Source organism: Chionomys nivalis, chromosome 8 (genome assembly GCF_950005125.1).
Source record: "Chionomys nivalis chromosome 8, mChiNiv1.1, whole genome shotgun sequence".
Classification (NCBI taxonomy): Eukaryota; Metazoa; Chordata; class Mammalia; order Rodentia; family Cricetidae; genus Chionomys; species Chionomys nivalis.
Window position 1 is genome coordinate 20507286 of NC_080093.1, and position 53815 is coordinate 20561100.

Sequence of the window (53815 nt, forward strand, 5' to 3'; positions counted from 1 at the left end):
GTTATATAGCATGATAAAGAAACAGAAAAAATACAGGTGTCTGTACATATTTTTATAAAATACAGCATAAATACCCATGTCAACTATAATCCTCTTTTCTATAGCTGGTCATGTGGTCTCAGCTTGTATCTATAACTACCTTCCTTTACTAACAATTTTTGTTTTGCTTCAAACTTATCAAGTACCTTAGCTGGCTTTGGCACTTTTCCTGGAGAAGAGGCCCTTTCCCTCATTCTTGACTAGTAAGTGCACTTTATCATCCTGCCAAGTTTAGGCTGTTGTAACTTCCCATTGACTATAATCACAGGACTTGTTAACACCAGGAGATGCCCTATCTGATTTTCTTCACTCCAGATATAATGTTTTTTATCTTCATGGTAGAGAAGCAGCCAAATTTCCCCCATTGTAATCTATCTCAACCATCCTTCCTAACACTGTTATTTATTTATAAGCCTATTGATTTAAGGGCACCCAATGTGAGCAGGGGGCAGGTCTGAACTTTGTGTTCAATGACATGCTGAGGTTTCTGGAAAGAGTGTTCATACAACTCAAGTAAACTTCCTGGCCAACACAGCTTAATGTTAAGAGGAAAAAAAGCAAAAGTTTTTCTAGTGGATCACTAGGGGTGATAGTATATGCAACTATTTCCTTATTCAGACCTTGTTACAGGAACCCATGGATCTTGGAAATGGGAGAAACTGTACCAAATATTAAATGATAATTCAAAGTATATACTGTCTTCAGGAGAACCCTATCCAAGCCTTTCAGGCACCTCACACATAATTGGGATTGTAACTGTATTCTAAAGGCCATTCTAACTCTTTATCAGGCCAGATGCTTCAGGATGGTGAAGAACATGGTAGGAAAGTGGATGCTATGATACTGGGATCATAATCACATGTCTGTCACATTTCTGTAGCTGTTAATTGAGTTCCTTGGTAAGAAGCACTACTGCATTGAAGAACATGAAACTGGAAAGTCATTCTTTAAGTCTACAGTTCAGTACCAAGGCTGACCTGGCTACAACTGCTGCTAAGTGTCAGATCTGGCAGCATCAGAGACTAACACTGAATCCCAGATATGGTACCATTCTCTGGAGTGAACAGTCAGCAACCTAGAGGCCAGTTAACTATATTGAACAATTTCCTCTATGGAAAGGACAATGTTTTGTCCTCAGTGGAGAAGATACTTATTCTGGTTATGGGTTGGCCTTTCCTGCACATAATACTTCTACCAAAATCACCATTCCTGGACTTACAAAATATATTATCCACTGAGATGGTATTATTTTACACAGCATTACTTCTGACCACAGAACTCACTTCAGGATGAGAGAAGTGTAACAGTTGGCCCATGATCATCAAATCCACTGGTATAGCCATTTCCCCCAACTTCAAGGAGCAGCTTTCCTGATCTAAAGATGTATTTGTATTGTTTTTCTGTCAAATGGATCTACTGAGCATTTTAAGTGTCATAACCCTGATAATCAGATTGTGGCCTGGTGGTAATTCTCATACCTCTGAAACTACCTATGGTGTGGCTGTCAAATGTAGGTTTTATCTCAGGCTCTAGCAATCTATGTACCAGTAAAGACTCAAGAGTCAGATGTCAGAGGAGTAAAATCTACCTAGATCAGAGAAGCTGATAAGCAACTAACTGACCTTCCTTGTTGACCAGATACTAAACAAGAGTAACATCTCTCCAATATCCCAAATGAAAAAGAAGGTGAATCTCTAATTTCCTTTCATTCCTTTCTATTAATCTCATTATTCTTATTTCTGTCTCCTTTGTCCTTTTTGTGGTTACTTCTTGTCATCTAGTCACTTGTTCCACCCCCTGATTCAAGGTTAATTTTATTAAGACAAATTTAGAGTTTCACAGTGTGGCCAAATATTCTACAACATTTTCCCATTTTTGTCTAAATAAAAAGCAAAGTTTTTAACTCTAACACAGCAAATGTACATACAGTAAGAATTATCAGGTAAGACTTTCATTCACTAGGACTCTAGTACTTTAGTATTTGGTAAATTAGAGAAAGTATTCTATTATCTATTTTATGTTGTTGAGTCCAAAGTTTTACACCTAAACCACTTTCAATCATAACTTTTATTATTATCCTAAAATTATCCTTTTATACTAAAATAGTTTCTTAGATAAACAACTTAAGCTTTTAATTTTCTCACCTTTATAACCCTTATATCTCTTTTGTAAGCTTTTCTTCTGAATTTGGTAACAAAGAAAATGGTACAAATATTTAGTTTTAAACACCCATGAGAAACACAAGCCTAAGAAGGATGAAATGTTACCTGAAAAGAATTTCATTTTGAGATTATTGTGTACTTATGTCATTTTCTACTTACCTTTTCTTATCCAAAAGCTTCAAATTTTTATTTACTTTTTGTATTGTTATCTTACCTATCTATGGCCTCTTTTTAAATGGTAATTATATATATGATATATATAATTTTGGTTTAAATTCATAAACACACATATATGTATTTATGTACATATATGTATAATCATTTGCACACATACACACTGCAAAAAGTATGGCAGGTATTAAAGTGTGTCTTACTGTCTCAATATCTAGATTAAAGACATGCAACTTTGGTGTAGGAGGTCCTTCTGTTTATGTGCTGCTTTCATTAGTTGAATAAAGAAGCTGCCTTGGCCTTTTGATAGGGCAAAACTTAGGTATGCATGGAGAAGACAAAATTGAATGCTGGGAATAAGGGCAGACAGAGAGAAACCATGGATCTCCTGCCTGAGATGGATGCTGGTTAAATCTTGCCAGTAAGTCACAGTCATGTGGTGATACATATTAATGGAGATGGGTTAAACTAATATGTAAGAGTTAGCCAATAAGAAGTTAGAGCTAGCTGGGCGGTGGTGGCGCACGCCTTTAATCCCAGCACTCGGGAGGCAGAGACAGGTGGATCTCTGTGAATTCGAGGCCAGCCTTGTCTACAAGAGCTAGTTCCAGGACAGGAACCAAAAGCTATGGAGAAACCCTGTCTCAAAAAATCCAAAAAAAAAAAAAAAAAAAAAAAAAAGAAGTTAGAGCTAATGGGCCAGGCAGTGTTTAAATGAATACAGTTTCTGTGTGATTATTTCAGGTGTAAGCTGTGTGATTATTTTGGATGTAAGATAGCTGGGCAGCTGTAACAAAAAGAGCCTGCTCTCCTCCCTGCAACACAGCTTACTGACTCAAGATAAAGAATATAAGAATATCCTTCTGTTTTAAATTAGGAAAAATAAATCTCTCACTTTCATGCCCTTTATTTTTGAATATAATTTAATTCTGGATGTAGTCAAGTTGACAACTAAAAATAACATCGTATCTGCTTTCTTTTCACAATATATTATAAATGTTATACATATACCATATCTATATTTGCATGTTTTAGGTTACACATTTGAGTGGGACAACATAATACTTGCCTTTTCAAGTTTTGAGAACTTCATTTTGTATGATGATCTTTAGTTCCATGTACTGTTCACAACTTACATGAGTCCATTCTTCATTATGGGTACATATAAAATCCCATTGGAACATAGTGATACTTTCCAAATTTGTGTCTTTTTCTTCATTAATGATTGTGACATCCATATTTGTATATAATATGTATTTTTAAAGATATAAAAACCACATAATAACCCTGTAAAATTTTATTTATTTATTTATTTATTTATTTATTTATTTATTTATTTATTTATTTGATTTTTCGAGACAGGTTTTCTCCGTAGCTTTTGGTTCCTGTCCTGGAACTAGCTCTTGTAGACCAGGCTGGCCCCGAACTCACAGAGATCCGCCTGCCTCTGCCTCCCGAGTGCTGGGATTAAAGGCGTGCGCCACCACCGCTCGGCTTAAAATGTTATTTTTATGTATGTTTTTGGGACTAAATATTTGGTATTTGCTACATTAATATGTGAACCTTTCCCTGGATAAGAAATAGTCATTTCTCACACCCTCAACATTCTTTTTAAATTTTAATTAATTAATTTAAATAACTGTCCTTTCTCATTTAACTATCAATCCTAGTTCCTACTCCCTACCCTTCTCCAGCCCCCTCCACCTTTCTCCTACCCCACTCCCTATCCATTCCTCAGAGAGGGTAAGGGTTCCCGTGGGAAGCCAACAAAGTCTAGCACATTGCTTTGGGGCCAGACCAAGTTCCTCCCCATTGTATCTAGACTTAGTAAGATATCCCTCCAAAAAGAGTGCGTACCAAAAAGCCAATACAAGCAGTAGGGATAAATCCTGGTCTCACTGCCAATGGCCCTACAGTCTGCCCCAGCCATACAACTGCCAACCGCATTCAAAGGATCTTGTTCGGCATTTTGCTGGTGCCCTTGGTGTCAGGCCAGAGTCGGGGATCTGCTATTAACTCAGGTAAATTATTTCATTGGATAGCCCCATCATGGTCTTGATGTCTTTGTTCATAAAATTGCTGCTCCTTCTCTTCAACTTATCTTTGGGAGCTCTGCCCAGTGTTATGCTATGATCCGCATCTGCTTCCATTGAAGATTTTATGTTGACATTAAAGATAGTCTTCAATCTGACTACAGGGCAAGGCTAGCTCAGGCACCCTCTCCACAATTACTTAGGGTCTTAGCTGGGGTCATCCTCTTGGATTCCTGGGAATTTTTCTGGTGTCAGGATTCTTGATAGCCCCATAATGGCTCCCTCAATCAATAAGCCTCTTTCTTTGTTCTCCCTCTCCATTGTTTCCCCATCTCGACCCTCCTGTACCCTCAAATTCTCCTCCCTTCTTTCTCTCCTCCTCCTTCCCTTCTGCCCTCCCCTTTCCCCGCCCCACCCAATGCTCCCAATTTTTCTCAGGAGATCTTGTCTATTTTCCCTTCCCAGAGAGATCTATGTATGTTTCTCTTAGGGTTCTCCCTGATACCTAGCTTCTTTGGTGTGCTGAACTATAGGCTCATCATCTGTTGCTTTACATCTAATATCCACTTATGAGTGAGTACATATCATGTTCATCTTTTTGGGTCTGGGTTACCTCACTGAGGATAATTTTCTCTAGTTCCATCCATTTTCTTGTAAATTTCAAGATGTCATTGGTTTTTACCACTGAGTAGTACTCCATTGTGTAAATGTACCACATTTTTTTTATCCATTCTTTGATTGAGGGGCATCTAGGTTATTTTCAGGTTCTGCATATAACCAGCTTACATTGATGGTTTTCCTGGCACCTTTATGTAGGTCTGTATTTGGAGATAGATAATTTTAATTTGCCTTTATCATAGCATGTCTTACTTTCTCCATATATTGTGATTGATAATTTTTCTGAGTATTGTAGTCATGTGTGGCATTTTAGGACTCTGAGTGTCTGTAACATATCATGCTAGACCTGTTCTGCTTTTAGAGACTCCATTTGAGAATCCATCGTCATTCTACTAGTTCTGCCTTTATATGGTTTTTGTGCCTTTTCTATTCCATATTCTAATATTCTTTCTTGGTTCTATAGTTTTGAGACTTATTACTGTTTTATTATTATTATGTGGTGAAGGGACTTTTTTTCTGGTAGAATCTATTTGTTGTTCTATATGATTTTGTACCTTTGTAAACATCTCTTTCTTTGGGTTAGGAAAATGTTCTTATATAATTTTTTGGAAATATTTTCTGGGCTTTTGAGGTAAGTTTCTTCTCCTTCTATATTTATTATTCTTAGGTTTGGTGTTTTTCACAGTAACTATATTTCCCTAGATCATTTGTTTTAGGATGGTTTTAGATACAAAGTTTTCTTTGACCAATATTTTCATATCCTCTAATGTATCTTCAATGCCTGAGAATCTCTTTCCATTCTCTTGTATTCTGTTAGCAAAGATTACCTCTGTAGTTCCTGTTCAGCCTCTAATTTTTCTTTTTCAGAATTTCCTCCGTTTTATTTTCTTTATTGATTCTATTTTCATTTTCAGGTCTTGAACTGTTTTATTTATTTACTTCCTCTGTTTGTTTATGCTTTCTTTCTTTTTGTTAAAGGATTTATTATTCTTTTCCTCCAGTTATTTATTTGTGTTTTTCTGGATTTATTCATTCCTCACCATGTTTGTTTTCCTGGATTTCTTTAAGGGACTTATTAATTTCTTACTTTAAATAACTAATATTATCCTGAGGTTGTTTTATGGTCTTTTTCTTGTGCTACAGTTATGTTGAAATATTCAGGACCTGCTGCGGTTCTGTAGCTGGGTTCTAGAACAGTCACCTTGTTCTGTCTGATATTGTGTTCTTATGTTGGCAACTAACATCTGCGTTTGGGGTGTTTACAGGTTTAGGTACTAGTTTCTGGAGTTGTCTTTTTGGGTAGGTGTTTAAATGCTTGATTAATATTTCCTCTCAGGAGTTTCAGAGAGTTTGTTGGCTGTATATAGTTGATATTGTTGTTTGCTCAGCTGGAACATTCACAGGAAACTTTGGTTAGCAAAGGTGCCTGTTTGTCTTGGTGTTGTAATTCTGTCCTGATCAGCTGGAGTGTTCCCAATGAATGTCTACTGGTGTTGGAGGCTGGGATGATGGGATGAACTTAGTGAAAAAAGGTTGAGGAAGAAAATCTTTATGATTCACTGTGGGTGGTATTATGGAGGAAAGGGAAACATCAGGAATTTTCTTGCTACACAGCTGGGTCTGAGACTTAGAGGTTTGATCTCAGGAGCAGAGGAAATGATGTAAGTCTCCTTTCAGTCTACTTGTTGTCCTGTGGGGTGAGGCTCTTGGAATATCAGGGACTACCTGGTGGGGCTGGGGGCTGGGGTAAAACAAGGACAGCGAAGGAGATTAGAGTGGGAAAACTGGGAAGATGCACAGGAAGTGGAAGTGGGGGAGGATACAGGGCCAGGGAAGGCTGCAACAGGTGCTCTGCTACAGAGCTGATGAGAATAAGACTAGCAAGACCGGCTCTCAGGAGCAGAGGGAAAGGGTGGATCCACCTTCAGCCTGCTTGTTGCCCTGTGGGGAGAGGCTCTTGGGCTAACAGGGGTTACTTGATGGGGTTAGGTCTAGGGAGAAGCAAAAAGTAGAGTGAAGGAGATTAGAAGTGGAACCACCTGGGGTTGATGGAGGAGTTACTTTCATTTAATAAAGAAACTGCCTTGGCCCATTTATAGGCCAGCCCTTAGGTGGGTGGAGTAAACAGAACAGAATGCTGGGAGAAAGAAGCCGAGTGAGTGAGTCGCCATGATTCTCCCACTCCAGACAGACGCAGGTTAAGATCTTTCCTGGTAAGCCAGCTCGTGGTACTACACAGAATATTAGAAATGGGTTAGATCAATATGTAAGAGCTAGCCAATAAGAGACTGGAACTAATGGGCCAGGCAGTGATTAAAAGAATACAGTTTCTGTGTAATTATTTCGGGGCATAAGCTAAGCCATGTGGGCGGCCGGGTGCCTGGGGACGCAGCCCCGCCGCTCCATATTACAACATGGGGTGAATGCGTAGGCAATGGTAGTTGGAAGGAAGGTACAGGGTCAGAGATGGCTGCAATAGAGGTTCTGCTACAGAAGTGAGGCTGAGTCTGTGGGGTTGGATCTAGGGGAACAGTGTTATTTTTTAAAAGTATAATCACATCATTTGCCCCTTCCCTTTACTCCCTCCTGAGCTTCACATATACCCCTCCCACTCCTTTTCGAAATTCATAGCATATTTCAAAATGAATTTTCCTTATATACATATTGCTAATGAAACAAGAACCACACACATAACAGAACCAGATAATTCTCCCTCTCCCATCTCCTTCAATAGCTGTTATCACCAGAGTCCAATGTGAAGTGTCATTAGTAAAGACCAGTATGACACATTCCCACTGCATCTCTGTCACATATTTTACCTATGGGTACACTCTACCCCCTTATGTATCTTCTGCTATCAGAGCCTCCTCTCTATTTTCACGCCTTCTCAGAGGTAGCATTTTGCATTTACCCCCTCCCAAATAAATATCTTCCATGAGGTCTGTGGTGTGGTGTGATTTTATGTTATTCCTTTGTCTTCCAATCGCCAGGGTACCCTTTCTTACATAAATTTATATTGGTGCAGGAATGTGGATTGCCTCTCTTGAGGTCTGTGTTCCCCTCTGGGATCTGAGCCACACTAGACCCCATCCATATGCCCCACCCAAAATGGATTCCCTTCTGACTCTGATTGCTCAACCCTCCATCAAACACTGGCAATTGGTAAATTGCCCTTCTGGCCAGTGTAAGCACTTCCCTGAGTTTGAACAAGTGATCTTTGCACTTTCAGCTCCCCTCTGGTACTCTTGAAGGCAGAGGTACCCTGGGCCATCGTGATTAAGGCTACTACTTGACCCTTTTTACCTACCCAACTTCGGACTCTTCCCCTCTAGTGAGGCTTCAACTTTTAGCTCAGCTTTTGCCTGTTGAGTTCACTTGTAAGCCCAGGTACCAGGTACCTAGTCTCCTCTGTCTCTTAGAACTGACCCTCACTGTGTGTGATGATGCCCCACTGAGCACTTTGTCTTCCTTCTTTGCTGAGTTCTGAGGACGCCCTCCACTTCAGGACTATAATCTTCTTTTCTTTTTTACTCAGAAGAAAGATATCATCCATACCTTTTGGATCCCCCTTGGGATGCCTCTTAGAATCCTTCAGGCCTAATCACCTGACCTAAACACTCCAAAAATTATTTGGTTCTGCAATCAAATCTGGAATCAAGAGCCCTTAGATAATCAATTGAAATACAGGACCGCAAATGCCAATGTTCCGGATGTTTACAAATACTCCAAGTGATGAGAGGCCAGGGGATTAAAAGAGGTTTCCTATTCCCCTTTTCTTTCTTTTTGTGCATAAAGCCCTATATGTTTTTCTCTGCTGCATCCCATCCATACGTTGTGTAAATGTTCTGTCTTTAATATACTATAAAAACATCTTTAAGATACTTTGCTGCTAAAAGGCAATCAGAACAAATAAATGAGGTCATTTTCCCAAGTGTTGTTTATGATTCAAGGTCAGAGCTTGAAACAACTTTAATTTTTCATACACTTCCTACCACTCAGGTCCAGGTCAGTAGTTATTATTGCTAAGTCTTAAATATTAATGTCATTTTCTGTCTGGGAACCCCAACCTTTTGAGCTACGTACATAGCTAAGCCTTAGTTACTCACTGGCGGGTCAATGTAACCACTCTAGCCAAAGAGAAACTATATGGATTATCAGATGTTATGAGACTGGGTCAGGCCCTGGAATTGTAACTCATAATTGTGCAGAGTTTGGTTGTGAGAGAGCAGGAGTGGTAGTGGTGACAGAAGGTGGATCTGGGGATAGAGAAGTGTAAGAGACGAAGGAGGGTAAGACTGAGAGAAGTATAATAGTGAATGAGGGAGAGTGAGTGAGTAAAGAGCATGAATATAATGTAGAAGAAGCATAATGTGTGAGTGATTGTATGGGAGAGAGCTGTGTGCATGAGCTGCTGCTACATGGAGGAGCTATGTCTAGAAACTGCACAAAATGATGCATGATGAGAGGGTTATGTAAATGAGAGGGATAGCTGTGACTGTGTGGAGATTTGTAACTGTTTGGAGGCAAGGAAGATGAAGCTGTATAGAAAAGAGATGCAGAGGATAACTGTACATAAAAGAAAGATGTGTAGTCATGTGAAAAAAGTTCTAGCTGAATATAGAAATATGTAGCTGAGCAGGAGAGAGATATATGTGTATAAATACAGATTGTCAAGAAAAGAAATTACTTAAGTTGAAGTAAAAGAGAAGGTAACCATCAGGAAAGTGGGTGCTTGTTCCTTTTTCTTAGGCTACCAGTAGAATGCGTGCATGCTTTCTTACTTTCCTCTCAGATATAAAAGTCTAGGCCTTGTTGTTTTTGTGTATTTTCTTGCATACCTTGGGATAACTAGGGGCTGCTAGTTATACTATGCAAGTCAGTCATACTTAGGTCCTGTATGGTAAGAATGTTGTTGACTGAGCCAAATCCAGTTTTACCTCTTTCCATTCTATAGGTTTCTTGTTTTATGGAAAAGCAGGATCTTAGTAGACCCTTTTCATCGCAATTCTTATAAAATTGAAGGAAAGTCTGTTTGGATCAGAAATACTAACTGAATAGGTTCTTATGAATGACATGCAGAAGAAACATATAAGATTTTGAATTATTATATTATAGGATTTTATCCATTTTATGTGGAAGCCATAGTAGCTACAAGTTTAGAACATGTGAGTATAAGGGATAGCAAGAGTGTTACAGAGAGTATGAAATGGCAATTATCTTTTGCACTGACTTCGGAAACTGCAAAATGGGACTGCATGTCCCTGGGCAATGAGAGAGCTGAGGCTGTGAGAATGGGGAAGCAGCACACAATGTGCCTGCTGGGAATGTTTAAATGTAAGTTGGGAGCGACTTCAAAAAAACAAAACAAAACAAAACAAAACAAAACAAAAAAACACAGCAGGAACCGGGCATCTGATCTTCTTTAGACAGGAATGAAGCAGAGTTGGAGTGAAACTATTGGCAACTAATGTAGTATTGATGCCCTTTGGGTGAACCAGAGTTTTGAGTTTGAAGTTCTGTAAAATGGTGGTCAGGAATAGAAACAGCTCAATGTGGGCCAGGCCCTCTCCTGCACACACCCATTTTCCTGTGGGGCTAAAAGTGTGAAAGAAGGTAACTTTGCCTTATATGTAAGTGAGATACACTGTGTTTTTAACTGGCATAAGAGAATAAGTTATGTGTTGAGTTACTGGATGTGTGGTTAGTTGTATGGGCAGGCTAGAGTCAACGGCTTAAGCAAATAGACAAAATGTTGGGTGTCAGGAACTGTGCAACCCTGTCTGGTATCAGCATATGAATGCACATCCAATGGGTCTCTTGCCAGGCAAAGCCAGTGGGAGACTGTCACTTGACAAGAAACAGTGGACCTCGATACAGAGCAGAACACTGCTGTAATCTCATGGTTTGTAAGGCCCTTTTCTCTTTCATTATGTTGTTGATTCTTTTGGTGGATTTTCATTTTACTTTGTTAGTCATACATTCAACAGCTGTAATTTTCCCCTGGAAACTTCTTTCTTTCTAAAATGTTTTCCACTAACATTCATCGGGGGCCTAATGCTTGTCAAATTTCTTATCTGAAATTATTAACTGCCACTCCTAATCCTGGGAACTTTTCTGATTCAGTAGAGGTAGTTAAAGTTAATGGGACTTGCTTTCATAACTGTTCTCTGAGAAAGGCAGATAGCACCACCCTGTGGGGAAAAGTGTTCATAGACCAGCAGTGGCAGGAAATAATGGATACATGTGAGGGAACGATATCTGGAACATTAACCATGCCTCACAGTCCTGGGAAGGAGATTAAGATGATCAATACACAGAATATGGAAAAGGTCTCAGAGATAAACATAGTGCCAACTGTCGATAGTAAGATTCCTGGTGTGGGAAGTCCTTCTCTCTGTGAAAACATGCAGTGGTCTCCCTTTCCTCTCTTATAAATCTGCAATGGATCACAAAGATCTATAGCTTTCCTTGAGTCAGTTCATCTCATTATCCCAGCCTCCAACACCAGGAGGCATTGAGTAGGAACACACCTGCTTCTGAGCAAGCCAGGGAAACAGTAAGCTAACTGAAGACCTTCACTATTCTTTCCTCCCCTCAAAATAATATCCCTCCAGTCATATCCCTTTCTTTGCAATAGAACATCAGTTAAGCCTACCTTTCCCTCCTGACCACAACTTCTTTGGATCACACAGACAATCCAGTCCTAATCTTTTTCCTTTCATTTGTTATTTTATCCCAGATACCAATTCTAGTATGGTCTCCCTCATAAGCATCAAGCAAGAATTACAGTTATAATATTTATATCTACTTCATCGTTTATCATGACTAAGGAAAAGTATAACTATCTATTCTTTAACTCCATCAAAGTCTCCAGGATATAATATTACCTATGTAAACAAGAAGTGCATTGTAAACAACTTCCAAAACTCTAGAATTGACAGAGACATCTCACTGCCTGGACAGTCACCTAAAGTTCTTCTATATTATAAGAGCATTCATTTTCAGCCTACAGGCCCATAATATCTGGCAGGCTTTCCCATGAAGTAGGAAATTGAAAGACAATTTCACCTATAATTGCAGTTTGTCAGTCATTTTCTTCTATGTCCTGCAGAATGTGTGGCAGACTCTTTAATGAAACAGGAAGTCCAAAAAAACCATCACATATTTAGGCAAATTCAGCAGTCATTTTTCTGTGGGTCTTGCATGTCCAGTTCATACAGCATAACTTCAGTCAGTCCAGGCAAAAGCAGTTTCTTGCCCAGATGGCTAACAAACTCTGGATGAAGCCTTTTTGATGCCCAGCTTCCTCTTGAAGTGGCTTGGTGTGGCCAGAAGCAGATGTGCCTCACTGTCATGAAAACTTCTAAGTTTTTAAACATTTTAAATGCCATATTCTGTAGTCTTTGAAAGATTTGAGGAATGCCTATCCATCTGAAATATATCTCTGTAAATCTATAAAATCTAACTGTCATGACTACAAGTTTGACTATTATAGATGATTATCTATTAACCTATATTTCTTAATTGTACATTACACTTTTAAAAGAGTTGCACAAACACAGTACATTAATCAAAAAATTGATCTAAAATTTGTTTCAATAAACCAAAATCTATACCAATACAAAGTATCTATTTCTATAGCGTGTCTCCCTTTAAATGTAAACAAACATTTATAAACATTATTTGGGAATATTGTCATAGTTCTCTCCCAACTGTTTCCTGGTTTTGGTTGGGTGAAGTATTTTTAGGGGTGTTCATGGTGACCTTTCTGGGGATTATGGTGCATCAATCCACATTAGTTTGGAAGGATTCCACAGGTTTATATCTTCTGTGGAAACAAAAGAAACCCAAATTTTGAAGTCAATAAACCTTTAAAACATGTATGTTGGTTTGACTTACCGGCCCATAAAATAAAATGTCTCTCTGTACTTAGCTTCTTCATAGTCAAAAAAATTAAAACACAATAATATACATAATCCAGACTCTCTGTGTTTTCCATCTAAATTTCGCTTAGTTTCCCTTATCTCTTTATCTATGGCTGTCTGTACTCTGTCTTTTTAATGACTTTGTTTCATTTTTTAAATGACTTACTTCTTTTTCAGCTCTCTATACTCTTTTTCTTCTCTCTCTCAATCCTATGTATATATTTTAAACATACTGTTTCTCATTCAGAGGTCTTTTATGTCTTAGTCTTTTCTATTGTGTATAAATAGAAAAGACTGTCCAGAAGCGCTTTTTAAAATGCTAAGCATCTTGGTCTCATCAGCCCTGGGTGCTGTCTCACCTCTCTCAGGTTTAAAATATGGTGGAGATAGTTCACCACAGGCTCTAGGACCTCTGAGTGGGAGCCGTCCTCACCACTTCAACGCTGGGTAGCACCGTGCAGCATATAAACACTTTTTATCTGAGTAAAAGCTAAATCTGCCATGCAGCAAACTGTGTGGTCTGGAAATATCTCTGTGTACGGCAACAGGAATCCGCCAAGCTCTCCTGCTTATTGTGCATGCCCACTAGACACAATCTGCTGCCTGCTCAGGCTGGGAGGGCTTAGCCATGGACATAGTCTCAGTTACTTTTCTCGTAACCCCTAGTAGGCACACAAGCATTCAGGCCACAAACTCCATTCAAATGCTAGTCCTCCTGAGAGAGTCAGAGCTGTTTGTGCTGATGTTTTGAAACCACACGTGTTTTGTTGTTGTTGTTTTTGTTTGTTTGTTTTGGTTGATACAAAATGGATACAAAAAGAGGACCCATTTTTCTTTTGCATCCAAGAAATATTCCTCAACATCAGGGGCATTTGCAGACATATCTTCAAGGTACAGGCTTAGAAAAGGTATTCCAAACCAATGGACCTAATAAGAAATCTCTTGTTACCAGTGTAAGCTGTAACTAATTAGACCTCATACCTAACTTATTTAAAAGAGATAGGTAAGGACAGGAGATGCTCATCTGCAGTAAACTTTCTTTTAGACTACCTACTAGTTCCCAAATCATGAAACTGAGACTTCTTATAAGTTATGAATACTCAACATTATTTTTGCTCTCATTTTATTCTGTTTCTCTTCATCCATGTTTTGTCTTGGGGCTTTATACTTCTCTCTCTCTCTCTCTCTCTCTCTCTCTCTCTCTCTCTCTCTCTCTCTCTCTCTTTGGTTTATATTTAGAACATGGCCTACTGTGCCCATGCATTGAAAGCTACTTCTCACTTTCTCTTCTATCAGGTTTAGTGTAGTCAGATTTATATTGAGGTCTTTAATTTATTTGGGCTTGAGTTTTGTACATGGGGATAGATTTGGACATATTTTTATTCGTCTATAGGTTGACATCCAGTTATGAAAGCATCATTTATTGAAAATGCTTTCTTTTTTTTCATTGTATAATTTTAGCTTCTTTGGCAAAAATCATGTGTTCATAGGTGTGTGGATTAATATCTGTGTCTTCAATTTGGTTCCATTGGTTGACCTCTCTGTTGTTAGGACAATACCAAGCTATTTTCCACTACTGTAGCTCTGTAATTGAGCTTGATGTCAGGAATGGTGATGCCTCCAGAAGTTCCTTTATTGTATAGGATTGTTTTGGCTATCCTGGGATTTTTGTTTTTCATTATGAAGTTGAGTATTGTTCTTTCAAGGTCTGTAAAGAATTGTTGTGGGATTTTGATGGGGTATTGAATTGAATGTAGAGATAGCTTTTGGTATGATTGCCTTTCTTATTATGTTGATCTTACCTATTCAAGAACAAACAGAATCTTTCCATTTTTGATATCTTCTTCAATTTCTTTTTCTAAAGACTTAAAGTTTTTGTGAAATAGGTCTTTAACTTTTTTGGTTTTTGTTGCCTCACAATATTTTATGTTATTTGTGGCTATTATGAAAAGTGATGTTTCATTGATTTCCCTGTCAGCCCCTTGATCATTTGTATATAGGATGGCTACCGATTTTTTTTGAGTTGCTCTTGTATCCTGCCACATTACTGAATGTATTTATCAGTTGTAGGAATTTCCTGGTAGAGTTTTTGAGCTCTCTCTCTCTCTCTCTCTCACACACACACACACACACATACTCTTATATCATCTGCAAATAATGAAGGTATGACTTCTTCCTTTCCAATTCAAAGCCCCTTGGTCTCCTTTTGTTGTCTTATTGCTATAGCCAGAGCTGGGAAGAACTATGTTGAGTAGATATGGAGAGAATTAACAAATTAACTGACCTTTAGCTTCCAGCCTCATTCCCTTCCTTTTGGTCTCCCTCTTAAAGAGGCTGTTTCTGTCTCTCCCCACTTCTCCTCTTCCTCCTTCTCTCCCTCTCTGTCTTCTCTCTGCTCTTTTCCCTTCTCCCCTTCCCTTCCATAACCCACTTAATAAATATCCAACCTCACTCTGCATGGTGTGCAGCTATCTCCTTCTTTGTTCTTCTTCTCTGCCCCTCCTCCAAATCACACATCTCATTTCCTCATGTTCCAAGCTTCCATTCCTCCTTGAGTTTATCCAGAAAAGCTCATCTACTTCTTCTTCCTAAGACAGCCATGTGTCTCTTTTTGGGTCCTCCTTGTTACCTAGATTCTCCAGGACTATGGATTGTATCTGATATCCACTTATGAGAACAATGCAGATAAAGTGGGCTGATCCAGCTTTCACTGTGTTGTCATTCTTCCAAGGGTAATGAGGACAAACCACAAGGCATGCTCCAGCTCTATACATCCAAGAGAGCATGCACAACCTTTCTCCCGCATTTTATCCCATCACATCTGCATAGAAAACCATGCCCATGGCAAATCATCCCAAAAGACATTGGCCAAACAGATCAAGCTCCATTACATTTCTCCTTTTTTTCCTAATTAAGAGGGTTCTAATTCAACATAAATTATATGCAGTAAGAATTATAAAGTATTATCCAGATGAAAGAACAAAAATGAGCAAAAGTGAAACTACAATGAACAAGAAAAATATCAAGCAAGAAACACATTCTAAATATTCACACCATAGGTAATACTCCAAGAGCTGTCCTATTCTGAGGAGTCCAAGTTTTGTACCTAATATGCCCTTAGCTAAGGTACAAGAGAATTGTAACTATAACTATCTAATCTTTAACCCCATCAAAGCCCTGAGAAGGAAAATAATATTACCTGAATAGGCAGGAGGTCCAATAAAGTGACTTCCAAAAAAAAAAAGTAAGAAATAACAGAAAGTGCAGGCTGCATGGACAGACAACAAATGTTTCTCTGTAACATTGGGGCATATAACTTAGGCTATAGGCCTAGAATATTATCATTATTTTATTCAGCATCACCAGTGTGCTGTGCAAGTGCTTCCATTTAAAATACAAGGAAATTCCCAGCTAAAGAGCTCTCTCACACCATCGTCTTCAATAATTTCTTTTGCATATGTGTGTTCTGGGGAAGAGTATAGGCCTATGTGTGTACATGATAACAGACTGCTTCTACAATAGTGAGTATTTGCCTATTTGTGTGTTGTGTGTGTAAGTGTGTGCACCTGCATGATCACGTGAAGGTCTGAGTTCAGTCTTTGGTGTTGTTACAGGGTATCCCAGTGAGACTCAAGGCTTGGCAATTATACTGGATGAGTTGGTTCAATCCAGGGATGATTTAGACGCAGTCTCCTACTGTGGTATAAATAGTAATCACCACCAGGTCTGACCTTTAGGTTTTGTTTTGAATATAAACCTCTGTACTTGAGCCTTGTATGACAAGAACATTGCTGTCTGAGCCATCTCAACAGTATTCCTACTTTACATTATGAAAATTTCTTGTTATACAGTCCACCAGGATGTTGGGGAACTCCTTCTTCTTTCATCTCTTATGAAAACTGATGGAAAGTTTGTTGAAATCAGAAATAAAAATTTAATATGTTATTGTCAAGGGCATACAGGAGCCAGAAACATGATTGTGAATTATTATATAGTTGGACACTATTCATTTTATGTGGGAGCCATGTTAACTACAGGTTTAGCTACATGTGAGTACAAGGGACAGTAACAGTGCTACAGAGAATACGAAATGGCAAATATCTTTGACGATGACTTCAGAGACTATAAAATGGAGACCAGATGATGTCCGTGGGAAATTAGAGAACAGAAGCTGTGAGAATGTGGAAGGATGCTGTATGCCTTCTGGGAAAGTGTTAAATACAAGCTTTGAAGGTGCTTTCAGAGAACACAGCAGGAACCAGGCATCTGATCTTCATTAGACAGGAATGAAGCAGAGCTTGAAAGGGGGAGGTAATACGGAAAATCCATTGTACACTGGGGCATCATTGATTTCATTTGGGGGAACCAGAGATTTCAGCTTGAAGTTCTGTAAAATGGTGGTCAGGAACAGAAACAGCTCCATGCGGGCCAGACCTTCTCCTAAACACACTCGTTTTCCTGTGGGGGGAAAAAAGTCAAAACTGGTAACTATGCCTTGTATGTGAATGAGTGTGGGATGCAGTATGTTTGTAACTAGTATAAGAGGCTAATGTAGGTGCTGAGTTATTAGAGGGGTGGTAAGTTGTATGGGTGGGTTAGAGGACAATAATAGCTTAAGCAAATAAATAAAGATAGCATGTCAGGAGCTGTGTATTTCAGTCTCAGATCAGCATATATAAGCAAGTCCTATGGGTCTCTGCAAAGGAAGTCCGGTGGAGATGGTATGTCACTTGTCAGGAAACAGTGGATCTGGGCACATAGAAGAATAGTGACATATTTGCTAGGCTTGTGTGCACTTTTCTCTTTCATTATATTGGTGAATCTTTGGGTGATTTTTAGTTTCACTTTGGCAGTCACACATGTATAATTTTCTCTAGAAACTCCATTCTTTCTCAAATGCTTTCCCCTAAGATTCATCAGGGTGTTAATAGTTCTCAGTTTTCTTATTTGGAAATATTAACTGCAATGCCTTATTCTGGAAACTTTCCTGACTCAGTAGAGGCGGTAAAAATTAACTAGATATGCTTTTTAAATTATTTTCAGGGAAAGGTAGATGGTAATGCACTGTGAAAAAAGGAACTCAGAACGGTAATTACATAAATAATGGGTTCATGTGAGGAAACAACACCTGGAACGTTAACTAATACCTCACGTTTCCGGGAAGAGGGTTGAGGTTATCAATACACAAAAAAGGGAATTACACAGTAACAACTGTTGAGAATAAGCTCCCTAGATACCAAGCATTAATGGTAGGATATGGTATACTACAAGAGGACAAAATCTAATGCAAAGTCTGGGATGGATAAATCAATTTTTACCACATACAGGAGCAATTACTTGGTGGAAGAAGAAGGGTACCGTGGAATGGGAGAAGAGTGTGTTGACAAAGTTTGTCTTTTATAGAGAGAATGAGAGGTATAGCACCGTCTTGAAGGTCAGGAAAATATATAAAAGTATTTCCTATAGACACAAAAGAATTGCTCAGGTTCAAATATTGTTGTCCTTAGAGCAATGTACCCATGTCTATAACCATTAACTCTTAAACTGCAAGTAGCTGCCAGCTTACATATGTGCTGCAAGAACAGTATGTGCTTGGCTAGATAGTTAGTTAAACTTGCAAAAATGTCAGACTTTATGCATAGACTGAGGTTGTATAAGGGATGAAAAAATGTGTTTGTGTAGTAGATAAGGGACTAAAAGTGGTTTTTATGATGACTATGATGTATTTCTTAGAAGTCAATAATAGAAACCAATAATAAAACTATTCATAGAATCCTGGTAGAACAAGCTCTGATAATGTATAAATAAAGATGGCTCATGTTATTTGGTGATAATTGTGTATAATCATTATCTAGTCATTAAGTGGCTCTGAACTTGAGACAGGATGCTGGCACTGGAGTACATGTTTTTCCCAAATAACATACGATCTTAATAAATATATTATTGAAGACAGGTTATCCAGAAAGACAAACAAACCAGAGGAATGCATGAGTGATGTAGGTGGGTCTTCTGTCTATGTGTTAATTTCATTGGTTAATAAAGAAAACTGCTTGGCCTGATAGGTCAGAATATAGGTAGGTGGGGAAGACAGAACAGAATGCTTGGAGGAAGAAGGCAGTGAGGTAGATGCCATGCTTCTCCTACCCAAGAAAGACAGTGGTTAGAATCTTCCCGGTAAGCCACCACTTTGTGGTGGTACACAGATTATTAGAAATAGGTTAATCAAGATATGAGAATTAGCCAGTAAGAGGCTAGAGTTAATGGGCCAGGCAGTGTTTAAATGAATACAGTTTGTGTGTTGTTATTTCAGGTGTAAAGCTAGTCGTGTGGGAGTTGGGCAGGACGAAAAGCAGGCCTGCTCGCCTTCTCACTACACATGAGCTATATAGTTATGTAGCAAAATAAATCAAATTAGCGTAGCAGATATTTTCTGATCATTTCACATAATCATTGATGATCTACCTTATTCTGAGCAGTTTATGAACCTTTCTCTAAAACTGAATACATACATGGACTCAAAGCATTTCTCAACAGATGCAAGAAAGTTAAAAGAAGACCTCCCAAACTATCTGATTGCCATGAACTATAGATAAATACCACTACCTAAAGAAACTATTGAAAGTTTAAAAACTTATGGAAACTAAGCAAATCACTAATGAATGTAAAATGGGTCAAAAGAGAAATAAAATGCTTTTAAAGTTGAATAAAAGTGAACACTGAAAACTAAGACCCACAATGAAGTCCCTCCTAAGAGGTTAAATCATAGACCTAATTGTCCAACAAAACAAAACAAGGGAGAAAAAGAAAGGTTGGGAAAGAGAAAGAGATACAGAGAGTACACACATTAACTAAATGGCACACCTGAAAGCTCTAGAAGAAAATGAAAAAAAAATAATATCCAGGAGGTAAAGATGGAAAGAATAATCAAACTAAAGGCTGAAATGAGTAAATAGAAACAAAACAACAAGACAATACAAAGAATCAGTGAAAGTTAGAGTTGACTCGTTAGGAAAAACAATACAGTTTATAAACCTTTGACAAATATACTAAAAGATGAAGGAAAACAATTTAATTTACTAAAAGTAGATTTGAAAATGGCATAAGAAAAAACACTAAGGAAAGTCAGATGTCAATAAGGGCACAGTTCAAAAATATGTATCCAACTAAATTGGAAAACCTAAAAGACAGATATAAATTTTTGATATATACAACTTACAACAATTAAATCTGGTTTACGATAAGAAATTTAAATAAACTTATAACTCATAGTGGAAAAGAAATAGTAATTAAAAGTTGTCAGCCAAAACAAGCCCAGGGTCAGATAGACTCGGTGAAGAAATTTATCAGTTTCAAAGAATAGTAAATAAAATTGACTCCAAACTATTTTGCAAATAGAAACAAAAGGATCATTGCCTAATAATATTTATGAAGTCATGATTACCCTGATATGGAAACCATATGAAGACCTAACTGAAAAAGGGAGTTACAGCCAGGTAGGGGTGGTGAGGGCTTTTTCTCAGCACTCAGTAGGCAGAGGTAACAGTATTTTTATACATTCAAGCCCAGCCTTGTTTACAGAGCAAGTTCCAGGACAACCAGTGCCATTATACAGAGAAACCTTGTCTCAAAAACAAATGAAACAAAACAAGGAGGAGGAAGGGTGACAGAAAGAAAGTATTATAGAATTATTTATCAATTTGCCTCATGACCATGCATGTAAAAATTCTCAATAAAATACTGGCACATCAAATGCAAGAACACCTAAAAAATTATGTACAGTGTTAAAATAGGCTTGTTTCAGAGATGAAAGAATGATTCAACATACATATATAAGTAATTTGATCCACCATATAAACAAACTAAAACATAACACAACGATCTTTTCATTAGTGAAGGCTTTTTTCCAAACAGAATATTCCTTCCTGTGAAATGTCCTGAACGAGATTAGGGATATTAGGAACTGAAGTGAACATAATAAAGGTGACTTAGAGTTAGTTCATAGACAAAGTCAGCCTAAACAGAAAATCTTAATGCATTTCTACTAAAATCAAGAACAAGAGAGGAATGTCCATTTTCTCCATATCTTTTAAATATAATATTTGAAGTATTAGTTAAAGTTATAAGACAACGGAAAGAAAACAATGGAATGCAAATAGGAAAGAAAGAATTAAAAATAGTCCTTACATGTAGATGATATGATTATATCTATAAAACCCTAAAATATACACCAGGACCATCAACAGCTGAAAGGCTCTTTCAGCAAAGTGGCAGGATAAAAAATTAACACAGAAAAATCAGCTTGTTTTCGATGTACAACTGAGAATTGTACTTAGAGAGAAATTAATGAAAAAATGCTTTTCGCAATATTCTAAAACCATGAGAACAAGAACAACAAACATAAAAAACCCCAAACTAACCAAACCAAAAACATACAAGCGAGCAAACAAATAAACAATTTTAGGATATTTCTAACAAAATAAGTGAAAGATTTGTAAGCTAAAAACTTCAAGACATTGAAGAAATAGACGAAGATTTCAGAAGATGGAATGTTCTCATTTGCTTAAGGGTCAGCATGATAAATATAGTAAAATCGAACACCATATCAAAACAATCTATAGATTCAATGCCATCCTCATAAAAATCCCAACACAATTGTTTATGAAAATTGAGAGGAGAATTTTCAGCTTTACATAGAATCACAAAAGAGCCAGGATAACTAAAAGTATACTGAATGATAAAAGAATGGTTACAGGAATCACTATCTCTAATTAAAAAGTTATACAATAGAGCTATATCAATAAAAATTAGCATGATATCTGCACAAAAAGAAAGAGGTTGAAGCAATCATGTTATGAGTTTGTTGTCAAAATCACTTGATCCATGAAGGATCATCCATGTCAAGCTCCATATCAGAACATGCTCTGTAGATGTGAAGATGCGATATTTGTGACCAGCACCCTGCTTGGTGGAGTAGCAGGGACCCCAAAGATTCCAATAGAGTCTCCTGCCACAACTACAGGATTCCATGACATCATGGTGACCTGGAATTTCTTACACCTAGACCTAGGAAACATCACATACACACACACACACACACACACACACACACACACACACACACACACACACACTATTCACTATTTTCTTTTAAACAATTAAACATGTTTGAATGTGTGGGTGAATGAATATGTCAAAGTTACTTGTTTAGGAAGTTCAGAGGATGGATCCTGGTCTCCTGGAGCTGGGAACACAGGTGGTTCTGAGCTTCCCAGGATTAGTGCTTAGCATATGAGTCAGGATTATGGCAAAGGAAGCAAGTTCTTTTAATTGCTGATTCATTTACCCAGCCCTTTATCACCTTTGCAAAAATGGCTAACATTACCCAAAATTCCAGCCAGGACTGGGAATATGCTCAAAGTCTCCACTCTAATGAAGAGATACAGGCAGCTAGAGGCTACTCAAGGGTAGATCCAGTTTTCAATCATCAATTTGGCCACCTGTAGGTTATTCATGCTTCAGAGCATGTCACTAAACTTAAGCACACCAGCAGGACATAGTGCACTTGGAGCTTTAAGAACGTGTTGCATAGCTGGGGAAGACTGAGGGGGTCACTGGCAGTGGCACTAAGATTTATCCCTACTGCATGTACTGGCTTTTTGGTATCCTATTCTCTTTGGATGTATACATTGCTCAGGCTAAATATAGTAAGGAGGGCCTTGGACCTTCCACAAGGCAATGTGCCATGCCCTTTCTGAAGATTGGTTGGGGGTGAGGTGATAGGGTTTGTGGGGGGAATGGGAGGAGGGGAGAGAATGGGTACTTGGATTGGTATTTTTTTTAGTTTTTAATTTTTTTAAAATCCAATGAATTAAAAAAGAATATGAAAAGGGGTGGAAAAAGAAAGACGAATGGAAGTAATGTATAAAAAAGAACGTATATGAAGTTGTAATAAGAGAGAATAGTGCAGTGCAAGAATTAAAGGCATTTGATGATTGGTTGAAATATAGGTGTGTCATTGTATGCATATTTAAACTCAAACAATAAGAGTGAGATTGTAAAATGATATTAATTTTTGGTTTTGTCTTTCATTTATGTCCTTTGTGTCAGATAGAGTCGTAAATTACAATGTTGATTCATATTTGTGTTTTATATTTGAAGTATTAGAGAGTAAACTTTTTCATATTTCTCCTTAGCAACTGTCTTGGTCAGGAATGGGTGATTCTCTCAACCCCAAGTCCAAGCACATCAACCTCTTTTTCATCTGCTTCCCTGAGTGGGCTTCATCCCATCGGAGCTTTTCTATATTTTTTTAATGTGTTTCTACATAGCTGAGCCTGGAGAAGTGTGAGACAACAAAAAAAGTAAAATTATGGCAGTCTTTATTTAATGGTGATTGTTCAAAGGCTAGGTTACATTTATTCTCTATGATGATGTCTTTTGTATCCATCAGATGTTCATATAAAGGAAGACTACAAATTGTATAACTACTAGCATTCTTTACTTTATTGAAGTGTGTGAGTAAGTGTAACCTCCAAATTTGATTCCAGCAGGGAAGAGGTGTCAAGGACAATGCATAGGTACTAATCACGCACAAAATACAATTCTATGATTCCCTTAGGTGTCACTGTAAAATTGCCCACAGTTCCTCTTGTCACCAAAGTCATGAAAATGAGGTTATATTACCTGCTGAGAAAGGCATAAAGTAGTCACTTTTCTTAAAGTTTCCTTTTGCATCCAGAAAATGACCAGGATCAAACATCTCTGGATTGGGGAATTCGTTGCTGTCATACAACACTGATGATAGTGATGTTAATATGGTCGTTCCCTGCAAACAACTCACACAAAGCCACCAAGTTACAAAGATATCATGGCTTCATAAAGTAGGTACAAAGAAGACCAGGGATATTTCAACAGACAGAACATGCAGGGAACAGGGAGGAGTCTCAGACCAGTCATGGGGATGTGGCTAATGTGCCTCTTCTGAATTTGAAGTCAGCACTTAGGTTTTGGTACTAATCCTTTGAGTCTGTTCCCATTCCCAGCACAATTGGACATGGGTGTTTCAAAACCTGCTGCTCTAGTTTATCAGTTGCTTTATATAAGTCACAAGGGTCATGATATCATGTGGAGAGCTGTACTCTATGTAAATAGTATAGGACCTCATTCATGATGGAACACAAAGTCTAAACACACAAACATCAATTGGTTTCTCTGATGGACAGAATTCAGATATAGATGCATTCCTACAGGTCAACGATGGAAGGGTCTCTTCTCACATGTACTGCCTATGTATATAAACACACATACACAAGCAGGAGAGATGCTGATTTCCGAGGGACCAGAACTGATGAAACATGAGAGGAAGCAATGTAATTCTTTTTTATTTATTCTTCTTTCATATTTTATATCCTCATCTCCTTCCAATCCCCCAGTCCCACAATCAACCCTCTCTTTCAGACCCCCTGCCACTCTGTTTCCCTTCAGAAAAGGCAGACGTCACAGAGACGTCAACTAAACAAGGAATAGCAAGGTGTAATACAGCTATGCAAAAATATTCATATCGAGGCAGGAATTAAAACATAATAGCAGGAAAAAGGTACCAAGAACAAGAAAAAGTGCCAAAGATACCTGCACCATCAGTGTTTGGAGTTTCACTAGAAACCCAAGATAAATAACCAAAGCTACTTCCAGAAAACATAGTGCATGCAGATCCATACAGGCTCCATGATGCTGCTTCGGTCTCTGTGAGCACCTGTAGCCCTCCTGAGCTAATTCTGTGGGCTGTGTTCTCCTGGCATCCTTGACTCCTCAGACTCCTACCATCCTTCCTCCTCTTCCACAAGAATTCCAAAACTCTGCCTAAGGTTTCACTGTCAGTCTGCATCTGTTCACATCAACTGCCAGGGGAAGTCTCTCTGATGATAACTGATCTATATAGCTGATTATCTTTAAAGAGTATCTATTAATTTTTATTTTTGTTTTTTGCCAGTTCTTTTTCATTCTACCCCAGGTCTCTGGGTCATTTAATTGTTTCCTGTGCACCCATCCAGGCACCATTTGACTTGGGTCTCCTCTCCTGGCATGGGCCTCAATTAGACAAGTCATTGGTTGGCCACTCTCACAAGTTCAGAGTTATCACTACCCCATAACATCTAGTAGGTAGGACAAATTGTTGGTTAAAGGTTTTGTGGCTGAGTTTGTATTCCAGTCCCTCACTGGAAGCTTTGCCTGCTAACAGAAGATGGATGGTTTAGGCTCCTTAGCCCCTGTTAATAAAAGTCCTAAGAACACACTTATAGATTCCAGGGATTTTCCCCTGAACTAGGTTTCCAACACGATTTACAAATGCCACCAAATTTTAACCATCTTGCCCCATGAACTCTTCTTCCATCACCCCACACACATTATCCCTCCTTTTCCCATTCCCATTGGCCTTCAGAACCCACCAAATCTATTCTACTATTCTTCCCAGGTTGATCCATGTATTGCCCCTTGAGCCCTCCTTGTTATTTTGCCTCTCTGGGTCTGTGGATTAACAGTTATCCATTAATTAATAGCTGCTATCAATTTATAATTGAGCAAATACCATGTTTGTCTTCTCTGAGCCTGGGTTACCTTACTTGGGATGATTTTTTTAGTTGCATCCTTTTGTTTGCAAATTTTATAATATAATATTTATAGCAACTGATAATACTCTACTAGGTAAACAGACCACACTTTTTGTATGGATTCTTAAATTAGGGGCAACTTACATTTTTTACTGTTAATGGATCTTATAAACAAAACTTCTATGAACATAGTTGTGCAAGTGTAGTTTCGGTAGGATCGATCATCTTTGAATATTTGACTATCAGTGGAAATTTTGGTTCTTGAGGTAGACTGATTAACAATATTCACAGAAGCATGCATATTAATTTCTGTAGTGTATTTAAAAGTTTGTGCCCCCACTATCAATTTAGAAGCTTCACTAATGCTCCACATTCTTGCATGAGCTGTCTCTTGTGCTGTTGATCTGACATTCTAACAGGTATAAGATGTAATCTCAAAATTATTTTTGTTTACATGTCCCTGATAGCCAGGGATCTTGAAAATTTAAGGTTTGCTCTGTTACTTGTGATTCCTATACTGAGAATATTATGTTTACTCGTGTGTCCTATATTTTAGTGGACTGTTTTATTTATTCTTTATAGCTTTTTGAATTCTTTATATATCTTTGATTTTGGCTATCTGTTAGATGTGGAATAGGTGAAAATCTTTTTCCATTCTGTAACCTTCTGTTTTCTCCTATTGAGGGTGTCCTTTGTCTTAGAGAAGTTTTTCAGTTTCATGAGGTCCCATTTATTAATCGTTAATCTTAGTGCCTGAGCTATCAGTATCCTGTTTAGAAAATTGTCTCTTGTGCCAGTATGTTCAAGGCTAATACGTATTTCCTTTGTATCAGGTTTAGTGTGTCTGGTTTTATCTTGAATTCTTTACCACCACTTGTTTTGGTAATAAATCATTGCTGTTCCACTTTTTAGTCTATTTACTATTTAGTTATATAGAGAGTCATAAATTGAGTGTTGTTATATTATGCTAGACCTCAGTACTAAAAACCACAATTCATATCTCAGGAATATCCTTTTGCCACAACTTAATTAGACAAAAATACTTCCTTAATTATCCAAAGACATTGATTTGACTGTTGGATATTGCAGTTACATTGATCAGAAATGAAATGTGTGTTCCCTTAGATCAGTCGTACCTATTCACTCACTCAACTTTATTACATATTTATGTCAATTTCATCTGTGCTCTAAATGAATCATGAATTGAAAGCATAATTTACATTTTGAGTTTCCCTACTCCCTTCTAGTCTCTAATTGCTCACACATTCTAAGTGTACTGATAAAAATTTAAAAACATTCTATTTCAGTGAGGTTAGAAATTGAAACCCAGTTTTATTTCATGCTATCTAAAATTCATCAATGACTTCAATAATAACATAAGCAATAGTGAAGAAAAAAGGATTAAAAATAAAAGTATACATAAAATATTATGTGGAAAAATTAAGTATAATTTACATTCTACATACATTTTCAGATAAAGCATTTGTTCAACTAGGAAAATATATGAGTTTTGTAAAGAAAGATCATTATGAGGATTAAATCAATTTTTACAACCTTATCTAAAAATACAATATCAAGAATATTCATTATTCATTGGAACTCAAAGAAAATATTTCCAAACTCACCAGTGAAAACAAATCATTATAGAGAAAAAACAAAGCACAGGTAAAAGTATAATATATTTTTTCTACTGCTTTGAATAATGCAGGATACAACCTCCTTCAACATTTTCATTAATTTTTTCTTCATGAGAAAAACCACAAAATGTTCTTGGGTGAATTTGAAAGAAAATTGAAAAATACATGTGGAAATGTAAAACCCCAATCTTCATCCAAGCAAATGTGAAAGGCAGAGCAAATGTGGACTTATCACTCCTGTGTCCCTGCCTGCTGGAGGACTGCCTTCCTGATTATGAAGCAGCATAAGGAACCCAAAAAGCAGTGTGACTCAGACACCGGAACCACACTGTGACCTGGGAGCATCACTAGCACAGAAGAAGAGTAGAGAAGAAACAAGTTTACCTTGGGGATGAGGAAGTTCCTGAATTTAACATCGCAGGTCACTTCATGGGGTAGGTTGTTGGGGGCGATATCAATGAATCTCTGAATCTCATGAATCACGGCATCTGTGTAGGGCATTTGCTTCCTGTCCTGCAAGCAGGGACTGCGTTGTCTGCCAACCACACGCTCAATCTCTTCCTGGACTTTAGCTGGTTAGGATCAATGACAAATGTTGAAATAGGAGAAAAGTAGCAGGGTATGTGTGTGTCTTCATACAGTTTTACCCCAGTTATCTCATTAATCATCAGTGGGCAGGTTCAACACCAAACACTACTAAGAAATACATTTGTATTTTAACAACAACTGTTTTTTTATATACTCAAGTATAAATAATATTGAATTATTGGTATGGAAAAAGAAAACCTCAATTAAGCCCACATCCTATTTATAAATGCATATCAATTAATAATGAACACAAACATATCACATAATGTCAGCGCACATGTACACATGCATCCTTTCACTTCTCGATAGTAGATCTTAGATTGTCACACTCAGTAATATGGACACTCATTGTGGAAAGAATTGCAGATACATTAATAACATTCCTTATAACAAATATTAGAGTTAGGTTTTATTTTTGATACATATTTTTATTAACGCATGTCTTTTCATTTTAGTTTGCACTTTTCCTTTTTGTCAGTTACAATTACTTAAAGGCGTGTACCAACCCCACCAGACAGGAAAACATATGTTATGAATGAAAGAAAATATTGTTCAGCAGAACTTTTATGGACTCTGGTAAAACTTCCAAATACTGATTTGAAATAACAATTTCAACATCATTGAAAATATACTTCTAATTGTCCAAATAGCCTTGATTTTTTTCAAAGATTGTAAAATTTCACAGGAAAAAGCATAAAATACTAGGATTACTTATTAACTTTGGTGAGGTGAGTTCTATTTTCTTTACCACATAACTAAATTTATCAGAATGAAGAAAGTAACTATAAGAATTCATCTTTTCTAGAAGCCTAACTTTGGGGAAGAAGTCAATATTCAGCCACAGCTCCATATATGCTTTAGGAGCCTGGAACAGACTGCCTGCCAGGAAGCACAAACAAAGGACAATTTTTGATGGACATTTCTTCAGCTGTGGTTCTTTCATTTTTCTCAGTTATGCTCCCTTTTGCAGCCAGTGGAACTGCAAGTTAAACACTGAGATTTTTGAATAACACCACACATGATGCTGGCAGCATCTTGCCAGCATCTTCCCAGAATGATATGATTTGCCACATGCATTCTCACCTGTGACATGTGGGTGCTTCAGCAGGAGCAGGAGAGCAAATCTCATTGTTGTTCTTAAAGTTTCTGTTCCACCATGAATCATATTACTCAATGTGGCTGTCAGGTTTTCATGTGTATATATCGATTGCTGATTGTGATTTTCCTAAGGGTGATTTGATACCATTATCTAACAAATTCTCTCTTGCCATATCTAAGCAACAATTGAATATACAGTATTGTACAATTCTAAATTGCTGATAGCACAGAATCTAGAAGGTACAGCAGTGACTGAAACTAAATGGCATTTCGGAGACTGTGGTATAGATATCTAAACTTCATTATTCATACATATATTTCCTGTTTGTTAAAATTGCACTTCTAAGATTATATTCCTATGTGTGTGTGTTTGTGTCATGTATGTACAATGTTGACCTGTAAGACTGTAGAAAATATGAAGAGAAGCTGATTTTGTTTGTTGTCTCTTTTCTCAAATTAAACACATGTGTTTGAAGAATTTATGTTTCATTTTATATGGACATAAGAAGACTCATTTATAAAAGGGAAGCCTATATATTAAACATGGTAAGTACATTGACAAGTTGGCTCTAATCCTTCATGTCTATTGTATGACAATAACATAAGGGTTACAAGTCTCTTCATACCTGAGTTCAGAAGGCATTTTATTTAAGGCCTTCATAACTAGTTTTTCCCTTAAATAAGGAAGCACAATTTGAATTAGAATAAATAGGAGAATTGGGGACATAATGCTACCTTTTCAAAGCTCTATCAAGAACTTCCTTTTCAAATATTCTCAAAGATTTTTATGGACTAAGTATAGCTGTACACTCATTACTGAGTTCAAAGTGTTTAAAATAGATGAAGCACAGCTAGCAAGATTAGGTTCCCAGTCAAGATGATCTATCTCCATTCCATTAAGGAGATCTATCTCCATTCCATCAAATAGCAATATGATCTATGAATTAAAAAGGGTAAAAGATATATGTCCAATGGAATAAATCAAAAGGTTGAATAATGCATTTGACTAAGCTGTAAAGATGCTGTGCTACAGGATTGTCAACAATGTTACATCTTGAAATGTTGAGGCAATTTCAGAAATAAATCATCATTATTTTATAATTATCAAACTGATAACATTTTCATGATTACTAGATGGTTTCCAGTGTATTAATATTGTATAGCTAACATTATTAAAATAATTTACCTTCCCTTTATTGCAACTGCCAAAGGAGCTCATCTATTTCCCTTCATAATAGAGCTTCATGTGATTTTCTAATCATAAATTGACATTGCTTATGCCCAAATTAGTTTTAATTAACTCTAGAGGATTATACTTAAAAACTAACAATTATATTTATATATGCTTAAATGCATTTGGAGATATACAGTGGTGCAATTTTGGTTCATACTTGTTAGTTACACACTTATTGAGTATAAAGGTTGCTCAACAAAGGGAACACATGCATGCTAGTGGAACCCTAGCTTCCTACTCTAGTGAGGAAATAGTTCTAAGAGAACAGCACCCTAAGTGCATTTTGACAAGCCATTTCCTAACTGTGTTAAAAATATTTATCCTAATACCCACATAGTAGTGATGTGGGAGATCCTTCTGTATATGTGTTGGTTTTATTGGGTAATGAATAAAGCTACTTTGGCCCATGGCCACACACAGAAACACATGAGAGAGAGAGAGAGAGAGAGAGAGAGAGAGAGAGAGAGAGAGAGAGAGCGCACAGAGTCAGGGAGACACCTTGTAGCTGCAGAAGGAGAGGATGCCACAAACTTCCTGGCAGGTTACAGCCTCATGATGATACACAGATTAATACAAATGGGTTAATTTAAGATGTAAAAGTTAGCTAATAAAAATCTTGAGGTAGCCAGGCAGTGGTGGCACATGCCTTTAATCTCAGCACTCAGAAATCAGAGGCAGGCATATCTCTGTGTGCTTGAGGCCAGCTCGGTCTACAAGAGTGAGTTCCAGGACATGCTCTAAAACTACAGAGAAACCTTGTCTCAAAAAGAAAAAAAAAAAAAAAGAAAAAAAAAACCAGAAAAAAGAATCCTGAGTTAATGGGACAACTGTGATGTAATTACTGTAATTAATATTGTTACAGTGTGGTTATTAGGGTGTACGCAGCCAGAAAACAATTATACAGTCCCTGTTTACAAAATGGCACCCACTCTCTGGGGCATGGATCCATATAAGTCCTAAAAAACTTAAAGAAAAATAGGGCTTCTAGACAAAATGGGAGCCAAGCACAGTTTCTGGGTAGTCAATTTTTTTCAGATTTTTTTCTGCTTGCTGGTGGTGAGCAGAGTCACAACTAGGCTCTTGCAATAGAAGGCTTCCTGACAAATATTAGCAGCAAAAACTGCAGGGTTCTTTTAAGAGCCAACATCCTTGTTCATACTGGAAGCACAAGTAGCTCTGTTTTTGATGGAAGGTCTTGTTATGGAGCATTTAAATGGGGTTTGTAAGCAGAGTGCTTCAAATTGCTTAATGGCAACATAGACCCACTGTTTCCCTAGAGCTGGGGTGGTAAGCATGGCTGGCAGAGCCTGTGAACATGATTCCACCATGTTGGACTTGGCAGAGCAAACAGGCAGGACTATGAAATTGGTCCTAGCCATGCCTACTTAACATTAAAAAAAGTGCTTCTGCTCAGAAAATGATTACAGATACACACTAAAGATAGATACAGACAGAAATAAAACTCTGAATGGCTCATAGTGTATTTTAAAAATGTACATAGGTTTAGAAGGAAAAAAATGTAGAGAATTATAAAAGAAATAGTTTAAAAAAACAAAGTCTATAAAGAGACAATAAAAGTAATATAAAAGAGTATAGACAGTTGTAGATTAAAGAAGTAAAGAAAAATAAAATAATCCAAATAACGATGGAATATACACAGACAATCTAGATAATATATATTATTGTGTTTTCCTTGGAATTTTTGATTGAAGAGAAACATTTGATTCTGGGGGCTTCTAAAATAAACCAGCATAAAGTATCTTGAATTGAAAATTTGGGTCTAAGATTACGTTGCTTTGGAAAGAGGTTCTGCTTTTGTTTCCACACAATATGAGAACCTGTGAATTCCTTTCAGGCTAATGGGTTTTGATGGAACAAATTCCCTGAAAGGTCTCTGTGAACCCTAAAAATACATTTCCCAATGAATAGTAGGAAGAAGTTTGGAGAAAACTAGGCCCAAATTTCCCAAATGATTGTTTATAAATGTTTGTTTTCATTTAAAGGGAAATATAATATAAAGACGAACACTTTGCTTTTGTATGGATCTTGGTCTATTGATACAAATTTAAGGTTGATTTTGTTACACTTTGTACATGTATTTCTGCTTTTGTTTTAGATAATGTATTTGTGCAGCTAATTTAAAAATATATTGTATAGTTAAGAAATACCAGTTAATAGATTGTCACCTACAATAATCAAATTTCAGTCTTATTAGTTAGTTTTCTAGATATATAGAAATATATTTCGTTTAGATAGACAATCTTCAACACTTCAAAGACCTATAGAATATAGAATTTAAAATGTTTGCAGAGCTTAAACTTTTCTTGATAATGATATGTGTCTGTTTGTGGCAGCAACAATCTACTTAAAGAGGTTGATGGTCCTTGAAGAAACTTGCTATGGCATTTGCCCTTCAGTGTGACAAGGCTAGCACTTTGGCTAAGAAATTGCTCTTGCCTGAACTTCGTGATGGTAACTATATGATCTGTACATGCAGGACCCAGAGAAAAAGGATTGCTGATCTTGCTAAAAGAAGATGAGACAGTACTTCAGTGTTCCTGCTTCACCAAAGAAAATGCCAGACATTTTGATGGACACAAAAGAAAGTGACTGGTGATGTATCAATATAGACTAAATAGTTTTTCAAATTTTCTGCTTCATGGAAGAGTCTGTGGGATACTATTGATCTATAAGCTGATGGTGGATTCCTCAACATTACAGAAGAACTCTGGGTGATTGTCCAGGCAGCAAGATGTCTCTGTCATTTCTAGAAGTTTGGAAGTTACTTACAATGCACTTTCTGCTTACTTAGGTAAAATTATACTTTTCTGGGGTCTTTGAAAATTTGAAGACAGATAGTTACAGTTATGGTTTTCCTAAGTTATAATAAAGGATAAATTAGCTATAAAACTTTTTAGACTCACAAAGATAGGTTAGATAATAGAGTATTTTTGTTAATTTGCCAAATGTAAATGGACTAAATATTGTAACTATAATTCTTGATTGATAAATGTTTTGTACATTTTATTTTTACTATGTTAAAATTAAAACTTTCCTTGTTAGTTAGACAGAAAATGGGAGATGATGTGGGGTGTCCTCCTGTATATGTGTTTCTTTTATTGGTTAATGAGTAAAGCTGCTTTGGCTTGTAGCCTGGCAGAATATAATCAGGCTGGAAAAGAAATAGAGAGAGAATAGTCAGAACAAGGGAGACATCATGTAGTTGCTGAAGGAGAAGGATACCAGAAACGTAGCACTAGGCAACAGCCTTGTGGTAATATACAGATTAATAGAAATAGGTTAATTTAAGACATAAAACTTAGTTAATAAATATCTGGAGCTAATAGGCCAAATTGTTTTCTAATTAATATAGTTTCTGTGTGATCTTTTGTATCTGGAAAGCTAGAAAACAAATGAACAGTCTCTATTTACACAGTAGTATAGGATTCACATCTCACAAGTGATGTATTTTTTTACAGAAGAAGACGAAGAAATTATCACCTATTAGCTTGTGGAGAACAACTGTCTATGGGATGTTCAGCCCCAGTCATAACATTCATGATACACCCATTACACTCGAGGCTCAGGGTATATCTTAGAATATGAGGGAGAATGATAGCAATAATCAGATGGTAAGGAACTTTTCTGCAAGATGGCTTTTCTTGATATGACAGAGAAGCTACACTCATGAAATCTCTAAAATAGGCCTATTGAATATAATTGAAATAGTTATAACATCAAGTGAATTATGATGTTGCTGAGAAGAGTTACTTGGGACAACAAGCACAGATGATGAGTTGCAATTAAAAACTGTGGAGAAAGAGAGATGCAGTCTCTCTCAAATTTGAGCACCAGAAAAGGTTATCCAATGTTAAGTGGTCAGTCCTAAAATATACAGATTGTCAATACTGAATGTTCTCACATTGTTGAATTTATGTACTTATCCTTATGCACTTACACATGTAGCAATAATCATTAAAGAACATTGAACCATGAATATCAAGGGAAGCTTGGTGCATGGTAGGTGTTGGTAGAAGGAAAGGGCAGGAAGAAGTGGTGTAATTATATTATATTTAAATAACATACTAAAAATAACACTGACATTCTTTAGATAGTTCAGTTAAAAATAAAGAAGAAAAAGGAGTAGAGGAGTTAGATAACTCTCTAAAGGCCTATGATAAATTAGAGAAGATATGTAAAGATAAATAAGGAGAGCACTTGAGTAATGGGAAGAGACACAACCTTCAAAAAGTGTATATAGAAAAAGAATAACACAGCATAGATCACATTCTTTAGAATATCTAGGTAGAAATTTTCCAAAAACTAGAGTGGGATATTAACATCTATGTATAATAGGTGTAGAGATATGGAAATACAGAGACAAGAACAGGATCTGGCATGAAAATATACTCAAAATATTACCCTTTATGAGGAGTGGATGGGTGTGGGTTAGTGGGTGGTGGGGAAACAGAAATATGGAAAGGCAGGGGAACTGTGGTTGGTATATTAAATTAATAAAAAATAAATAGAAAAAGATAAAATTACCAAATCTAACAAATTACATCAGTGCAATTTGAAATAAAAAATTAAACTTAGGTATGACTCTGTACGACAGAAATTAGTAAACGAAAATGAAATCAAATAAATAATCACATTTAAATTGTCGGAAAAGATTTAATATTGTATAACATGCATGAAAGATTGACATCCTTAGAACCATTTCTGGATCTAAGAAGCAGAATATAAGTAAACAAGTGGAAAACCAATTCATGCACAAGCCCTGAAATTTGGAAAAGCTTTAAAGTGGAGGTATTATGTAGAAAGAGGAGAGTGGGCCGTACCCAGCTGCCCAGCTAGCTTAACCCCCGAAAAAAACCACACAGAAATTGTATTAATTAAAACACTGCCTGACCCATAAGCTCTAGCCTCTTATTGGCTAACTCTTGCATCTTAATTGAACTTCTTTCTAATAATCTGTATGTCACCACGAGGTCGTGGCTTACCAGGAAAGATTCAGCATGTCTGACCTTGCAGCTGCGTGGCAGCTCGGCTCTATCAGCTGCTTTCTACCTCCCAGAATACAGTTCTGTCTTCTCTGCCTATCTAAGTTCTGCCCTATCACTCCAAGCAGTTTCTTTATTGATTAACCAATGAAAGCAGTACAAATACAGAAGGACCTCCTACAACATTATTATTCTTCAAAGTAATCTACAAGGAACTCAGGACTGCGAGGGGTGCACCTACACACTGAGGCAATGGGGATGTTCTATCGGGAACTCACCAAGGCCAGCTGGCCGGGTTCTGAAAAAGCATGGGACAAAACCGGTCTCGCTGAACATAATGGACAATGAGGACTACTGAGAACTGAAGAACAATGGCAATGGGTTCTTGATCCTATTGCACATAATGGCTTTGTGGGAGCCCAGGTAGTTTGGATGCTCACCTTAATAGACCTGGATGGAGGTGGGTGGTCCTTGGACCTCCCACAGGGCAGAGAAACCTGCTTGCTCTTTGGGCTGAGGAGGAAGGAAGACTTGATTGGGGGAGGGGGAGGGAATGGGAGGTGGTGGTGGGGAAGAGGCAGAAATCTTTAATAATTAAATAAATTAATTAATAAAAAAAAGATTAAAAAAAAATAAGTCACTTCTATCCGTACTAAACATCAAATAGGAAAACAAGTCCACAGATTTAAATGGAATTATAGAGAAAGATCTGAACCCTCTAAATGGAAACCTACAGCAATGAATGCAGTGTGGTGTTGGCACACACATCAAGATGCAAAATACTTTGATATCTAGATATACAGAATAATATGTAGGCAAGGAAAAAAAGGTAAAAATCCCTTACACATGAAAGAAAATTCAAAAAATAAAGATTCTGAAAGCTATGAATCTTAAACTGTTAGTTGAAAATTTTGTGTGTTCTTCACAAAGGTAAATATGAAATGAGGTTGAAACAGAAACTTCGTGCAGGAGATATGCACAAAGAAAACGAAAACCTGCCATCAAGAAACACATGCACACATGTTTCTAAATGAATAGCTCAGAAGAGTCAGAGGTAGAAATAATGCAAAGACACAGAATGGTGAATGAGTATATTGTTCTCATGCTTGTAAATGAAGGTTGCAGTAACAGGTGACCACAGTACAGAAACAAGCTGAACTTGAAGAAGTATCCAAGATTTTATGCACGTGCGGGTAGAGAAAAGTAAACGCCCTCCAGTGAGAGCTGGTTTAGATATCAGTATACTCTGTCAGAGAGATATAAGAAAGTCCATAAAGAGATAAATTACACTCACAATTATTAATAATGCCATAGATTTTTGAGAGACATTGTTAATGGCTTGGTGTGTTTTGTAGAGTGATGCAACATTTTGACACTAGAAGGTTGTCAGTGCTTCAAATTGGTGACTGGCAACATACGTTAGTACTACCTCAGTTTTAAATGTTTGACATTTTAAGTGCAGTCTCTTTGTGAATTTCCATTGGCCTCTCTACAAATATTGACAACATATTTTAAATTCATATGGAAATTTGAAGGATTTAGAATGGTAAAGCAGTCTGTCAGAAACATGTAGCAAAGTTCAGGGACTCAAAATTCTGGATTTTAAATACTGATATAATATTTGAATAACAAAGACCTCAGACACTGAACTACTAATAAAATATACAAACCAAGAAAATGGTAGTACAACTGACTCCCATCACACCAGAATATTTATCATTGGTATTTTTCTTAACAAGAGTGCAAAATAAATTGTGGAGAAACTCTTTCTGAAATTATACATTGCTAACAGTTAATCCTGACAGCAAACCAAATCTCTAACCGCACTGGTATTAATTCGTTAACTCATGAGAAATTATACTCAAAGCTTTACTCTTTAATCCACCTACTCCTTCCCATGGTACACGTCATTCATCCTTTAGAAGTCATATGTGGTGTCTATCAGTGCAAATGTGTACAGATCTCTTTTAATCTGTATGATATGCAAGTGATAAAAACACAGTCATTGATGATGTTCATGTTCAAGTTAAGAAAGAAAATTTGTGGTTTATGACTATATTGAAATTTGTTTCTTATTGTTTGCCTTTTGTGTTGTCTTTCTACCATGCTAGATTTTTTTGAGTTTTTCTTTTTTTGTTTTGATTAAAAGAACAGGGTCAATGGGCCCTTATTAACAATTTTAACCATTTTTTTCAGGCTTTCACACACATAATACTAAATTGTTTTTCAATGATACTGACATGGTTTTAAATATCACTTCAATAAAGTATAAAATGCTTTATCAATTTAATAATTGAATAAATGAATATTAACACTTTACCTGCTGTCCTTTAATTAGGAAATAATCAATAAAGTCCCGAGGGTTGGCAGCATCCAAGGATTCCTCGTGTTCTTTTATTTTTGCCGAAAGGAAACTCTGAATAGAAGTCAAGTTTTTATAAAATGTATTATGGGTCCCTGGACAATAATCAATCAGAACAGGGAACATATTGCAAAGCTGCAAGGAAATTCAAGAATTTACTAAAAATAGACACTGTATTGACCTAAGTAAGATATATTAGTAATGTGTCACATGAATGATTTGAATTGCTAGACAGAAGAATGATTCAAATTCATCATAAGGAGTATTAATTACATTCATTATTCTAATAGAGAGATTTGAAGAAGAAATTTCTCCCATATTTGTTAATGATCTTAGTAAAATTTCCATAGTCACCTATCTTTTATCATAAATTTTGTTCATGTAAACTCATTGAAGGCTCAAATAAATTCTGTCCTACAGTTTGAAATACATGTGATTTAAACACTCACACACTTTCAATGTGACAATAGAAGTTCAAATTTTTGGGATGACATTTACGGAAAAATCTAGTGCCCCAGATTCAATATCTATCACCCATCTTCTGAAATGTAATGACTCTTTAGTGTTGGGTTTGGCTCAAAGAAATGGGTGTGTGGTAAAATCAATTTCACCACATAGGATTTAGGGGTTTCTCTTTGATCAAATAATCATTTTGTATGCATTGAGCAAGATATTTTAGTTTAGACTAGAAAAATTCTATGAGGATATTTATGGTCCACATAGCATTAAAACATTCATCTTTCCGTTTTTAACTGACACCCTGTAAACTAGAATCCCAACTGACCCATTAAATGATAGGCGTACCCAGTGTTTACTGACAGATTTTGTCATTAGTATTCTTCCTCCTTTGAGAGAATATTCTGTCTATACTGAAATAAAGCTCCCCAGTAATATGTTCAGAATGTGCTTGATGAAAAATTGATCAGTATTTGATTAGTAAAACATTCTGTGAATGACTGATCACTTATAGAAACAGATGCAGTATTTTAACAATTCTGTCGTAACCGACAGGAAGATTTATTAATAAGAAACGATCAGGCTTCAGTCAGTTGGCATCTACCTCTAAGTTTTTGCTATTTGTACACTTATGGGTTGAGTTCTCCTTCCAGAGAATTATTTCCATAATACATTAGCCCTTGTCGGCTGGTCACCTCCCTTCTTCCTGATCCATATTGAATTTGAGCTGTAAGGAAGAAAGACCATAAGTATGTTGTCAGAAGGAAAGGATATTGGCTTTACCTGCACCCAGCGAGAGTTCAGAATCTTAGAGTTCACATTCAGTTTTTCTATCAAGCTAACAAAAACTTGATCAGTATAATCAAAACGATTTTGGAAAATAATGGAGCAAATGACATTGCAGGGAACACAGGTCGAGATGAAGGAGGGATCATAGGGTGAGCCTGAAGAGTTGGAAACAAATGCCAAATGTTACTAAAATATATGAAGAAGAAATTTTGCCTTTGTTAACTAGTTAATGTAATTTAAACATTTTAAATGGAATATAATATTGAATATTCTTAACAACTATATATTTATCTGGTGAATAATACACAGCCATATTGACATTACATTTCAATTAATCTTCAAACTCACTAGTTAAATAAGAAGAGATCATGTCTATTTTACTGACTGGTTTAACCTTAAGCACGTGCTATTATCTGAAAAAAGATTATTATTTACTTATTTAATTTTGATTTTGGTTTTCCTTTTAAATAAGACAGTTGGAGGTCATGGAGTATATAGTACTCAGTAACAATTATTTTGGCAAGATTGTAATCCTAACCTGAAGTACAGACTATTATATATAAATATAAAAGGCATTAAATTGTAAGCTATTCTATGGAGTAAAGGGGGAACGTATCATACACAACATATAGTATGTCTAAACATACTAAAATTCTATTATGAGATTAAAATGTGAAAAACTCTACTCACTTCTACTAGAGAGTAAATGCTCCTTTTTCTGGATTCCCCTAAGTAGTAGTATTAGAGTTTATGTTTAACCACACATCAAACCTTTACTCACAGTACAAAGCAACCACAGAACACATGCAAAATGCTTGTTGGTTTATAATTTCCCTGGATCATCTAATGTGCAATGGATACAGTTACAATCCTGCTTTGGGGTGCCCATATACCAACTGAAAAGTCATAAGTCCCTGACTGAATATTTTGTATTAAATAAGCATGTCATTTTTACTTTTCATGAGGATGTCATTTGATCATCTATTCCCCTTAGACTGACTTGAATTAGCAGTTGCCCATCTGAAGGACACTGATGACACTTTAAGAGCATTCTGTATCCTAATAGGTAAGGTCACTAAAAAGTTTTTGTTTGTATTCTGCAGTTTGTATAACAGAAAACCTACCAAGTTCCAGGTTCTTACAATAAATGGCCCTACATCCTAAAAATTAGCCAATTATATTAACAGACTATTCACAGTCCAAAGATGGAACAATGACCAATATTAATTATTTATTTTGGTAGCTATAAATGAGGTCTGATGCATTCAATACTAGTGTTCTAAAACATTTATCAAATGAGCAAACTTCCATTATTAAGTGATATGCAAGGACTCTCTAGCTATCTTATTGGGCTTAATCACAGACCATTCACAATAATAGCATTTTCATGTGAATTGTAGCATGATATTAAACCATTTCAGCTCTTGTATATACATGGTGCACTGCTGGCTGATAATAGAAAACGTTTTCTGGCAGTACATTCTTAAGCTAAGTTGCGTCCATCTATTTATGTGGCACCAACATCAATGTCTTCATCTCATCTTCGGTAGATAACACCATTTGATCTTTGGTACACTAACAATTTTTGAATATACCACTTAAATATTTTCACCACAATCTTTCTTTTATCACAAGAAGATACTTCCTTCATGTCCATTAAAATTTTATTAATGATTCTATTTGAACACAAATAACTTTGGCAAATTCTTTTGAGATATATATATATATATATATATATATATTTTAATATTGTTATCGAGAACATTCCCACACTGGCATGGGCCAGGTTAGTTCTTTCTTTTTTTTTTTACATCTGACTTCTTTTTTTTTATTCTTTTTTAATTAATATTTCCACCTGCTCCCGATGATAACAATTCAAGAAGTAAAAGAAAAGTCATTCTTGAAATCAAAATGGATCTGTGCTCCAAGGTCACAATCAAAATATTTAGGTAGAACTACTGGAGGCCTTTGAAATGTCATCCATGTTGATTATAACTGATTGATATATAACTGAGTTGATTATAACTCTTTTGATTCTAGTCTTATCCTTCATCCTTAGCAATCAAATGAGGAAAGTTGTTGTAATAGAAGATTTTGACATAGTTTGATTGACAGTGACAAGTATTTGGGCATATCAGTTCCTTTAATATTCAGGTGAAAGTTTCTTTCATTGTAATTTTTTTTGGTTTGTTTTTCTGGATAGTAAGAACTGACATAATTTACTGCAAGAGTTCCTTCTTATATGAAAACATTTTTACCACTAAATTTTTATCTTTTTGCTTCTGTGAAATGTTTACTGAGAATAGGTACCAGTGACTACTCAACATCTTTTTTCTGAAATAAAGATATAAGCCCTTGAGGCTCACCATTGATAGGGAAAAGAGTCCCTGAAATCTGTCCGGATTGATAGTTTTTTTGTGCTTGTGTGTGCAGGGGTGAGAAGCCTACAGGCCAATCTCAGCAATGCTCCCATCTGAGTCAGTAGTGCCTAATCCTGGAAAACTGGAGAGGACGATTCTGTAAGTCATGGGTGAATCTGAGTTCCAGGCAAGCCTTGTCTACAGATCTACTTCCAGGCCATTCAGTTCTACACAGAGAAATCCTATTTCAATAAACAAACTAAAAAACAGAAACAAAAACAAAGCAAAAATTAACAATCTATTGTGCTAGTAATTTGGACTAGTAGGAATCATGTAGAAACAACCTAGAATTAGGAGGAAAAAAAACTTGAAAAATGGGATATGTCAATGTTCTATGGGAAGAAAGTGTAAAGTCAACAACTTTAACTATGACCTGAACTGTTTACATAACTAAATTATATGAGAGCCTATATCTGCAAAGTCCATTACAGATAAAGCAAAAATCATGAGGAAACTATTGAAGACTTTCCTTTTCACATATTCATGTTTAAAACAGTGAATTTTGCTGTTTACCAAAAATTATTTCATGTTAATACCTGTAGTGAAAGTATGATAAAAGCAAAACTGAATGGTAAGTGGAAATAATGGAAGAAAATGGAGGAGAAAAAAATCAGTGTACTTAAAACAAAGTTCATGATCTGTCACTAGAAACTTGTCTCCACGATCTCATCCAGAATCCAGTGGATTTTCAACAATGCTATTTTCTGGAAAGAAAATAATATGTATCATGGCCAAACTTCGCATTCAATACATTTGAGCAAAACTTACAGTTGTGGATATTTTCCTTGCTACTTTCATGAGTAAGTATCAAGATGGCATATGACAGAAATGATTAAAATGTATGTATTACATATATCATGTGATTGATTTCACAAGTAAAAAAATGAGTAATCAGTTTCTGTGTTGATTAGTTTAAGTCATGTTGACACAAACCACAGTTAGCACAAAAGAAGAAAACTCGGAAGAGTAAATGCTCCAACAACCTAAACTGAGTTCTTATCTTTCATGCTCTTCCTTCATTTCTGATGATGTGGGAGGACTCAACATACTATGGGTGATATGAGTCACTTGGATGGATTATTTTTAGCACAACACAGAAAAAAATAAAAAAGATAGGAGAAAGTGATTATTTCCTTTTATTCCTTTCAGTGGTGAATTTGCTGTGACCAAGAGACCAATATTGTTTGTATTGAAGTTGACCCTAATTTATGTAGACTCAAATAACGGCAAATAATTTAACAAATTTTGACTATTGAGCATAAGAAATTCCTTGAACTTACTTTACTGATATTTTACCATACAATTAACATAATGCAGTACTCTAAGCAATACCAAGTGTTTAAGCAAAACATTAGAAGGTAAGACTTTGAGATTGTTATTGTATGTGTGCATGCCATTCATATATAAAATCTGACAGGCAATCTTTTATTATATTTGTCAAGAATGCTAAAACAAATCACTTAGGGATGGACAGACAAAATAAGATTCTTCCTTTACAAGCAACAGGCGAGGTAGCATCCAGAGTGTTGGCATAGAAACAACCATCACTTTTCTAACGCAAACACCTTAAGGGGAAAATGACGGGAAGACTGAAGACACACAGGGAAATGCTAGAGAGCCAACAGTGCCAACTTTTTAAGTAAAATTACTAAGTTTAGTTATTTCTAAGTGTACATTTATTTTGAATATTAGTGTTGAAACATGTTTTATTAAGGTCAGAAATCAAACCACTAAATGTTATGCAAGAAGATATAACAATATCATTTTGATATCATGCAAACAGCTGAGATGCACTTATCAAAAAGAATTCTACTATACTCAATGAGAAATAAAATTATTACATCATACCACAGTTGCCAAAAACAGTAAACATAATACAAGAAGGACACTTAGACACTTTAGAGAAGCAGTTTAGACCTGTTCAAGAAAAAAGAGGAAAATGGAAGAAAAGTAATGTGATGAAAAGAAAGTGATTACAATCTTTTCTAGGGTTCTTATGTTTTCTTAGTAACTATTGCTATTGGAAACTGTATTGTGGTGAGATGATATGCAAAGGAAAAACAGTATTTTTGATGAGGGGAATGTATTGCTCTATATTTCCATAGAAAATTAGCATGGGACCCATACCCATGACATCTCTTTAGAAAACAATGCTTTGAATAGAATGGGAAAATTGACTAATGCAGATATACACAGGACAAGATGTAAATGTCAGATTATAAACCTGCACCTACCATTGGTTTTCTTCAGTTCCTCCACAAGGAACTGTGCTTCCTCTTGAATACGGTTCTCAATACTTTTTTTCCCCATGCCCAGTTTTCTCAGGGTTATGAGTGAGAAGTGCCTTGTTTTTTTCCATTTATCTCCATTGGTAAAAGAAATGCCTAAAGAAATTGGAATAGAAGATTAGGAAGTATGTCTGAGAGATAGATAAACAGAATGGTCACAGACATAGAGTCCCAAACTTATATCTGAAGAGCAACATGACCTCTGCTTTCCACCCTCCACCTCACTATGTATAACTACCCAGTATACACAGAAGCACATGCATACTTACCAAAGCCTTTTAAAGCCATCTGTAAAACTGGGACACTTCCTCTTCCACTAAACTCCTCCCCATGACCTATGAGAGCTTCTTTTATTGTCTCATAGCCATGCAACACCACAGTGGGTTTCATGCCAAAATACAGAGTGAACACAGGGCCATAGATTTTGGAGAACTGGAATGATAATACAAAACACAAATATTCTAAAATTATCACTGTAGTTGACCTCTACATACTGGCAACAGAACTGTGGTAAAACATTTTTAGGCAGAAAAACTAAGTTAGATGTTTGTATATACCTTTCAATATGATAATTGTTACATATAGATGATCTGCTGGGTGCCAGGCAATATCTCAGGCCGTTTATAGTCTAAAGAGAAGGAATCACCTTACTATGATATTCAACAGGTCACTTTGTCATTGTTCACAAAGTACCTGAAGTAAAAATTCCACACTCATTTCCTGGGTTCTAATGCAAAGGAGTAGAACCTTCAAATCCACACTATGCTTATCCATTTTATGGATAATGCAGATCATTCTCATGCTAACTGCATACAGATATAGACATCAATATTCACATGACTTCTGTGGACCCAGCTGTGAAATACTTTCTGTTGAAAATTACAAAACCTGTGAAGAAGGGTAAACATCTAAACTCTTGGGTCACCACAAGAGTTCAAATTCAGTCCTCATCTATTGTTACATAAGTACAGAGTAAGTGTCACAGAAGCTGCACCACAATAACAGCACTGTAGAAAAAATATTCTCATCATGCAGTATTTTTGGTCCCAGGCATAGGCTTTGTATGGAATCAAAGGAGATCAGCAAACCACAGTATAAGCTAAGCCACACTGTTTACGGTGTCCTTTTCCTGTGTAATCCCATGCCCATTGCTTTACTTTTAATCAGGATCCAATTAATTCTACAGAGTAAGGCATGAATGAATAATCCAGGAACAATGTATCTCTATAATTATGACTCCTTTAAATAATGTTCATTGTAATGCTAATATTAATCATCTACAGTCAGATATTAAGGGGTGAAAGCTGAGAGATCAGAGAAGCAGTGCAGCCAGCCACTAGAGGGACTTTTACCTCTGCAGAATCCTCAGATTCAAAGGGGTGACCGTGCCTTTATGAATCCTCAAACTGCATCTCCAGACTGAATCCTCAGACTGAATGCTCAGACTGTATCCTCAGAAGGCCTGCTCAGAGCACATCTGAGCTCTTGCCTCCTCCCGCCTTGTGTCCTCTCTCTGCCCAACCATATCACTTCCCTTCTCTACCTCCCTGGTACTTAATTTAAAGGTGTGAGCCACTACCACATGGCTGTTTCTCTTTGAGACTGGACCAGTATAGTGTAGCCCAGGGTGGCTTTGAACCGACAGAGGTCTGTCTGCCTTTGTCTTCCAAGTCCTGGAATTAAAGTATTGTCCCACCACTGCACATATATTTAATTAGTTCTAATTTAATTAACACATACCTGAAATTAGTTCTGCACTTTGATCTTTGGGCAAGATTTATTTGTTAGATCACAAAGTATCACTATAATCCTCAGTCTTCACCATTAGTCAAAATAATACAAAATGTTTAGGAAAGCAGTATTTGAAATCTTGTTTATTACTAATTCCAACGGCAGTTCTACAGGCAAGACTCAGAAAAGACAAAAACAACTTTACTGTTTTTCACTCTACATCCATTTAAAAAATATTTTCTCTAGTACTGAGTTTCTTTGAAAGCAGCATCACTTATATCTCTCTTCACAAAGTGCCAGACAAGCATAATTTATGCTTACCTTGGAAAAAGCTTGGTGCCTTTTTTTTGCATCTATCTGGTGGATATTGCCAATAATTGGCAGAGGAGTAGGTCCAGGAGGTAGCTTCCCTCTCTTAGAACTCTGTTTCCAGTATGAGAACAGAAGCAGACATGTCAGAATGAGCACCAAGACCATGACCAGATCCATGGTTAGCCTTCCCACAGGCACAAGTGTGGTCAGGTAGTACAGAGGTTTCATAATACGGCCATAGAACTGACCTCTTGTACTTTGGAGCATCATTGAGTAACCAACAGGGTACTGTTTAAGCTCTCTTCCAACTAGACTTTGTCCCTGTGAAAACAAAAAATAAAAATGAACAGTTATTTAACCTTGTTTTTTATAGCGTGTCTCTTAGTGATTTTGACCTAATTTTACAGAGTTATGACCAAATATTGGTGATAAATATGAACAATGAATTTGATATTGTGAAGGTCTGTCTTTATTTGAAAATAGTTAATTTTTAGAAAGTATTTTATTCTGAAATTATAGTATAATTTTGCCATTTTAGAGTTTCTAATGTATGTTTGTTTTATGATTCTTTAAAATAGTTAATGGATATATAATTAGCATCTGTTCATTTCACAAACTAATAGGATTCAAAATGATATTTTCATTCAAGTCTATCATGTACTTTGACAGTTTCTTCCTCTACATTGTCTAGTTCTTCATCACTCTTTCTGTAAGTCAGTTTCTGCTTCCAAATATCCCCCTATATTATTAGCAAATACTCTACTCTAGAATAACATAACATATAGACTTAATGACAACTTACGCTGGAGAGGTTGTGGGATAAAGGGAACACTCCTGTATTGCTGGTGCGAGCACAAGCTGGTACATCCCCTTCGGATGTCAGTGTGGCAATTTCTCAGAAAATTAGGAAACAACCTTCCTCAAGACCCAGTAATACCACTTTTGGGTATATATCCAAAGGATGTTCAATCATGCCACAAGGACATATGTTAAACTATGTTCATAGCAGCCTTGTCTGTCGTAGCCAGAATTTGAAAACAACCTATACGCCCTTCTACTGAAGAATGGATAAGGAAAATGTGGTACATTTACACAATGTTGTACTACACAGCAGAAAAATACAACAACATCTTGAATTTTGCAGACAAATGAATGGAGCTAGTAAACATTATTTTGAGTGTGGTAACCCAAACTAAGAAAGACAATTATCACATGTACTCACTCATAAGTAGTTTCTAAACATAAAGCAGGAAGATCCCCAAAGCTCACTCAGTGCTAAGGTGTGGATCTCGCATCTGTTTTCATCAGTTTCTGGATAGAGTGTCTCTGGTGACAATTATTGTAGTCACTAATCTGATTACAATGTATTGCGAGTTCAGGTACTCTCTCTACTATTCCTATGAGTGTTAGTTCGCTTTATCTTTGTGTATTTCTGGCTTATCTGGTACCAGTTTCTCCCTAAACCCAAAATGCTCCCCCATCAAGATATTTCTTTAGTTATCTATTGTTATATAGTATGATGAATAAACTGAAAGAAAACACAAATATCTGAATCATTATATTCTTATAAAAACACTCATGTCAACTATAATTCTCACTTCTGTAACTGTTCATGTGGCCTTATCTGATATTCATAACTAAATTCATCTCCTATGCATTTTGGGTTTGCTCCAAACTCAAAAAGCACCACAGGTAGCCTTGGGTCTTTGCATGGCTGAGAGACTCACACCTTCATTCCTCACTGATCTACGTCATTCTTCCATTTTTAGGCTGTTGTAGTTTTCCTTTACTTTTAATCACAGTACTTGCTATAAGCAAGGGATGCTTGAAGTGATTTCCTTCACTCCAGACATATCTTCCTATCTCCATTGTGGTGCAGCAATTCAATTTCCCCATTGTAATCTATATCAACCACCCCTCCTAACACTGTTATTTATTTCTTAGTCTTAATTAAAGGGAACCAAAAACCTAAAAGTGGCCATGGCAAACAGTTCAATGAAATGTTTATTATGTCTTCTGACAGTATTGCTCTCACAACTATATGTAAAAGTTCTAGTTCAGAAGAAGTTAATGTGAATGGAAAGGAAACAAAAGTGTTTCTAGTGTGTGAATAGTGGTTATAATGTGTATAATTTTTTTCAGACTTTGATTCATGAACTAATGGATCTTGGTTATGAGAGAAACTATACCAGGTATTAGATGCTGATTCAAAGTACATACTGCCCTCTGAGAACCCTATCCAAGTCCTCTATCCTGATGACACCTAATTGACATTGTAACTGTTTTCTTAGGGTTATCCCATTTGCTCCAGGTGTAAGGATATGATTAGAGCCAGATGCTCCAGGATGTAAGGACATGATTAGAAAATACATACCATGATATGGGGCTTGCAATCACTCTTCTCTAGTTGCCACATGAGTTCATTAGTGAGAAGCAAAACTGTACAGAATAATATGGAAGTGTATAAGCTATTCTATAAGTCCAAGATGGTGGTTTTTGTGCAGGAGAGGAACCTCCATTACATAACCAAAATATGTATCCACTTGTATATAGTTAACACATTGTCTTTTACACAAAGGAAGAGGTCCAACATTATAAATCTGCTACAAAGTCACTGGCTGGTCAGCCCAGATATGGGGCCATATCTGGGACTCTGGTATTTGTCTGTTGTGTGAATATCTGGCACTCAGCAATAGGTGTTGACTGGTCAGCCTTGGTAGTGGATGTTAATGTTGTGTAAGCCATTCACAAATCCCATCTCAACAGCCGTTGTTACTATTTTATGGGCCAATTTGTCAGGGTAATGAAAGGTTAAGGGAAGGCTGACAATCCACAGAATGTGTCCTTTTATCTACTATGTTATTAAGTGCTTCCTCAGTCAAAGTCCCAAGCTCATGAGCATTTACATGAGGAACAATTTATTTTCATATACCTCACCAATTTGAAGATAACTATCCACAAAAATCTTTCTCAACAATTTTATAATCGTGCTCTGTTCAAGACCCTGACCATCTAACAAATCAAGAATCAATGAACAATCCCACATCTTGCCATTTCTTTTTCAAAAAGAATGTATAAGCATGTGTAGAGTCCAATATTCTTGAAATTGAGAAGAATTTTCCTTGCCAATATCTTTCATGGTTGAAGCAGAAAGGGGTTGGAATACAGCACCTGCCCACATCCGGGTTGTAACTGCATAACGTGCAGGATGTGTAGTTAATCTAGCCATAGTCTTCTCTTCCTCAGTCAGATAAACATAAGAAAACCCCCATGAGGCTATATGTTCAAAGCTAGTAGGAGATGTCATTGCAATTGGAGTAGAGACAATAGGCATTTGAACAACTTCATGTAACTTGCTTGTTGTTGTATGACTGCATCATACATAGACAACTTCCATTTGATACATATGGTTGTTGTGAATAACCCACTTTTTGACATGGTGATTCAAATAATACCTAGCTGATGTTGGGCAGCTCAGGTTGCAGAGTAACGTGGTATCCCCTTGTCAAAAGTTCAGCTTAAAAAAAGCCCAATAGCGACCAAGAGCTGCCTTTCAAAGAAAGGATATTTGTCTACAGACAAGTGTAGATACTTGCTCCCAAAACCCAAAGTCTTCTTCTGTGATTCTCTTACAGGGGCCTGCCAAAGGCTCCAAAGAGTATTCCTACCTTCTACTGAGACCTCTAGTACCATCTGTTCTTCTAGATCATATGGTCCGAGTGGTGGAGTAGCCTGTATAGGAACTTTTACCTGTTGAAGAGCATTCTCCCGTACCAGGCCACATATGAAGATAGTAGCTTTTGAAGACACCTGGTGTAGGAGTCAGAGTCACATACCCAAATAAAGAATGTGCTGTCTCCAGAATCCAAAAAACTAAATAAATATTGTATTACTTTTGTGTTTGTGGGAAGGGCTAGGCAGGTGCAATATATTGTCCTTTACCTTGGAATGAATATCTCTACATGATCCACACCACAGGATTCTTAAGAATTTCACTAAGGTAAAGGGCTTTTAATTTTTGATTGTATTTATTTCCCATCCTCTGATGCAGATATATGTTTGCAATGAGTTCAAAATGGTTGCGTCTTCATACTTATATGGTCCAATTATCATAATGTCTTTACTATAGTGCATCAAAGTAACAGTTTTTGAAAAAGTTATATGAGCAAGGTCTCTTCTAACCAATTTATTTCACAAGTCTGCAGGGTGAATGTATCCTATTAAATTGTAGCTTAAAGAATGCTATATGGATTTTACCACTGTGGAACTTAATGGTGTATAATCCAGGCCATTATTTTCTGTTGTTGCTATTGTTTTTTTTTTCAGTTGGCAATAGTGTAACAGAAGGACTGCCAGTGTCTCTCCGCTCATATCTAGAACTGAGAATTTAAGATGATTGTCTTATGGCTCCAGATATTTCCTCTGTTTTACCCATGGATTTTGAGGATTAGATTTCTCCATGTCTCATTAAGTCAGAAGTGGGGCTGGTGCTGCAAAACTGAGCAGAAGACATATGTGCAAATGCAACTGATAGTTGAGAAAATGCAGCTGCTAGTCACATCAAGCAAGAAACACATTCTAAATATCCACACTATAGGTAACACTCCAATAGCTGTCCTATCCTGAAGAGTCCAAGTCTTGTACCTAATATGCCTTTAGCTAAGGTACAAGAGAATTGTAACTATAACTATCTAGTCTTCAACCCAACAAAGCTCTGAGAAGAAAAATAATATTACCTGAAGACACAGGAAGTCCAAGCAAGTGACTTCCAAAAAAATTTGTAAGAAATAACAGAAAGAGCAAGCCACCTGGACAGACAACCAATGTTTCTCTGTAACACTGTGGCATCCAACTTAGGCTATAGGCCTAGAATATTATCATCATTGTATTCAGCATCACCAGTGTCAGCATGGACTTTTCCCCTGGAGGAGATAAGAACACACTAGAGGGACAGATAAGTAATCTGTGACTGATAGCTCCTGAAGCAGGAGAATATACAATGAACTTTGGAGGTTGTTTTCTTCAGGTTGCTAGATGCACTCACATTTTATTAATCTTTGTCTTAGGGTGCTGGGTCAGTGTTAGCCTCTACCATTATGGTTTCTCTACCATTTGGTTTCTCTGTAGAGGTAAATTCAAAATTTCTGAGTTTTAACATTAACCAATGCAATTTCGGTAAGATATTAATCTCGTTCTGTTGAGACTATTATCATAGTCTCAATCTCAGGATTTTAAATTTCCTTCAATCGTTTACTAAGATTAGACTTGAAAGTGCTTCTCATGGTTCTTAAAGCATCTCTGTCCCATCTATATCTCTATCCCTCTGGAATGAGTGCTAATGCTTTTAACTCACAATCATTTTTTTCCCACCAAAAACCTTCAGAATGAGCCAAAAGCATGAATATATAGCCGTTTTTATAATGTGTATTCAGTACAGATTACACATAGTGGTAGTGATAATATGTCTAAAATTTTTATCTCTTTTTGTAAACTTAAAAAAAATTCTTAAAAGAGAGCAAGGCACCCTGCCCTGTGGGAAGTCCAAGGCCCTCCCCAACCTACACCCAGGCTTAGGAAGGTTTGCATCCAAAGAGAATAGGATCCCCAAAAGCCAGTACATTCAATAGAGACAAGTCCCAGTGCCATTATCATTGGCCCCTTCATCTGCCCCAACTGTCATCCACAATCAGAGGGTCCGGTTTGATCCCATGCTCATTAATTCCCAGTCCAGCTGGAGTTGCTGAGCTCCCTCACGGTCCTGAGTTCCTTGCTCATAGTCTCCCTCCTTCTGCTTTTCATCTGGACCTTGGGAGCTCAGTCCAGTGCTCTGATGTGGGTCTCTGTCTTTGTTCCCATCCACAGGGCAGGGTGCCTTGTGCTCTCTTAGGACTAGAAGGGGGTGGAGGGGAGGGTGTTTTGGGAAGCGGAAGAAAAGTGCAAGGAAGAGAGGAAGTGGGAATTTTGATTGGTATTATTTCTAAAGTAATAAAAAATAAATCTTAGAGAAGAGAAAAAAATTCTTGCAACCTTCAGGAAATCAACTTTAATCCACCTCTCACAGGTCAAATGGACTCCAGATAAATATTCCTGTCAACCAGCAGACTAACTTTCCACCCCTCTTGTCTGTGCCTGTTGATGGAATCTCCTCCTCCTTCCTCTGGTTATGGAATTGCCCTTCCCCAAGTAACAAAACCCTGAGCCTAGAAGTTTCAAATGCACATCTAAGATAAAAATATTCCCCTAAACCGGGCGGTGGTGGCACACGCCTTTAATCCCAGCACTCGGGAGGCAGAGGCAGGCGGATCTCTGGGAGTTCGAGGCCAGCCTGGTCTACAAGAACTAGTTCCGGGACAGACACCAAAGCTACAGAGAAACCCTGTCTCGAAAAAACCAAAAAAAAAAAATAAAATAAAATAAATAAATAAAATAAAATAAAAAATAAATAAATAAAAAAGATAAATTCCCCTAAACTCCTTAACTTCACATTCCATCACTCCTATGTATCTGGTATCTGTTCGAGCATATTTTAAATTCATTCATAAAGGCTACAAACATCTCAAATGCTGCCTGCTCTTTCCCAGGCACAGATGGTCCCACAGAACCTGGGCAGTGAGAGAAACAACCTGCTCCTTCTGGCCTTGGTGAGCATTTCAGCTTTCTTGGATCCCCAAAGATATTGATGCCCCCAGATAATAGGAAACAGTCTAAAGAGCAAGGTGTCCCCAATCCTACCTGACCAATCACCCCTTCATATTTACTTACCTTTTATAATAAAATAGAAATGAATGTTTTTCAACCCACATTCCAGAACCATGTGCTCCCCCATCACTCACAAGACCTCCAAACATTGTCAGTACTAAAGACCAATATGACATGTCATTACCAAAGTCCAATGGTACACAAAATAACTAAAGGCCAATGAGACCCAAAATAAATATAAGCCAAATTTACAAGATTCCACTATCACCAGTATTGTATGTATCACCCTCTAAAGCATGTGCTATCACAACCTGCTCTCTCTCCATCTCTCTCTTTCTCTGCCTCTCTCTGTCTCTCCCTCTTTCTATCCTAGATTTTATTACCTGTTCTGAGTCATTCATTTTCATACCATTTTCCCAATAAATATCTTGCTTATGTCTATTGCACGGGGTGATTTTGTGGCATTCATCGACTCTATAATTGATAGGATAACCTATAGATAAAAATTTCTTATGCATATTGTAATGTATTTATATACATATTCCTAATAATAAATACAATTGCCACAGTCTGTATACTGGTACATGTATGTATATTTATAAGTAACTTTATATGTTTTTGTAGATGTAATTAAAATTTTTTGTGCCTGTGTTTGTATATACAGTTTTGAGCAGGCATCTGAATAAGTCCTAGAATAATGTTAGAGGTGTGTCAATGTTGTTGTAGGCAGTTGTGAGCCTCCATATGTGAGGACTGAAAACCATGCTGCAGCCCCTTTCAAAAGCAGTAACCCCCTTTATCTCCTTATTTGTCTCTCTTGTCCCAATTTATTACACATTTTCTTAAAATAAAACTACATAAAAGATTGTTGCTTTAAGTATCTTGAAATATTTATTGTCGTATCATTTAATAGAAAAGCCCAATTGAACAAAGTATAAGTATCTTGATTCAGTTTTACAGAAATCCTTATTTTAAAACATTTTTATCTGTGCATAGATTGTATAGGTTGCACAAACCTTTGCTTCTGCACTGACACTGAGGTGTGTGTAGACATATGTCTGCAATCACCCCTGCTATAGTGGCTAAGAGGAACCGACAAAGAATCTTTCTTGGAATTCATTGGAAAGCTTATGAGTGATGTCATTTGCCATGAGACATAACAAAATAACAGCAGATAGAAATTGATATTTAAGTTATCAGCCCACCAAGAGGATCACTATGAGGGGAAAACATCCTGTAAAGTAACAGACAGAAACAAATGATTTTAAAGAGTTTATAGCCTCATGCTTTATAAGACTAAATCTCTAGATAGATAACAAAATGACTGCTCCTTTCTTGGCATCTGTAAGGTACAGCTCACCAATTATGGAGGTGACTGAGAAAAAAAAAAGTTCCTTCTTTGCTATGAGACAAGTTATTTATCTTTATTTCGTGTGAGTTATTGAAATTACTCTGTTTATATCATTTACTTAAGAATTGAAATGTGACATTTAAATGTTGCTCCTGGATTACTTGATAGATTCTGTTGGGTAAATATATCTGTGAAGAACAAAGAAGAATTGAAAAATTCAACATAAGAAAATAAAAATGTATCCATCAAGAGAATGTATAAGGGTCTTTCCTCCTCAAACACTTAGATAGA

The 53815-nt window shown here is 36.7% G+C and overlaps 1 protein-coding gene across 4 annotated transcripts; it reads right to left on the reverse strand.

Moving 5' to 3' along the window:
- Positions 1-17224: 17224 nt before the first annotated feature.
- On the reverse strand, positions 17225-45651 carry LOC130879169 (cytochrome P450 2C26-like). 4 transcript variants are annotated; one of them, XM_057777351.1, is made up of 9 exons: positions 45484-45651; positions 43701-43863; positions 43378-43527; positions 38718-38878; positions 37437-37613; positions 28865-29006; positions 27578-27765; positions 23632-23773; positions 17225-17406 (listed from the first exon to the last, which is right to left on the reverse strand). In XM_057777351.1, the coding sequence occupies exons 1-9, from the start codon at positions 45649-45651 to the stop codon at positions 17225-17227; spliced, it is 1473 nt and encodes a 490-aa protein (XP_057633334.1). The 4 variants fall into 4 exon arrangements, with proteins under 4 accessions (XP_057633334.1, XP_057633335.1, XP_057633337.1 ...); XM_057777352.1 differs by having other exon boundaries at positions 38718-38847; positions 43377-43527; XM_057777354.1 differs by lacking the exon at positions 43378-43527.
- Positions 45652-53815: the final 8164 nt, after the last annotated feature.

Bases quoted from the DNA above. Each gene is read 5' to 3' on its own strand.
- LOC130879169 (XM_057777351.1), bottom strand. From the start codon at position 45,651: ATGGATCTGGTCATGGTCTTGGTGCTCATTCTGACATGTCTGCTTCTG. The intron at 29,007-37,436 runs GTAAAGTGTTAA...AATCACCCTTAG, and splicing joins TCCTAATTAAAGGACAGCAG to GAAAATCACAATCAGCAATC. The intron at 27,766-28,864 runs GTGAGAATGCAT...GATCCTAACCAG, and splicing joins GAAGCACCCACATGTCACAG to CTAAAGTCCAGGAAGAGATT.